The 72,089-nt window shown below is 35.8% G+C and overlaps 1 protein-coding gene and 2 long non-coding RNA genes across 4 annotated transcripts; 1 reads left to right on the top strand and 2 right to left on the bottom strand.

The window, feature by feature from the left end:
- Positions 1 to 4,950: 4,950 nt before the first annotated feature.
- Positions 4,951 to 5,351, bottom strand: LOC131641960 (uncharacterized). Its single transcript, XR_009295687.1, has 3 exons — positions 5,290 to 5,351; positions 5,105 to 5,200; positions 4,951 to 5,020 (listed from the first exon to the last, which is right to left on the bottom strand). It is a non-coding gene; the product is annotated as an uncharacterized LOC131641960 (long non-coding RNA).
- Positions 5,352 to 21,612: 16,261 nt separating this feature from the next.
- On the bottom strand, positions 21,613 to 25,232 carry LOC131641961 (receptor-like protein EIX2). Of its 2 annotated transcripts, none has more exons than XM_058912248.1 (2): positions 22,168 to 25,232; positions 21,613 to 21,870 (listed from the first exon to the last, which is right to left on the bottom strand). In XM_058912248.1, the coding sequence occupies exon 1, from the start codon at positions 25,159 to 25,161 to the stop codon at positions 22,171 to 22,173; it is 2,991 nt and encodes a 996-aa protein (XP_058768231.1). In that variant the 5' UTR covers positions 25,162 to 25,232; the 3' UTR covers positions 21,613 to 21,870; positions 22,168 to 22,170. The 2 variants fall into 2 exon arrangements, with proteins under 2 accessions (XP_058768231.1, XP_058768232.1); XM_058912249.1 differs by having other exon boundaries at positions 21,613 to 21,801.
- An 8,064-nt stretch (positions 25,233 to 33,296) lies between these two features.
- LOC131641959 (uncharacterized) lies at positions 33,297 to 34,686 on the top strand. The gene is made up of 2 exons (XR_009295686.1): positions 33,297 to 34,354; positions 34,525 to 34,686. It is a non-coding gene; the product is annotated as an uncharacterized LOC131641959 (long non-coding RNA).
- The last annotated feature ends 37,403 nt before the right edge of the window (positions 34,687 to 72,089 follow it).

The raw sequence follows: 72,089 nt of genomic DNA, 5'->3' as shown, positions 1-72,089 counted from the left end.
ATAACAGTACCACCGAAATTAGCATATAAACATGATCCATTAGGAAAATGTATAGGAAGAGATTTGATAGCAGTAATAGAGGAGAAACATTGAATGAATGGACATACATGGTGAGAAGCACCTGAGTCTAAAATCCACATAGATGGTTGGTTAAAAATACTCCCTTTTTGTACAATACCTGAGATTAGGGCTGTAGCAGGTGTGGATTTGTCTGATGCAGACTGTGTTGAGTCTTTGCGTGACTGTTGGAGAAGATGCACAAGGTGTTTGTAGTCCTCTCGAGTGAGACCAATATCCTTATTGTTAGGAGGACCAGTTTTGGATTCTGAAGTGTTCTTGGGGTTGTTGTTACGATAACCCGGTGGAAAACCGTGTTTGAAGTAACAATTGTCAATGGTATGGTTTGTCTTTTGGCAATTAGTGCAAAGCATAGCCGGTTTGGGGTTACTTTTGGGTTTAGGTTTGACATTGTGACCGATAGCGGCAAGGACAGTGGGAGATGGCAAGGGTGTGGGGATGATTTGTTGTTGGACAATGAGGGAATACACTCTGCTGATGCTGGGCAGAGGATCAAGTAAGAGGATTTGGGTGCGAATGTTGTGGTAATTGTCATTAAGCCCTTTCAAGAAACACGTGACGTATTCCATGTGTTTGTAATGGCGAACCGCTTTAGCAAGATCGCAAGTGCAGGGATTGAAGCAAGAACATGAAGGTGTTGGTCTAAGATCTTCTAATTCATCCCATAGTATTTTTAATGCAGTAAAGTATGCAGATAGGGTGCGATCTCCCTGCTGTATAGAATGGATTTCACGAAGAAGATCAGAGAATCGGAAATGGTTACCTCTGGTGAATCGTTCACGAAGATCCTCCCATAGTTCGAAAGTGGAATCGAAGCAGATCGTGCTTTGAGCGATATGTGGAGATAATGTTCGGTTGATCCAAGATAGAACCATACTGTTTGCTCGTTCCCAGATTTCGTAGTTATCATCCATTGGCGAAGGTTTCTTGATTCTTCCATTGATGAATGAGATCTTGTTCTTTGAAGTTAGGGCACGACGCATAGATTTGCTCCAGCTATGATAATTGTTGTCATCAAGCGGAGGGGATACAATGGTTGCACCCGGATTCTCGCCGGGATGAAGGTAGAATGGATCACGCGGATTTGTGGTTGGATCGGTGATCTTTGTTTTGGGTGATTTATGAACTTCTGATTGTTCAGATTCAGAATCAGAAGCCATTGGAGGAAAGAAGCAATCAAGTAAGAAGATGAATGAGAGAAGTGGTGCGGAAGGTGAAGAAAAATTGTATATCTACTGATACCATATTACAACATGAAAGCATACATGGTAAAGAAGATGAAAGCTTGAAGATGAAGTGGAAAATTCAAATGTGGAATTTTCCCTCGTTTCTCATTAAGTCAAACCACAATGTGCAGTAGAATATATACAAAGATAGATGGGCCTTGTTACATGTGATAAACTGAAGCCCAATGAATAGAAAACTAAATGAGCCCAATAAGCCTATGTTTCTAATATTATAAAAAGAGAACAAGTAAACAGGAATAACATTTAAAACAGAATTTATCAAAACTACTCTCCCTCCTGGGGACCCCTTTCCACGAAGATAATCTTTTTCTGAAATTTCTAAGCAAATCCTTCCACATATAATCTCTTCTAGGACTATCACCAATCATAACACCTAAAAATTTAAAAAGGAGATGATCAATACCGCAAGCTAAAAAAGAGGAGGCAGGCTGCATCCAAACTCCACTCGCTAATATTGATGCCATAAATGCTGCTTTTGAAAAAGTTTTTTCTTTTTAATAGGCAATGATTCTATTAAAGGGAGTTAAAGGAAAATTCCACCCAAATACATGCAGAAAACTCCGACTACTTAAAAACATATGAGCAGAAGGATATTCCATATGTAAAGCTTTTGAAAAAGTTAACTCGAAGCCCTGAAATCATTTTGAGCCCTCTCAAAATTGTCTTAATGTTTCAAAGGTTATCGATGCTACCATGCATCATCTAGTGTCATCAGCAAATTATTTTATGTTACACTTAATAATATTTTATTTGTTTAAAATGCAATATATTTTGAATAGAGATTATAATATTTTATTTATTAATTACAAAGTTTTAAGAGTTAATAAACTAGTTGTTACGTTTGTTTATAGAATTTGAAGCATAAATATTTTAGGTAATATTCTACCGTTGTCTTTTATTTTCCCAAACATTGAGATGTCTCTTTGAAATAGCTTATATATTTTTGGATAATAAAACATATTTATACTCTATTATTAAAATTAAATCACTCAATGGGTAGGCTGAGTCCAATTGAATGAGCAAGAGAAATTAACTTGTCACCTCCTCACTTATATTTAACACCTCCTATATTGCATGTTTTTAGCATATACTTTTGTTTAAAGTTATCAAATTTCAAAAAGTATGAATTTTCACCATAAATGTTTAACATCACAAGAAATATGCTCACTAGTGACATGATTTTGTGACGTGATTATCATGTGGCAAAAAAGTGTTGTTGCGACGTGTGAATCACGTCATTATATATTTTTAATATTTAAAAATCAAAACTAACGTTATCACACGGGGAGTCAGAGATTATTTTGTAAAAAAATATTTGCGACGTTATTCCCACGTCGCAAGGACAACCACATATAAGTAACAACCTTTATTCCCATTATGTAACCCTTGTCCATGACACAACCTTTGTTAGTTAACATCCGCATGAAAATAGGATTACGGAAGTAGCTGCTTAGGGAAAAAGGGAAATAGCAGGCAACATCCATCTCCGACTCTTGGTTAAGCTTCCTAAGGTTCATCTTACCAAGTTTTTACCTTTATTAATCAAGATACAAGATATACACTTGGATTTAATCAATACTTACAAGTGTGCTATAATTGTGGAAACTTAGGCATCACTTAGCCCTTCCCGTTAGCTTTCCAACGATATAAAATTCGCGTCAAATGGATAAACGAGTCGAAAGTGTTATGAATTTATGAAATTTCTCATTTTCCCTTCTGACTCAGTGTAACGGGTTACTGTAACGGGTTATACTGTAACAGAAGCAATTTCCTACATTTCTGACTCAGTGTAACCGATTACTGTAACGGGTTACACTGTAACAGAAGCAATTTTATGCACTTATTAACAACGTAATCGATTACGGTAACAGGCTACACTGCAGCAGAATCATTTTTCTGCATTTTTAAATTACTAAAACCTTTTTTTCAAGTGTAAGTGTTAATTATGAAACAAATTGTAATATGAGGTACAAGTGCTTATCTCTGCATTGTGGAAAAAAGGTGTAAAAAAGGTGCTATCTCTTTTGCACCTTTCACGGAATAATGGCCTGCAAGCCTTGAATCCATAATGTACCTCAATCTTATACTGCTACTCAAATGTGGCTTTGTCCAATGTACAATTTTTTTGTTCCATCTTTGGTTTTGTTTTGTCTATTGCTCTTCTTCCTGTTAGAAATTCTAGCAGAACTACTCCTAAGCTATAATTATCACTTTTTGTTGTCAAGTATCCTGTAATGGTAAACATTCATATGTTACATTAGAGACAATAAACCTATTTGAGTTCTAAATTTCGGCCCAGTCCAACGTACTGGTCGGATGAAGTCTTTCTGGCCCCAATTTTGCAAGTCCAAAATTTGACAATTTTGTTGTGAAGTCCTATTTCAAGGCGGTAACAAACGAATAAAAGCTTTATAAAATAATCACTTTAAAAAACTGTAGTTATAAGAAGACACTAAATTATTAGTGACTGAATCAAGCAAGATATTGGAAGTCTTGAAATCTCTGTAAATAACTGTATTTTTAGCTCCATGCATGAAAGAAAGTCCTTTAGCAGCACCAATTGCAATTTTTATTCTTGTTGCCCACGGTAGTGATGTTAGTCCTACACTAATAACATGTAGTGATTTGATGATATATGTGACATGTCTCATTAATTCATGTATCATCAAAACAAACATTAATGTTTACGAAATATACTTTTGATCATGTGATAGCTTCCTCTTGGCATGAATTCATAGACAACGAGTCTTTCTTCATCCTCACAACAATCACTACAACACGGAAGGGCTTTAAAAGCGCTTTTTTTGGGCTACTAAAGCGCTGCCAAAGCCTGCGCTGCCGTAGGTAACGAAAGCGCTTTTGAAAGCGCTCTGGTAGCCCCCCTATAAGAGCTCTTTTTCTGGAAAAAGCGCTCTGGTAGCCCCCCTATAAGAGCGCTTTTTCTAGAAAAGCGCTCTGGTAGCCCCCCTATAAGACCGCTTTTTCCAGAAAAAGCGCTCTGGTAGCCCCCCTATAAGAGCGTTTTTTCTGGAAAAAGCGCTCTGGTAGCCCCCCCTATAAGAGCGCTTTTCCAAAAGTGCTTTCGTAGGTTGCGTTTTTTTATTTTTTATGTTTTTTTTAATCTTAGGCAGCGCTTTTAGTAATAAAGCGCTTTAGTAGGTGGCCCTTTAAGAGCGTTTTATAAAAGCGCTGTCGTTGCTAAATGAGGTATTTTAAAGTGCAACCTGTAATTTCAGCCTCCCTGTTCGACCTGTAATATTTTCGACCTGTAATATATTTTCAACCTGTAATATTTTCGACTTGTAATATATTTTCGACGATATATTTTCAACCATAGGTAGGACAATATATATATACTAATATAATACCATTATAATATCCAAAATTATATATATACATCATTATAGTTCCTGTCAAACAAACTAAATCATGTAAAGTATGAATACAAAAAGTTTCACATGTAAATAACTCATGTCAAACAAACCAAATCAGTAACATCAACAATATTATACTTTAAATATTGACAACAGTATGAACAAAGTTAGTAACCATCCTAGAGTACTATAATATTATACTTCAAATCGACACAAATCCTACTGCATGAATAGCTGATGAATAGAAAATTGACACAAATCCTCTTTGATTTCTTCCAACTTAAGTCTCGTGTAAGAAGCAGCATAGAAGTCGTCAAAGTACTACAGAACAAAAGCATAATATGAGTGATTTAGTTAAATGTAATAAATTATAAGAAGTTATCTAATTAAGTTATAAATCCATACCGTGATTGGAATCTCTAATTGATTCGTTTGAAGGATTTCTTTCATAAACCTCAAAACATAGTATCCGCAATCTGAACTGTTTCGCTGTATCGGACACTACATAGAAAAACAAATAAGATTTTATAGTTGTCTTGTTTTATCAAGTAGCATAAATATTATAAGCAAAATTGTGAAAATTAATGTACCTGCACTTTGATCCAAGTAATGTTGTTTGATTTAGTCCGGGATACCTGTGCGTCTCGTTGACTTCGGAACACTTGTATTGATCTAACAAAAATATAAAAGCATATATTTAGATCAATCTCAAAAATAATTAAATGTATAAATATACACGAATATTTAGAACGATCCCACTTACGTATCAATCATTGTCTTCATAGCCGAATAATTGGTCCACTCACCATCTACCGAATTCAGAAAATATACCACTTCTCTTATAGGGTTGATAGCAAGCAACAACCAGTGTGCTCTATAAATTAAAACAATAGGTTATATGAAAATTTTGCTATGCAAAAGAAACAAAGATTAGATGAACCAAGAATGAGAAACTAACCCTACTGGTCGGGTATTATACGCCAAAAGAATCAGACTTTCTGTATTGTCGGTGGACAGGAATCTATCGACTAAGCGTTGTCTAACTGATTCCGGTTCCGTAGCAATTGTCATTCCGCTGCAATGGGCGGAAGACACGAAACAGAATCTGTTTGACAATGCAGTCCCGCACAACACTCTATCATACAACAACCTTAAATAAAAACATAATAAACATTAGATTATTTTCATTGAAATGTGTAAATAAATTGTTCGACTAATTAAATAATATATCGGATGAGTGAATATTACCGGATGTATGAGTGCATATTAGCGACGCCTAGTTGTTCATGCGTAAAAATATCTTCCAAGTCATCTAGTGCAATATTTGACATGAATTCAATACCAAAGATACCTTCATCCATAATGATTTCACGGAGAGCACCATCCTTCAAATCGGACATATCAACAAGTGTTCCGAGCATCGTCCGGTATCGAGGCACAAAAGCACCACCTTTTTTTGCCGCTTGCTTCGGAGGACCCTTGGGTGGTACGCTACGAACTTGCTGTGTCACTTGTTGTGACCCCCGAGCAGATGCCTAAAAATCATATAACAATCGGTAAAATATAAAATCATGCAGTTTTAGATTCAAATTATATATTAACACCTTAAATGTACCTCTTTTAGTGATGCAACAGACTCCTCCTCCTGTAAAATCCCTTTACCCTTAATTGCGGGTTTTGTAGGAGCAGTCTAAAATTAAAATGTAAAAAATAATTAACGTAACGGTGCAGAATTGACATTCGAAAACTAAATGATTCATAATGGTTTTCAATATACCTTATCACCAATGATAATGAGCTCCGAGGGCCATGCAACAAATGCCCTAGGCGATAATTCGGTGACGATAAGTATAGTTGGCAAGATGAAATGCCCTAAACCAATAGTAAATATAAAGTCATTATCATTAATAAAATAGAACAATTTGTAAGGAAAAATAGAACAATACAAAGTCATTATCATTAATATAAAGTCATTATCATTAATAAAATAGAACAATTTATAAATTCATTACCTCGGGAAGTTTTCTTTGACAGTTGATACTAGCTTTATCACTAGTTTCTTTCACCGATGAAGTATTGCACTTTTCTCTCATATACATATCTTTATCTCTTTGCAATTCAGAGACTTTTGCTTGTAATTCCTGCAATTTTTGCCACACTTCTTCATTGGTAGGATTTCTTCTCCTAGAATGCTTGTAAAAAGAGGTTGGAGTCACACCATGACCTTTACCCCTCACCCGACCGGGATACTCAGGAGCATCTAGTGCTCTACTAAGTACGCTCCTATCATCCTGGTCCTCACCGGTGGATACCGATTACGACAAGGTCTCCTGTAATTCATTTACATTTCAATAATTATTAGTGGAGATAAAAAATCAATTATATATTAAAAAACATTTGATTTAATTAAAGACACAGTGTTATACTTACACATTCAGCATAAACTCTTTGAACATCGGGATCGACAGCTCGATTCTTGCCCACACGAGCTTCCTTCCACAGCACATGTACTGGAAGTGAGGTTTCCTCACTTTTCGTCTCCTCTAACTATGCATTGACACAAATGATAAAATCGTCAAATAAAACACATTTAGACAATTAATTAAAACGCATTTCTATTTACTTACAATTTTTTCTTCTAAGCGTGCATATCCCAAACACCCTTTTTTGTATGGATACGCGGCTTTTGATGCTCTCGCACTATTTGTGGCACTCCTTTTTCGAAAAGCTTCATCTCTTTTATTTACAAACTCAACCCAATCTTCTTCATCAATGAACATCTCATACTTTTTTGGACGTCCCGGGGCCTCTTCAAGAAAGTTTCCTTCTTTATCCTTAAGATAGTTGTTTGTTAGATAAGCTTTCCACCCTCTATATCTTTTTCCGGCCAAACTAAGAATGAAGCATTTACGCTCATCTGGTATGGTAAAAGACCTCTGCAAACAAACATACGCATAGAGTGTGTTAGTATAAGTAATTTAAACAAATTATCGTCAAGAAAATAACAACAACCATATATGATACCTTAAGCTCGTCCCAAATCATGTTTTTTTTATCGTCCAACTCTTTGCTTTTTAGATTCCATTTAGCTACGGAGACTGGAATATGCAAACGAAAAAGTGTACCAATATAGCTTGTCAACTTTGCAGAATTAGGACCAATTGGTTGGATATGTAGGGTGCTTAAACTCTTCCCTATGTATAACCGACCTCCCGGACTCCAGAATTTCTAGTCTAGGTGAATCCCCACACTTAGCAAACTCCTAGGGTTTATTTGAGATCTTTTTCCCCTTTCCTACTCGTAGGATAATTAAAAAGTTCGTGTGATATCGTAGGAAAAACTGAAACAAAATTCATCCCGCCCCGGGCGCATTCTCCTTCCAAATTTCGCGTGAAGGGTCTAGCGTGCCGTCCTCCCAAGTGAAACGGGGAGGTAAAGAAAACGACACCACAGAAAAATGGCGACTATGTTGGGGAAAGTAATAACCTTGGTTTTTCATCCAAACCAATGGTTGACCTGTGCTGGTCCAGCCCCCAATGAGGAATTAGGGATACCAAATTCCCCCTCAAACAAGAGAGGTCCTGCCTAACCTCTGTGTCATTTCATGTGATTGTTGCATATATATTTGTTTATTTTGTTTATTCTGTATCGGGAAAGGGCTTGATTCCCCCTTGTGGTGAGAAATCCTATACCCGGATTTGAGTGCAACATAAGATAGGATGGAGGATTTGTTTTTTTGTTTTGTTTTTAGCGAAACCTATAGCAGCGCTTTTTCCTAAAAGCGCTTTCGTAGGGGTGCTGCTAAAAGACAAATTTGGCATAGTGAATATCCAATCAACTTGACCAAATTGGGATGTCTTAGTTGCCCAAGTAAAATCACTTCTGCTTGCAAAGTAAGCAATCTAACCGTGAAATACCCAATAATATTGATTCAATCATGAATATAAACTATGAAGAATTACTTCTTTCTCTTTGGGTTATACTAACTTGGGGAATGAAGGTCGAACACCTAGAGGTGGCACAAGAATTCCTTTGAGATTTTCCTGGAATCTCCATAGGATCATCACTGTAACCTTATTATCTTTTGCAACAATTTCCACTGTCGGTTGAACTCCCACAACATTATAACGCTCTGCAATCAATCCAATCCCTGATTTAATTTAAAATCATGAAACTATGAAAGCAAATCACCTAGTCTGTGTTAGTACTATTAAGAGCATATTATGATGTCCAATAAAATCAAGCAATAGGACCTAATCTGTGTTAGTACTGAATCAATATAAGATATGTTTTCGTCGATCTTATTTATGGTTCTTGGATACATATAATATAAACTGAAATAGTGCATTTTATAATAATAATACAAAAGGAAGAAAACTAAATCAATGAAACATGTAAATTCATGAAACAATTACATGACAAACAACATTTACAAGCTCATACTTGCATATAGGCCTCAATGACCCTAAATATGAAATACCATATTGAAATGAAAACATCAGATAAACCATAAAAAATAACAAAAACAACAATCATTTATGTTTCTTTCCAAACTAACCCGTTTTTATAAGGTTGGTTATTTAAATTTAAGGTTAATAGTCATTCACCCCTGCCATATAGGCGAGTTTTGATTTTCCCCCTTTAAAAAAAAAGTTTTGGATTACCCCCTTTAAATTTATGTTTATTCCTACAAGATTTTAAAAGATAAGCAAAATTAGAAATTACACAAATGTTAAAACAAATAAATTAAGGAAAATTTTAAAAAACTTTGCAGTTTTTAAGATTCCACCTGGTCTGAAAGGTGAATAACTAACAACCAATTTGTAACACACCTTTGTGAGAAACATACCACATACCCACCCAAAATCTTAAGGCAATAGATGTGTGGGTTATCTCACTTATAAAGTGCTTTATCTTCTCTTTTCTAACCAATGTGAGACTTCTTCCTCACACTTATTCTCAACGATTGGAATGAGTATGCAGTCTCTCTATGATGCATTTAAACTATTGAAATAAATGTTGATAACATGGATTAAAAAGATTGTTGTATCTTGAATCAATCTCTTTTGGTTAATACTTTATGACCATTTTCTTTGGATTTTATGATTTTTTCATATCAACAATATTTACTAATCTTTATATTTAACTTTGTATTTTCATAAGATTATATCTTCGCTGTAATCCTTTCTTGTCTCTTTTTGTGATTGAATCAGGGTTCATTTAGGGAATTCAATTTGAAACTCATTCTTTATTAATTTTGTTAGGCACGGTGGATTAAAGTAAGAAACTTGAGTGAGTTGCTATAGAGACGAATAACGACAATTAAAATTGAGAAAATTTCCATAAGAGAGGCACTATCATACAAAATGTAAACATAAAGAATTTATTTCATATGCTTCCCATACTGCAATGCATTATTTGTTGGAAATTTTCTTAATTAATCAAAAACTTTATTAATCCATACTCAATTCAAGATGAAAAATAAAGCGGAAGCGTACCTTTAGGATTGATATAATTTCAATGAGATGATGATGAATTTGATAGAGAAATGACATTCCAATTGTAGATTCCTTAATTCCTTAGTTTCTCTTTCAATGGGATAAAGAGAATAAATATTCTATGATATTTTTCTTGTGTCGTGTCTACAATTGGGGACCATAACCCCTTATTTATATGAATTACATGCCCTTTCATGAAGAGTCATGCCTATTCAAGTTTAGAATCTCATGCCCTTCCATGAAGGGTCATGATTATTCAAGTTTTCTTATTCCAATTTTACCCATCACAAATAATAGAAATAAGACTTTTGGTATCTACACAATATTTTTCATGACAATTACATCCTTAGCCATATATTTTACATTAAATAGATCACTTTAATTTGGCTAATTAAATAATGGTCCTAACACATTAATTTATTACATGTATGACCCCAAATAATTCTAACAATCTCCCACTGGTCATATATGTATCCTTATAAATGTGTTAGACTTTATGAGCTCAAAATTTTCCATTATAAACATTGGACATATCCCCATCTCGTCCATTAATTACATCAATATATAGGACCAAAGCGGTTTTCATTATATCAGTCATAATTAAACCCATCAATGATCACAAATATAAACACAACTAAATGACATAGATTAATCATGAAATGTGCAGCATGAAAATCACATGAAGGTGATCAATACATGTCAATTTTCAACTGGTCCACCTTACTTTAATGAAATCCATATTATCATACAAAGTGCAATAAACTGAATAACTAAACTTTATTTCTGATCAGAACGTAATATGAATATATTATCAAACATAGAACATAATTGATAACAATGACTAACTCCCACTAAACCAAAGAATCCTCTAATTCTATAACACCCATGTGAGCAGTTTGCTCATGAAAGACCTTGGGTGGAAGCCCCTTTGTCATAGGGTCCGCTATCATGGAGTTTGTCCTTAAATGTTCTATAAAAATTTGTCCACTTTGTACTCTCTCCTTTTGTCAATTATAGTTTATCTTAAATTGACCAAATTGTGCAGGAAGAGATATTAATACCAAATGCACGAGTACATTATCCAACAACTCAAGCTTTTGTGCCATAAATTTGTTGGAAGAAATATTAGGCATTTCCATAATATACTTTCTTATGTTTCCTTTGCCTTTATACTTTATAGAAATCAAGCTTTAAAGAAGTGTGCTTGCTTCCACTTTATCGCTTTTAGCAAAGTGTTTTTTCAATTTTAGCAAGAAAATCTTTAGCATTTGTTATTTCTTTAGATATAGTATCCTTGAATGCCTCAGGAACGCCGCACTTTATGATCATAAGACTCATGCGATTAGAGCGATCCCGCTTCTCATAATTTTCCTTTCATTAAAGGTACTGAAGTCTATAGGAGAAGGGGCCGATTTATCATTAATACAAGGTCAAGATCCATGCAGCCAAAAAACAATTATAATATTTTCCTTCCGTTCCTTAAAATTGGCACCATTAAAAACTATGTTGTGAAAAACGATACCAATAACAAAGTATAATAGGGAATTAGGGAACAGAAGAAGAACACGAGAATTGGTTATAACTGTTATTCTTTTACTTTCTCTTAAAACAAGATTACAAGTTTACAAGAATAACAAATAACCTCTCTCACCCTAAATTAGGATTTGCAGCTTAGCAATGATGAGAGACTAGTATGCTATTTATAATAAAACCTAACATACTAACTAATGGGCTTTTTCCACAAGGCCCATTACACAAGTCAACTTAATAAACAAGCTAACTTAACAAATTAGGGTTTAAACACTAAAACCTAATTTAACATGCTAACAACCCTAGCATCTTCGACATCTGCATGCTAGACCCATCTTCGACTACAGCATGCACACTTCGACACCAGCATGTGAACAATCCTTCGACTTCATGCTTAACTCTGTCGAACTGTCGAACCAAGAAGTTACTCTTCGACAATACTAGAGTTCGATCCAATATCTCACAAATCTCCACCTTGGACCTAACTCTACAACGTCAAGGAACAAACTAGCTTTCTTCATGCAGCTTTATCAACTGCATACAGTGGAAAAACTTGCAACTCGGCAATGTCTTGGTGATCATATCAGCAGCATTGTCTTCAGTCGAAACCTTCAGCACTTGGACTTCTCCACGCTCGATTACTCCTCTGACGAAATGCAGCCTCACATCAATGTGCTTAGTTCGCTCATGATAGGCTGAATTTTTCGACAGGTGTATTGCACTTTGACTATCACATTTAACAGTGATACCTCGACCTTGAAGTTTCAGCTCATTCGCAAAACCTTCAAGCCACAATGCTTCTTTCACAGCTTCAGTTAGGGCAATATACTCCGCTTCAGTGGTTGATAGAGCAACAACCTTCTGAAGTGTTGCTTTCCAACTAATTGCAGTGCCAAACATAGTGAAAACATATCCAGAAATAGATTTTCTGGAATCCATACAACCTGCATAATCAGAGTCGACATATCCTTCTATTACTGCTTTACTATCTTTACCCAAGGCTCCACCATAAATTAGGACTCTATTCAGATACCCATTTATGTACCTTAAAATCCACTTCAATGCTTGCCAGTGAGCCTTTCCAGGATTTGCCATGTACCTGCTTACAAGACTTACTGCGTATGCTATGTCGGGTCTAGTACAGACCATAGCATACATCAAAGAACCGACTATATTAGCATATGGGATGCTATTCATATAGGCTCTTTCGACATCAGTACTGGGACACTGATCAATACTCAGCTTGAATTGAGGGTTTGTTGGAGTCACAACTGGCTTCGAATTTGACATACCAAACTTTTCAAGAATCTTCCGTAGATATGCCTCTTGAGATAGGCATAACTTCGACTTCTTTCTATCTCTTCGAATGTCAATTCCAAGAATCCTGGAAGCAGCTCCCAGATCCTTCATGTCGAACTCCTTATTGAGTTCAGCCTTCACCCTCGTCACATCTTCAACATTGTTGCTTGCTATGAGAATATCATCCACATAAAGCAACAAAATAACAAATGAATTACCAGGTCGAAATCTGAAGTAAACGCAGTGGTCGAACTGACTTCTAATGAAACTTATGCGTGCCATGAACTTGTCGAATCTCCTATTCCACTGTCGAGGAGATTGTTTCAGCCCATACAAAGATCTCTTTAACTTGCACACATAATCTTCCTTCCCTTTTTCGACATACCCTTCAGGTTGCCTCATCAGGATCGTTTCATCTAAATCACCATACAAGAACGCAGTCTTCACATCCATTTGTTCCAGTTCAAGATCGAACTGTGCCACCATGGCAAGCAACATTCGAATGGACCTATGCTTCACAACAGGAGAAAACACATCATTGAAGTCGACACCTTCTTTCTGAGTGAAACCCCTTGCAACTAACCTTGCCTTGTATCTTTTCGACGTCACTCCTTCAATTCCTTCCTTAACTTTGAAAATCCATTTACAACTGACTAACTTTGCCCCAACAGGTTTCTTGATCAGTTCCCAAGTATGATTATCATGAAGAGATTTCATCTCATCATCCATGGCCTTCAGCCATTCAGTCTTATTTCGACTCCTCATAACTTCCTTATAGTCTCTAGGTTCTTCGTCTAGAACCTCACTTGCAGAGATTAAGGCATAAGCTATAAGATCTGCATATCCAAGTCTCTGAGGTGGCTTGATGACTCTTCTCGACCTATCTCTCGACAATAGGTAGTCATCGTCAGTTTCCTCAACTTCAGCATCTTCTGCTTCTTCTTCGACTTCATCTGGGATATGCAATTCAGCATCAACATGCTCCACCTCAACAGGAATCTCTACCTGTTCCAGCTCTTCGTCAGATGTTTCTGTACTTCGACCAACATCATCAGTTTTCTTAAAAGCCATTTCAGCTTCATTGAAAACTACATCTCGACTGGTGATACACCTCCTGTGACCTGGCTCTAGGCACCATAGCCTATAAGCTTTGACTCCTTCAGGGTATCCCATGAACATGCATTTCAGAGCTCTAGGTTCGACCTTGTCTTGCCTAATGTGAGCATAGGCTACGCAGCCAAATACTCTCAGTTTGTCGAGATCTGGTGGATGTCCCGACCAAACTTCTTCAGGTGTCTTCATATCTAACGTTGTCGAAGGACATCTGTTTATCAGATATGTTGCTGTCGAAACAGCCTCAGCCCAGAACACCTTTGTTAACCCCGCACTAGTCAACATGCATCTGACTCTCTCCAAAATAGTTCGATTAAACCTTTCAGCCAAACCATTTTGCTGTGGAGTACCTGCAGTAGTTCTATGCCTTGCAATACCAGAGGCAGCACAAAAACTGTCGAATGCCTCATTGCAAAATTCAAGGCCATTGTCGGTTCTCAACCTCTTGACCTTTCTGCGAGTCTGATTTTCAACCAGAGTCTTCCAACTTTTGAAATTCTCAAAAGTTTCATCCTTAGTCTTCTGGATGAATACCCATAATTTTCTGGAATAATCATCTACTATGGATAGAAAATACCTTGCTCCTGAATGTGATGGACACCTTGCAGGCCCCCAAAGATCAGCATGGATGTAATCAAGGGATCCATGTGTTCTTTGTTTGCCTTTGTTGAACTTCACTCTGCAAGATTTTCCAAGTACACAGGGTTCACAAAACTTCAGCTTTTCGACTTTGTCTCCACCAAGCAGATTTTGTTTCCCTAATTCGACCAGACCCCTTTCACTGACATGGCCCAATCTCATGTGCCAGATTTCTGTTTTCGACAAAGGTTTCGTGGATGCAACATTTGTCGAACCACTTACAACTTCAGCCTCAAGGGTATACAAGCCTTGTTTCTTCACGCCTCTCAAGACTTCCTTCGAACCCTTCATGACTCTTAGGATACTTTTCTCTCCTTGGAAAACATATCCTTTCTTGTCGAATTCACCAAGAGAAAGCAGATTTCTCTTCAAATCAGGAACATACCTGACTTCAGTCAACAACCTTATTGACTCATCATGGAGCTTGAATCTCACAGATCCAACACCTGCAATCTTGCAAGTCTTGTTGTTTCCCAGCAATACTGATCCACCATCTTGATCACATAATTCCTCGAACAAGTCTTTGTTTGGAGTCATGTGCCAAGTGCAACCTGAATCCATAATCCACTCCTTCTTAGAGTCACTGCTTGAAACCACAAGAACATCAGATGATTCGAAATCATCTTGAACAATGGCAGCGTTGCCATTATCCTTACCTCCATGATATTTCAAGCGTTCAGGGCACACCTTTCTTGTGTGACCCTCCTTCTTACAATGGTAGCATCGAATGCCAGATGCTTCGCCACTATAAGTCTTCGACTGGCTTTTGCCTTTCTTCTTGTCGAACTTACCATCCTTTCGTAAGAGTTTTCCTTTAACGGCCAAACCTTCGCCAACAGTCGAAGGTTTATGCTCCTTTCGTTCATTCAAGTCCTTAGAGTACAAGGCTGATTGAACTTCTTCAAACGTCAGGGACTCCCTTCCATACAAGAGAGTTTCTTTGAAGTGAGCATGTGATCGAGGCAAAGAACACAATAGTAACAGCGCTTGATCTTCATCATCGATCTTCACATCAATATTTTCAAGATCAAGAATCAGCTTGTTGAACATATCCAACTGCTCAGCCAATACTTTGTCTTCAATCATCTTGAATGAATACAAAGCTTGCTTCAGGTAGAGTCGATTTACCAGCGATTTGGTCATATACAAACTTTCAAGTTTCACCCATAACCCTGATGCCGTCGTCTCCTTTGATACCTGCCGGAGAACCTTATCACCAAGGCTCAACAGAATTGCGCTGTGTGCTTTCTCGATCATAGTTGTCTTCTCCGCTGCCGTTAATGCAGCATTCATGGCTGCCTCCCCCTTCAACGCTTCCAAACAACCCTGCTGAACCAGTAGGGCTTTCATCTTCAAGCGCCACAGACCGAAATCATTCACTCCGGTGAACTTTTCAATCTCATACTTTGTTGAAGGCATCTTCTCCACGCTCACCGCACCAATTTGTTGTGAAAAACGATACCAATAACAAAGTATAATAGGGAATTAGGGAACAGAAGAAGAACACGAGAATTGGTTATAACTGCTATTCTTTTACTTTCTCTTAAAACAAGATTACAAGTTTACAAGAATAACAAATAACCTCTCTCACCCTAAATTAGGATTTGCAGCTTAGCAATGATGAGAGACTAGTATGCTATTTATAATAAAACCTAACATACTAACTAATGGGCTTTTTCCACAAGGCCCATTACACAAGTCAACTTAATAAACAAGCTAACTTAACAAATTAGGGTTTAAACACTAAAACCTAATTTAACATGCTAACAACCCTAGCATCTTCGACATCTGCATGCTAGACCCATCTTCGACTACAGCATGCACACTTCGACACCAGCATGTGAACAATCCTTCGACTTCATGCTTAACTCTGTCGAACTGTCGAACCAAGAAGTTACTCTTCGACAATACTAGAGTTCGATCCAATATCTCACAAACTAGAACTAACAATTTGATATAAATCATGAATAAATTCAAATAATATATGCTCAAATAATGTCATAACTCATCTCAAGATATCTAGTGCACCATCAATATCAAGTCTTTGGACAATAATATTAATTGCTAGTGATACTCTTGTTATAACAATCCAACATTGATAATAAAACATGTCAAATAATAAACCCCTCTTTGGATTGATTTATCATTCACATATGAAGCCTTAAAATTATCACATGTTTATCATTACAAAGTGTGTGTATATAATCATGTCAAATATCAATTTTCCTTTGGGCCAAATAATACTTACATAGAAACATATGCACACTAACATTTAACATTTCTCATGTTCAAATCCATAAAAGAAGGGTCACTTTGGTGATTTCTAGTCTCAATAGAACCATTTAAAATGTCAAATAACTTTAATTCAAAATTATGACAAATTAATATAATTTAAATTCTGAAATATATTTATATCCCATATACAATTTCATTAATAATATGAGAGGGATTATTATTTATTATTTAAAACATATCTATCCCAAGATTGCAACCAAATTTTCAAGTACTGCATTATTATTTATTATTTAAAACAGTACGGACCATTGCAATCCTTAAATTGAATTTTCACACTCATTCATAGATGAGACACCGAATGGGATTAATTTGTTACACCAATCATAAAAAAATAAAAATAAAGAAACATCACTTAAAATAATTTTTTTTTTTTTAAAATAGGCGTGATGATTCAGTAAAAGGCTTTATTAAATGAAACGAAAACAAAACTAGAATACCTCAAAACAATTCAATTTGAATAAGAGGTGTTAGTTTTGACTACAAATATAGACAATATCTGTCATATATTTGGTCTATAAAAAGATTCACCGTGGGTATATGCACATCATAGATTCATACGACCTATCCATATACTTCACATAAATATCAAAACTAAATTGGTACATAGGAGAGATATCAATGATTATCACCAGATTTATTGTCGGCGTAATATGGTTAAAATTATATAATAATTAGCCATAATCCAAACAAGATAACAATAAATAAATAACTTATTTGTTATTCTTATTGAAACCAAATTATTCGCAACATAAAATAATAAGCCAATAAAATTCTTGACAGCATCATTCATATAAGGTTTTTTCTTTGGCCACCTCCCTATGGGGTCACTCCCAGCGAAAATTCCAAAATACCCCTGCTTCGGAAATGAATTTCCGAAGCGCTTTTTTATTTTAAAAAATTTCCTTAATTCAGAAGTGCATCTTCGAAAACACCCCATGGGGGGTGTCTTCGGAGATGAACTTCCGAAAACACCTCATGGGGGGTGTCTTCGGAAATGAACTTCCGAATTATGCAGAAACTGTGTTTTTTTTATGTTTTTTCATAACAGTCTCGCATTTTAATTAAACGCAAACGCCAAATAAAATAAGCAATAGATAAACTGAAAATACTAATATGATAAATAAACAAAAAAAAAATACTAATCCGATGAAAATAATATATACAAACCGAAAAAAATAAAAATAGTGTGCTAAAGATACAATCCGATAACAAAAAATATATAAACCCGACCACTACTGGGTGTGCCTAAACCTCTCCCCCTGAGACCTCCTCTGCCGCCTGTATGTCGCCGCACGGTCCGCATCAGTGACGATCATCTCCATCACGGCGACTGCCTCTGGACCGCCCCGCTCCACGATACCTCGATCCAACGCGTCCCGCCCAAGCATCGATATCCGCTGGCAGATCGGCATGAGATCAATGGCGTGATCATCCTCGGCCTGCTGGTTCTCCAGGATCTCCTCGTGTGCTGGCCTAGGAGCGCCGGGAATGTCGGGTCTCAGAAGAGGATGTGACACCCGGTAGAACCATGTGACGTATCCCTCCTCACTGTGCCAGTCCTACGTGACCCGAGTGAGACGGTACTCCAGCGGTACCACATGATCCTCCCAATGCTCCCATATGGCAGTGAGCTGCACTCGGGTCACAGTGTCGGGAGCAGCCTCAAAGGGTGACCTGGGTATCCGCTGCACGAATCCGAATTGACGCATGCACCGCTTAGGGAGATATCGAACCATGATGCCGGTCCCGCAAGCCAACCAGCCAGAATAAAGTGCAATGCCGTCAAAGGGGACAATCTGAGCGTAGTCGATGAACGGCCTCCAGGTGACGTCGTCGTGCAGAGTGCGGTCCAGGTATCCACGGTATGGTCCCACCGCATCGTTCCCCCTCTGGAGATCGTATCTGGCGGCCCTGGGCAAGGCGTCCACGTACGCAGGATCGAGGTGGTAGCCGTGGATACGGGAGAAGTAGGAGATGATCCAGCTCTGAAACAGAAACAAGATAATGTATTAAAATTAAATACGAAACATATATAAATAAATAAATACGATAATGTATTAAAATAAAACGTACCGTAAGCAGTGTGCAGGATCCGACCAACTGCCTCATCCTCCAGTTGGAGGCCTCATTCAGCTTCTGGTAGAGATATGCCAGAGTAGCTGACCCCCAGTTCCACTGGTGAACGGTATCCAGGTCCATGAAATAGCGGAGGTAGGCCACGTCGACGTACCTGGCACTCTTGTCCACAAAGCATGCAACGCCTACCACATGCATGTACCAGCACCAGAGAGCGCAACCGCGGTGGTACTCCCTGAATAGGTCGTTACCCTCCTGCTCGGCCTCGACCGCCGCGTCCAGGTGGAACTCAAAATAGAGGCTCAGTGTGTTGAACCGGACATGAGGCCCAGAAGTCGAGACGCACTCCAGGTGAGCAACCTCGTGCGGCATGCCCAAATAGTGCATCATCCACTCAATGGCCTCGACCCTCTGGATCCTGGAGTGGTCCAACAGCGGCCCCCTGATGGGCAGGTGGAGAAGACACTGGACGTCATGCAAGGTGATCGTCAACTCCCCCACCGGCAAGTGGAAAGAAGACGTCTCCTTGTGCCAGCGCTCCACAAATGCCCCCTGCATGCCGGTGCTGATGGTGGTGTACCCTGTCATGCAGAGCCCGCTAAGCCCTGAACCTCGCACATGGTCGTTAAACCACTGAGCTGATGGTTTAAACAGACCGAAAATCTTCCTGGAGTGGTTCACCATTTTCAATGGCTCTCTCTCCTATTACAAAAAAAAAACACATAAGCGAGAAATAAACGGTAAAAATTATAAAAAATGGTGACAAATAAACGGCTAAGTTAAAAAAAATACCTCTCCCTCCCAGATCCGCCGAGCGACGTGATCCTGGTAGTGAATCAGCAGGGAAGTGTCAAAAGGCCCTCCCGGATAGCTATCCACCTCCTGCTCCTCCTGCTCCTCCTCCTCCCCGACTGGAGGGTCAACATCCGGTATCACCTCCTCCTCATCCTCATCCTCCTCCTCTCGCTGGCGGGAAGAAGATACCCGAGCCAGCCTACTCCTAGAGCCTGAAGCAGATGAACTCTCCACCAAGTCCTGTGGAACGCGCACACGGCGTCCCCTGCCCCGTCCCTGGGTCGACGCCAGCTGCGCCGCCACCTGCTCGCGTCTAGCCGACGCAGTCTGGGACTCCCTGCCCTGTCTGATGCGTGCTGGCTGGTTGCCTGACATGTTCCTGTAAACAATCGAAATCGATTAATATGCGAGACAAATGAAAAAACAAAAAAAATGCACTTCTGATATAGTTCGGAAGTTCATTTCCGAAACTGGGATGGAGGTGTTTTCGGAAATGAACTTCCGAAACACCCCTGCGCAGAGCTTTTCTGCAACCTTCAATGGCAGACCCAAAAAACCTAAACCAAAACTACTTTTATGCCTACTAAACATCCTAATATCAGTACTAACCTATCTTAATGTGATTTTTTCAGTTTCTAAACACCCTATTAGAGTTTATTCAAATAGATCTAAAACTTGAAAAAACAATGTAGAACTTACCAATTAGTGTTTGATGATGAGTTTGGAAGAAGACTTGGGAATGCTCTTTGATCTTACACTTGATTTTGGCAGAAAATTTGAAGAGGGGTTGTGTTTTGATTTGAGTTAGGGTAAATGAATGGGGGAGGGGGGGTGTTTTGTTAAATCTGCAGAACGCGCATTATTTCGGAAGTTCATTTCCGAAATGCTGTTTTCGGAAATGAACTTTCGAAAAAAGACAATTTTTTCAAAAAAAAAGGCGCTTTCGGAGATGCATCTCCGAAAACACCTTTTTCTTGCAGTTCGGAAATGAACTTCCGAAGTCAGGGGTAGTTTGGGTTTTTCACCAGAGGTGGGCTAGAGAGTTGGGAGGTTGGCAAAGAAATTTTCTTCATATAAATACAACAAGTAATTTCTTTATTTATTTTTCAACCAAAATTAAAATAATATAAATTTGGATGAATGAAAATAAAGTTCCAATTTTAAAATTCAAATTTTAAAATTTCTCAAAATTCAAATATGAATCAAGTATGGGTGGCTCTGATACCACTTGTTGGAAATTTTCTTAATTAATCAAAAACTTTATTAATCCATAGTCAATTCAAGATGAAAAATAAAGCGGAAGCGTACCTTTAGGATTGATATAATTTCAATGAGATGATGATGAATTTGATAGAGAAATGACCTTCCAATTGTAGATTCCTTAATTCCTTAGTTTCTCTTTCAATGGGATAAAGAGAATAAATATTTTATCATATTTTTCTTGTGTCGTGTCTACAATTGGGGACCATAACCCCTTATTTATATGAATTACATGCCTTTTCATGAAGAGTCATGCCTATTCAAGTTTAGAATCTCATGCCCTTCCATGAAGGGTCATGATTATTCAAGTTTTCTTATTCCAATTTTACGCATCACAAATAATAGAAATAAGACTTTTGGTATCTACACAATATTTTTCATGACAATTACATCCTTAGCCATAAATTTTACATTAAATAGATCACTTTAATTTGGCTAATTAAATAATGGTCCTAACACATTAATTTATTACATGTATGACCCCAAAAAGTTCTAACATTATTCGCTTGTTATTTTGTGGTCTTCCTTGCTGCGTGTAGCATCTGAGTTTTGGCTGTGCAACATATCTTATATAGAATGATGTTTGTGTTTCCCCATCTGATGATACAGATTTTAGTGGTCATGACTATAATTTATTTGCATACCGAAATGATGTTGGATGATCTCCTGCATGATGATGAAGTTGAAGAGAAGACAGAAAAAATATTTTAGACACCAATTTTTATGTCGCTAATTCAGTCTAAAATTCAAACATGGTATTTGTCAGGTGAGCAAAAATAGACGTTGTCACTAACATTTATATGGAAAAGACTGATATAAAATATTAAATGAAGACATTGCAACATATTACTCAAATAAAACTTTACCTACAACTATTAATAAAAAAGACACCATGTCAACTAATATTATGTGTGTGCAAATTATTATAAATAAAATAGAAGGTATATATCATAAGAAATTTACCTGTTAGTCTTCCACTTGGAATCTCCTTTTGAATTTAATTACAAAAACAGCTAGTGTGATTTGAATCCAATCATTGATGTTCTTGAAGAATTTGAAATAGGCATTTCTCCATGATGTTTTTATCACTAGAGTTCCACAAACTCCCCAAAATCCAATTATAAAACCAAGTCCCAAGCTAACATAAAATCCAAAAGTTATGAGCTTATCTTCATCTTCACTTGTGTCATGTTTCTTATGGCTTTTAGTTGGAGAAATCACATCGTTTGGACAATGATTTACGAGCGGTTGGCCACAAAGTCCAGTATTCCCCATATATGAAGAAGGATCAAAAGATTGTAACTGAGTACCAAGTGGAATTCTCCCTTCTAAGTTGTTGAAAGATAAGTTCATGTAAGCAAGAAATGTCAAATTTGAAAAGCTTATTGGAATTCTACCAAAAAGATGGTTTTTTGACAGGTCAAGTGATTCCAAACTTTTCATATGACCAATGTTGTTGGGAATGAATCCTGTGAGATTATTTCCAGTGAGATTTAAGCCAACCAATGCTACCAGTTTTGTTATACTCTTTGGTATCTCTCCTGATAACTGGTTGCAAGAAAGATCAATGATTTTCATAAATCTAAGATTTGTCGCATATTCTCTGTTTGATCCTTTCCAAGCTAGTATTTCATCATCATTAAAGGAGATAGCTTCGTCATTTTCTATGAAAGGAAATGATGACGAGAAATGGTGAAAGCTTTCTCTTGAAATCGTTGAATTTGATAAGGCTCTTAAGTCACCAAAGCATTGTGGTATTTCCCCAGTGATATTGTTAATAGAGAGATCCAATACTTGAAGAAATGATAGATTGCACATATTTGTAGGAATGTTTCCGTGGAACTTGTTTGCCCGCAGACGTACAACAATCAACATAGGAAGATGATGTCCTATCCACATTGGTATTTTTCCATGAAGATTGTTATCACCAACATCAATTAATTTCAAGTTGTGACAAAGGATCAAAGATGGAATTTCACCAGAGAAATTATTGTTATTTAAATAGAGTGACTCAATTTGTCGTAAAGCACCAATTGAGTTGGGTACTTTCCCAGATAAATTATTCCTAGCCAAATTTAGAAATTCTAAAGATTGAAACTTCCACCAACAATCAAAAAGATTTCCTTTAAAAAAATTACTAGACAAGTCCAAATTAACTAAACTATGAGATGTGGACGTACAAAATGAAGACAGGGACCCTGTAAACATGTTATTTGAGAGAAATAGGTCACTCACATCTGGAAAAGCAGGCAATGAATCACTCAAATTATTGAAACTAAAATCCCACACATGATCTTTATCATAACTTACTTTTGTACTTTGAAGTGATTTTGGTAAGGGTCCATTAAGTTTGTTATGTGAAACATTCAAGTACTCTAAACTCGAAGATAGATTCCAAAACCATTTTGGAAATGAATCTGAAATACTTGTATTAGAGATATCTAGCCCTCTAAGTTCTCTTAGTTGTTTGAGCCATACTGGAAACTTAGGACCCAACAAACATGATGATGCAACTAGTGTTTCAAGTTTGAAAGGTGGAACCCAATCTACACTCAAGTTAAATGAAAGTGAATTATGAGCCACACCCAAACTTTTCAAGTTAGATAAGTTTGATAGACGTGTTTCATTAATACTACCATTAAACTCGTTTGAAGATAGAACCAACACTTCAAGACTAAACAATTGACTGATTTTGTGTGGAAATGGTCCACTCAAATGATTATGAGAAAGATCTAACGTTTGAAGAAAGGATAAATGGTAAATTGAGTTTGGTAGCAAGCCGACAAGATTGGTATGTCGAAGATATAATTCCACCAATGATGAAAAGCATGAAAGATTAGGAAGTGGCTCACTTGTGAATGGATTATCACTTAAATCCAGAATCCCTAAATCAATATTTGCACAACATAATTGCTGTATGTTGCCACTGAGTTGGCCAGACAATTTGTTGGAATTTAAGTGCAATTCTTTCAATCGACACATACTCTTAAAGGATTTTGGTATACTTCCTTGGAGTTCATTATGTGAGAGATCAAGTGATTGAAGAAAAACCATGTTTCCAAACTCATATGGAATAATTTGTTGCATAGAGTTATATGAAAGATCAAGTGATTGAAGAAAAACCATACTTCCAAACTCATTTGGAATACTTTGTTGCATAGAGTTATATGAAAGATCAAGATGTGTGAGAACTTTGCTAACATTAACAACCCATGACAAAATACAAGAGTTTAAACTATTATAACTAAGATCGAGGAATTTTAGAGAAATGGAAGAATTCAGATGGGGAATAGATTTATGAGAGACATTTTGGAGCTCACAACCACTTAAATGAAGTTCAAATAGAGAAGGTATTTTGCTTATTGGTGAGAACCAATCAACAACTAAACCGAGATTCATATCTGATAAATCAAGGAATCTCAAATTAGAGAGACGAGAAAGCCATGCAAGATCATTTACCCTCAAATCATAATTATATTTAAGATCAAGGAATCTCAAGTTGGAAAGATTCCCCAGACTAGGAGGAATGACTCCAACGAATTCATTACCATGAAGATCCAACTCTATCACGTTACCAAGTGAACCAATACATTCAGGGATTCCCCCCTCTAGATGGTTATCTTGGAGGTACAAAGAAGTTAGATGTTGAAGTTCACATATTGAAGAATCTAACTTACCTTGCGATCTTTCATAATCATCATATAAAAGTTGGAGATCCAAACTGGTTACATGACCAGTTAAATCATCACATGAAATTCCTTCCCATTCGCAACATTCTTCACCTTTCCATGAGGTAATACGATTGTCCCTTCCAAAAGTGAAAGAATCTTTAAACTTAAGGAGGGCTCGTTTCTCGGACTCCACACACTTGTTCATATCAAAACTTTCAACACATAACACACAAATGCACAGAATGGTCACCATACAAAAGAGAAAATGGAAGCCACAATGAAGCATTGTGATATACTGAACTCTCTTGAAAAATGTTGGTGAATATTTCAGTGAAAGATATAGAGAAGTTAATGGAATTTATATGCAACAAAATACTATCTTTAACGTATCTTTTTAAATATATTAGTAATGAGGAATGACTACTTTCCTGGTTTCTTCTTATGCTGTCAAATAAAACATGAGTGTTGAAGAAAACTTTTTTTGTCTTTTGATCATGGAAATTTAGTAATACATTAGTAAAGGACTACTTTTCTAAAATTTTTTTATTGTGCTTCCTAAAGTTAAGAGTCTCGCATCGAACAATATATAGTCATTTATAAGTGAGAACAATCCTCACTCTACTAACCAGTTTTATAGAATTGAGTTAGAGTCAGTCACAATTTGTTAATATGATAACATTAAGTGTCAACATAACATTTTTCTTATTTGTATATTATAAATTATTTGTATAAAATATTGTGTTTGATTACATAATTTTTTTTAGTATTGGTGTTTAAGAGTACTGCGTTAAAAATATTTTTGAATATCCCATACAAAGAGAAAGAGTAGTTAACTGCATTACGAAGTGGAATTAAGATAAATAGGTGGTATATACATTTATGAACTCTAAAATAACATAACTATTATTTAAAATATCTAGCTAATTTCCTGGTTGTTTATTCCTATTCTAATTGGGGCTTTGAGTCAATCAAACTTGTGATAGGGGCAAGTCTTTTGTTTTATGATAAACAAACGTAATATTGATTCATACAGAGTAATATTGCATATCTATTATTTGAAAATGACTAGTTACTTAATTTCCTGGTTGTTTCTTCTTTTTCTTGGTGGGGTTTAAGTCAATCGAACTTGTCTAATGGGCAAGACTTGTTTCTTTTTTTTTTAGTGGGGTTGTCTAATGGGTAAGACTTGTGTCTTCTTTTTTTAGTGGGGTTTAAGTCAATGGAATTTGTGGAGGTATCTTCCAGCTACCTCGAAATTGAACCTGACACATTCATAAGAGGTTATGATTATATGCTTTTGCCCGAACTAAAAAATTATCGATGTTTTTAAAACATTTTGGTAAATACCGGATTTTTCATGCAAATACCAAATATTTCATAAATTTTTCCATTAGGATGTAGAATTACAAGATTTTTCATAAATTTACTGGATATTTTGAAAAGAATGCATAAATACCGGACATTTTGCAAATTGCCGGTAAAAATTCAAAGTTTTCTAAAAATGTTTACCGGATATTTGAAAAAATCCGAAAACATATAAAACCTACCAGATATTTGACATTTTTAATAAAGAATACCGGATAAAACATATACATATGATGCAAAGTGTTATAATATCATTGCAAAATAAATTATGTCGATTTTTTAGCTACTTCTTTCCAATGCCTAATGCATCCCACATATGCTGATTCCCACGCTCTTGCAACTTCACTATAGTTCTGTCTCCATCAGTCTGTGACGAGATGCAAAGGAAAATTGGGTTTCAATTTCACCTGAACCTAATGATCGTTTTTAACAAAACCAATTACAATCATTTTGTGTCTACTTGAAGCTATAGATGTAGTTATCACTAATGAGAAGAATGTGATGTTAAGGTTCATGGACAACGAGACTAATATAATATTGTATCTAGAAGTAATAGGGTAACTCATATCGAAAATCGTTATCCACTTATCACGACCCTGCACACTAAAGCCTTTAACCCGCATCACACTCCTAACTTCTAATATTGTCTCATAAAACAAATATTGGATTACATTTAATGGTGTTGATAAACTTCAGTATCTAAGTGCGTCCGAATCAAAGGCCAAGACTCTTCGCCCCATTCAAGTAAAGCTACAATAGCCCGAAAACAACAATTGTCATCATCACCGGTTAGCTGGAGTTTTTTTTGACACCATGGTTATTAGTGAAAGAAAATAATTGTGATGGATATTATGATTTTTCGACGAAATAGCACGTTTTCTAAATGCCTGTTGAAATCGCCTCTGGTAAAAGAAAGTGTTGGACTTAGAAATATTTTCTAAGTTTTATGGTTGGTTCGACGCAAAGAGGCGTTCGACAGGGAAGTTGGGTTTGAACGGAAATATAACTGACTTTTGTCATTATCCTTTTTACCAGAGAACGCGTGGAGCTCTTGGGTGAAAGGAAGGCATGCCGAATGAAAAGTGGCATGCCCTGATCGAAAGGTTGTTGAAAATAGTTATTTCGAAGTAGTATATATAGGAGTCATAGCAATTAGGATTTGTGTGTTCACTGTTCAGTTGTGTACAAAATCTCACTAAAAAACTCAAAGTATCTGTGTGTTGAGAAAATAGTTCTTTTGAGAATGTACGTTTAACACCATTCTTATACTTTTTACCGTTTTATGCAATCTACCCTTTTTTCCAAAATTTACGTCCTTGCCATTTCCAGAATTTGTATTCTTGCGAGTTACTTTCAATTGCTTTTTATCTTGATTTCTTTACAAGTTTTATAACATAATTTTAAATAATCACGTAGATTAAACAAACTTTTCAATAAGAACATGAGTGTTGTCGAAGTGTTCTTAACTATCAAAAATAAGATGTGACATATAAAGCACATGTCCTAAGTTTTAGGCGCGGTTGTGCGTGTTATGTTTAAATGAAACTATAGATTAGCTACATTTTTCACTTGTTGCTTATTACTAACCGTTGCGTTTTCATATGGTTATTTTGTGTTGTTACTTGAAAACTGCAGCCTAAACTACTACAGCTAAAACCGTGGACTTTTTATGTTTAAGGGGACGACTTTCAAAATCCATGGGTAGAAATGAAAAAGTTGCGCTCTTATGGAATAGGCAACAGTCAATTATTCCATGCCTAATAAACCACCCCCCTAAAGCCTTAAGCTACACTTTTGTACCTTAGATGACAGTTTTCCATTGTTGCCTAAGCTCATTTTTGTTGTAGTGACTCTTTTCATCTAGTGTTTTAAAAGCTGACCGACCTGGCTGGTCATACTATGAATCAAAGGGTATGGTAAGTTGAAAAGGTCAAAGGACCGAATATGTAACTGATATAGTGAAATGACCCATCCGATTCAGTAGTCAAACTAGCGAACCTGTGAGTTTGTTTGAACCGGCATGTTGTACCTTTTTTTCCAAACAGATTTTGCAATGAGTGAAAAAATACAAAATTGAAATACAATCTTCTACCTTGTATCTCAACTCAAAATATGAAACTTTCAAAATCTTAAACATCTATTATCTATTAATCCACCTCAAAATCTTCATTCTCAAAATCAATATCCTCCTTTGTTATAAGATTAGTTATTGTTATTTAATTTTGTTATTATTGTTAAATTTACTATTTTCTTTTGTATTATTGTTATTGTTATATTTTTCTTTGCATTTAGGCATTTGTCATTTTATTTTAGTGATTTTGTTAAAGGTTTGAGACTCATTATTTTATTTTTGTTTGATGTTAAGACTTGTTGTACTTAATACGATTTTGGATGTGAAATGATGAATATATAGTCATAATTTTGTGTTACCACCTATTAGCAAAGAATTTATCTTTACTATATATGAATTTGATTGTTAGATTCTTTGATTTGGTGAGTTTGATTATGGCCTATGTATTAAAATTCTATTTTTAGATTTTATAGAAATATTTTTACAGATTTTAAAATCATAATTTTGTATCAATTAAATCATTGGTGGGATTGATTACCTTGTTTGAGTTTATATGATTGTTTTCATTTATAATAAGAAAAGGTCTCTGTGTCTTTTCAATTTTCATTATATAGTGTAGTTGTCCCTTGAGACTAGGGGTGAACAAGAAGTAACCATTCGACTGTACCCGACCGACCCGAATTCGGTTTTTGGGCCACAATTCAGTTTATGGTTTTTTTCGATCCAACTGATTAGATATCAAAGACTAAGATTGGTCAGAGGACTTTGTCTGGTTCTTTTCTGAATTCCATTATGGGGCTGTTCTATCTAAAGCAATCAATTCTTTGTTTTTGACGTTAGTTCAAAAGGTGCCTAATGTAACACCCCAAATCTACCCCGCAATCAACAGGAATATCAGAGTACAAAATTTCAAGCAAGTAGAACATAACGATTCGGAGCGTCACATTTTTAAACAACAAAATCACATACGTATATCATGCTCAATTACTTAGATACATAACAGACATGTAGGAGAACAATATTGAAATCATTAATCGTTGTCAGCCAATCAAGTACTTGCATCGCAGCGGAAAATCATATGTCAACAACAATACAACTAATAATATCACGGCCAAACACGGCACGATACATCTAAAAGTCTCAGCATAACATAAGGACAAAATTAACAAGGATAAACACAAGAAACAAAACGTAAACAAGTAATCCAACATTCCCCGAGTGCTACGTATCAGAGCATCGACACACACCGACTCGAGCTATAGGTACACGACTACTCCGCGTCATTACCTGCACGTTACCAACGGAGGGTAACATTCAAACAGAAGGGGTGAGATATCATTCATTATAAAGAAGTGTATGATAATATTCAAAGTGGAGAAATAATCATACATCGGTCACCACTTCTCAACATATATCACTTACTACTATTCACATCATTCAACATCTTACCGACAACAATAATATCAATCTCAATTAAGGCATACCTAGTTGATTATCACATATGCTCAACGAAACAACCATCAAATCGACACAAGATAACATTCATGTTATGCGCACACAAATATTCAAATATGACTCATCATACGACTTTACTTATGCAACTCGAACAATGCAAATGCATGTGGTACCATTGGAGTAAAACTCCCGTCTCAAACAATTGCCATTGGGCCGTCTCAAACATCCGCCACAAGGGCCGTCTCAAACATTTGCCACTAGGGCCATCTCAAACAATGCAATGAATGTGACTCAATGATGCACATTAACAATCACACTTAACGACATAATCGACTCGAACAACATAATCTACGTAAACCGCATGATCAACTTAAACGACATAATCAATTCCAGATATCCAATGTCAACAAAATATAATTCAATAAAGATTCCAAGAGTTTTCAAAGTTATACTAAGCATATTCAATAGAAAGACATCAATTAGGGCGTCATGTAGGTCCAAACGGCACTTGAAAAGGAGTTACGGTTCAAAAGTTACATCATTTCAAAGTTTAGAAAAAATTCTGCAAAATAGGGTTCGCGGCGCCAACAAAGTTCGCGGTGCGAACTGAGTGAATCAAATATTCCTAAGTTTCTGCCAAGCCGTTCGCGGCGCCAATAAAGTTTGCAGCGCGAACTGAACGAATCCAATTTTCCTGAGTTTCTGCCAAGCAGTTCGCGGCGCGAACTGGCGATTTTCAGAAAATTCCAAACACAGAAAACAGCATATGAATCCCATCCCAAATCCCCTAAACTCAACCCAATCAAGTTGGAAAACACCAACCATCACGAACAACAATAGAATACATGTTATAAACACAAATATAACACATATTATGGATCTTCTAACATCATAACATCATCAAACATCAATTAAAACACATTTCAAATCATAAATTCATACATTTGTTCGTAAACCCTAACATCTCTACACACAACTTCCATGGATACAAACTTACAATCAAATCCCACCCAAAACATCATCATACATCCCTTTAGCATGAAAGAATCCCACCCTTACCTTAGGTTTGGATTTAAGACAACTCTAGCTTCAATATTGAGATTCCCCTCTTTCTCTTCACTCTACTCTTCTCTTCTTTCACAACTTTGTCAAAATGAGCTTCTATGTCTAAAACCCCTAAAACCCTTGTTTTGTTTAACTTACTATTTTTCTCATTACTAATGGGCCTTAAATCACACCCTATACTTACTAATGCTACCTTAAGCCCAATAACTCTCCTAACTTATTAACTTATATTATTTACGATAAAACCCCACAAATAGCGCCAATATCGCACAAGCACTCAATTAACACATAATTTAGTAAAACAAAACACATATCATAGCACGACATAATTAAATAAAACACGCAAACTAAAAACAGGCGTTACAACCCTCGCCCACTTAGAATATTTTCGTCCTCGAAAATTACCTCAAACAAACAGCTTAGGATACGACTCGCGCATCTTGCTCTCCAACTCCCTCGTCAAACTTTCACCGGTAGCACCCGACCAAACGACCTTCACCAAAGCAATCTCTTTGCCTCTAAGCGTCTTCGTCTCGCGATCCTCAATCCTTAAAGGCATAGTCTCCACCGTGAGAGTATCCCGCACTTGCACATCGTCCATATGAATCACATGCGAAGGATCCGAAACATACTTCCGAAGTTGCGACACATGAAACACGTCATGCAAATTCGAAAGATTAGGCGGTAAGGCCACTCTATACGCCACATTACCAAATCTCTCGGAAATCTGATATGGTCCGATAAAACGAGGAGTTAGCTTCTTCGAGGCTCTTCCCACACCAGTCGTTGGTGTAACTCTTAAAAATACATGATCACCAGCTTGGAATTCCAAATCCTTCCTCCTCTTATCATGGTAACTCTTTTGCCTACTCTGAGAAGCCTTCATCTTCTCCCGAATCAACTTAACCCTCTCGGTAGTCTCTCGTACAATCTCAGGTCCAAGTACTACACTCTCGCCAGATTCATGCCAACACAATGGAGTCCTACATCTCCGACCATACAACGCCTCAAAAGGTGCCATTCCAATACTCGAATGGTAACTATTGTTGTATGTGAACTCGATCAATGGAAGATAAGTATCCCACGTACCCCCTGCTCAAGAACACAAGATCTCAACAAATCCTCCAAAGATTGAATCGTTCTCTCCGTTTGACCATCGGTCTAAGGATGATACGCCGAACTCAACCTCAACTTAGAACCCAACGCCTCTTGCAAACTCTTCCAAAAATCTGAAGTGAACCTCAGATCTCTATCCGAAACAATACACAAAGGAACACCATGCAACTTCACAATCACACGGACATAAATTTCCACCAACTTCGGAACCGAATAAGTGATGTTAATAGGTATGAAATGAGCCGACTTCGTAAGCCTATCAACAATCACCCAAATTGAATCATGTCCTCTCACGGTATTCGACAAACTTGTCACAAAATCCATGGAAATACTATCTCATTTCCATTCAGGAACTTCTAACGGTTGCATTAAACCAGCAGGCTTCTGATGTTCAACCTTCGACTTTTGACAAGTCAAACATGCATACACAAACTGAGCTATGTCACGCTTCATTCCAAGCCACCAAAACAAATTCTTCAAATCTTGGTACATCTTCGTAGCCCCGGGATGAATACTCAGATTACTCCTATGACCTTCCTCAAGAATAGATCTTTTCAAATCCACATCATCAGGAATACAAATCCGATCACGGAACCTCAACACACCGTGCGCATCTAACTTGAAATCACCATTCTCAACTTGATCGACTCCAATCATCGAATCAACCAATTTCACATCCAACTTCTGGGCTTCTCTAACACTATCCAGAAAATCATTGTTAATCTTCAACATACCCAATCGAACACTCCTAGGGGTCACTTCACATACCAAACTCATATCTCGAAATTGCTCAATTAATTCTAACTCCTTAACCATCATTGCCGACATATGCAAAGTCTTGCGACTCAAAGCATCGACAACAACATTAGCCTTTCCTGGATGATAAGTGTTTTAGAGGACTTAAATTAAATTTTTAAATATATTTTATATTGTTATTATATTATGAAAATTTAATATATATAGTAATGATTAATGCTCTTTTATTATTCTATATAAAATCTTTCTTTTAAAAAAATGTCAAGTACTTAGTTTTTTTTTTAAAGTTTGTTTTTGGAGGTCTTTCCTTCTCCTCCCCTCCAAACTCACAAACAAAATCTAAGGTAAGTGAGTGTATTTTCTCGTGCATTTTTAACTTTTTTCTCTAATTAATATTTCATTCATTTTTTATTGAAACATGTCAATATTTTAATATAAAGATGAATTGGAAGAAAAAAAATTAAGTCTCATATAGTTAGAAAATTATGTGCTAAAAATTTAATATATTTAAAATAATATGTTAAAGATATTTATTTTGGGATAGAGAGTAGCATTGTGTTGCCTATAAGTAGTAATATGATCCTTGTTCTTTCACATAAATATTCACAAACATTTCCAATTTCCAAGAAAGTGGAAGAGACACAATGTTTCATTGTGGATTCAATTTTCTGTTGTGTGGTGAGCATCCTATGCATTAGTTAGCAAGATTTCTTCTCTATCTGAACTTCATTTAAACAATTGTGTGCTCCATAATGCTACTCAGAAATCTATTTCCCATTTGAATTCTTCTGTTACTCTAAAATTCATCCATTTGAAAAACTTATTGGAATTCTTTCTACCAAAAAGATGGTTTTTTGATAGGTCAAGTGATTCCAATATTGGCTAATGCTACAAGTTTTGCTATACTTTTGGGTATCTCTCATGATAATCGGTTTTATAACATGTGCAATCTATCATTTACTGGATCACTCTATAAACAATCTTATAAGGGAAATACCAGTGTTTTGGTGACTTAAGAGCCTTATCAAATTCTACATTTTCAAGAGAAAGCTTTCACCATTTCTCATCATCATTTCTCTATATAGAAAGTGACAAAGCTTTCTCCTTTAATGATGATGAAATACTAGCTTGGAAAGGATCAAACAGATAATATTATGAAAACCATTGATCTTTCTTGCAACCAATTATCTGTTTCATCCTTTCCAAGCTAGTATCTCATCATCATTAAAGGAGATAGCTTTGTCACTTTCTATATAGAGAAATGATGATGAGAAATGGTGAAAGCTTTCTCTTGAAAGTGTTGAATTTGATAAGGCTCTTAAATCACCAAAACACTGTGGTATTTCCCTTATAATATTGTTTATAGAGAGATCCAGTACTTGAAGAAATGATAGATTGCACATGTTATAAAACCAACTATCCAGATGATGTGATTTCTTCGACTGGAAGCCATGAGAAACATGACACAAGTGAAGATGAAGATAAGCTCATTACCTTTGAGTTTTATGTTAGCCTGGAGCTTGGTTTTATAAAAACATCATGGAGACATGCATATTTCAAATTTTTCAACAACATCAATAATTGGATTCAACTCACACTAGCTGTTTTTGTAATTAATTTGAAAAAGAGATTCAAAGTCGAAAACTAACAGGTAAATTTTTTATTTTATTTTTTTTAATTGAGAAATATATATAAAAAGAACCAAAAGTTCTTGCAACCGATTACAAAAATAATCTATACCTTTTATTTTTTTTTCTTATAATTTTCACACATAATTTTAGTTGACAATGACATGATGTATTTCTTTATCAATATTTGTAGGTAAAGCTTCTTGACTCGAGGAAGTGATATGTCACAATGTGTTCGTCAATATATGTTTCATTCGGAATGTGTATGTTGAAGTCTAGATTATTCTTTAGGCACTCTTTTTCTATTGTTCTGTCTCTCTTGATTATGAAATTTCTAATTAATGTATTATAAAAACTCCAACTAACACATAAATTGTAGTTTTTAGTCAATTTCCACTTCTTGCACCTAATTCAAATCATTCTATAGGTATTTTTGCACATCTTAAAGCTCGACACGGAAAAACAACGATTTGAGCATCAACAACCTTCCTCAGAAAGGTCCAAGCGAGCTCCAGATGAGGCAAAATAGAATGACAATTATGCAAAATCAGCAGCCTCGCGTAGCCAAGTTAAAGCGAGCTCCTGGCGAGGCAAGACAGAATGATCAAGTTGCTCCAAATCAACAGTATCACTTGGCGCAAAAGAGTGAGCTCAAAGCGAGCCAACACTCGCTAAGCGAGAGAAGGCAGTTTAAAGCTGATGAGGCAAGAGCTTAATGATGAAGAAAGGCCTGCTCGCTAAGCGAGAGCCATTTGTAAGCAAACTTATATTTTTAGGATTGGTATAAATACTTTTTAGAATCGAACAAATGGGGAACTTTTACATTTCGAGAGAAAAAATACCGAAAGAAACACGAGAGTGCCAGATCAAGAAGAATTCAAGGTGGATGCGTAACAACGGTCGAGAAACCAACGTTGATGTTCATTCATCCCTTTTCTTCTCATTTATGCAAAGCTACCATGACAATGAGTAGCTAAATATCTCTCTTGTTAGGATTAGATATAATTAACCATACTCGTGTGTATCTCTTTCGATCATGATGTTATATACATGAACTAGCTATTTATTAATATTGATGTTATCCTTGTTTTCTTTGTTTATATTTATGGATTTAAGTTGTTATTGAGAAATACCTTTTGAATCTAGATTTAGGATAATGATCAGTTAAATCCTAAACTCTAGATTTAGATTTGGGTTTAACATTCACTAAAAGCATCAACTCTTAATGCTATTGTACATTTTTCAATAGGCTGAGAGATTGTCGATTAAATATAATATGGTTGAAACCACATCATTGTTTAGGCATAAACAAACACAATGTTTGTTAAGCGATACATGATAATACTCATTTATAGCTAGGATCTTAATAACTAACCAAGAAGATACATTTGAAATAGGTTAATGAATTGTAATCCTAACAAGCTCATATCTCTATTAATTTTCTTATCATTTACCAGCGCTGTTACAATAATTTAATTTACAAAAAATATCTTAAAATCACTTCACTTAAAATCACATTACAAAAATACTTACTTTGATTATAATAACATTGATATTCAACGTATCTCTTAAATCTGCACCCGTCTTCAATTCATAGTTGCTGAACTCAATCTTGTTTTTGTTGTTATTATATACGGTGAACAGTATTCGAGCTTCACAATTTTTCGATTGTTGGCGTATGATAGGAGATTATGCAATATATATTTCAGATTCACAAATAGAGTGTACTCATTGATCTTAAATTTTCTTGTGGATTTTTCTACGCGATGTTCATTCCGGGGTAAAGTGTTTTGTATGAAACATGACACAAGAGCTCATACTTCTAGTAGTTGTAGACAAATGTGGACCTTAAAAAGGTTATCTCATAACAGGGGAAGTTCCAAAAATGCATCTCCAGTACCACCATGTTCTATTATTTCAGAGATGTGTTTTTGGAAAACATGTATTGAAATATTCGAACATGTTTATATTAGACACCATATATTAATATGAAAGCGTTAAATCCGAACTTGATGTTCTTGGACTAATAGTAGAACCTGATGCTCTTGGACTAGAAGTAGAACCCGATGTTCTTGGACAAACCGTTTCCCTTACATCGGAGGATTGATCCGTAGAATTTGGGTTCATAGAACTGATGTCATGAGCTGTTTTATTTTTCCACACTATGAGAGAGAAACAAGAGAGAGAGAGAGAGAGAGAGAGAGAGAGAGAGTGAGTGTTCCACCAAGTTCTGTTTTTTTCTTAGTTTTTAGTTTGCAACCGGCTTTAAGATGGAAGGCGATTGGTGTAGTGTAAAAGGGAGGAAAATCAGAGGTGATTCAAGAGGTGCTTCAAGGCCTGTTTGGGATGTTCTAAGGAAGGATGTTGATGTGGTCAAGAAGGAGGTCTTGACAATTTTCTTTACTGATTTCGGAGAAAGTTGGTGTGCTAGGGATCTCTTCTTAGAATTCAAGGATTTTGGGTTAATAGAAGAGATCGTTATACCACCAAAACGAGACTGGCGAGGTCATAGATTCGGTTTCATGAGATTTATCAATGTGGCAGACGAGAAGAACTTGGAGACAAAGATGGACAATTTTTGGCTTGAGGGGTCTAAGATAAGTGCCAACATATCTAGGATCAAAAGAAAGGGTTTGCCGATTATCAAACCGAAGGATTCGCAGAACCTCACTAAACAGACCAATCAGGTGTTACAGGCGAAAAAGATTTTTTCAAGAAGGCAGGATAAACCAGCTATAGCAACAGCAAACCTATCGGAACTCAAGGCAGGAGGAGGTGTGGGATCATCTAAAACCTATGTTGAGATTACCAAGGGGAGAAACGTGCCAAAAGATGAGAACTTCAAAGAAGCTCTCCAAACAATTTACTACACATCCTGCGAATCAGAAAGAAAAAGATTTATCAGTGCAAAGGTAGGAGTTACCAGGAAGCCTGGAGATGCATACGCAGTGGCCAACAGTCTGTTGGAGGAAGGAATTTTTACCATATCAGCTACTGCTTTGGGTCCAAGTCTTTGTCTTCTAGAGGAGAGTGCAGAAGGTGAACTTGGCTCTTTGATTCATGAGGGGGCTGACTGGGTAAACTTCTGGTTTGAAGAGGTTAGGGATTGGAGGACTTCAGACATAGAATGCGCAAGAGTTGCTCATGTTTCCATCTTCGGAGTGCCCTGTTTCACCAGAAACGAAAATTTTTTGAACTTACTTTTAGCAGACTTTGGAAGGATGTTGAACCCTCACTCGTTGTTACAAAAGAGCGAAAGACTGGATGTAATAAAAGTCATGTTACATACTAATCACCTGGATTTCATCAGGAACAGAAGTAGGGCTTGTATTGATGGTGTGTGGTTCAACATTCTTATTATTGAAGACCCAATCTGGGAATCAGGGGCCACCGCCCAAATCCCTTCAAGCTCTTGCTCTTCATCGGAGGATGAAGATTCCGCCTCTTTCCACGGCTCACACGGCGGAGGGGAAGGAACGGTCGGAAGCAGCAAAAGCCACAATACCAAGAAACCTGGGAATTTGAACCTAGAAATTAATGGTGATGGTGACAACATAGTGAATTACCTGCAAACGAAAAGCGACGGATTTCAGAAGAAGGAGGGATGCGCAGAAAACATTAATTACACGGATCTTTTTAGGGAGAACAGAGCTAACCTTTTGGAGGATCAGAGCATTTCAGAGGATATTTCCATGAAAACTGCAAGTGGAGCGGCGGATCTCTCTCATGCTTTGGGGGTGAAGAGTCTGAACAATAAAGACATAGAGGTTGTGGGACCTGGGGGTTTAATCATCTCTAATTTAAATATGGGGCTGAGGATAAAAGAAAAAGTCAAGGAGAGAGAAATTCTAGTACCGTATCGTGTGGAGGAAGAGAAAGAAGTGGTCCCCACTTCTTATGCTAGTACAGCTGTCGCCCTCGGTTTTTTACCGTACCTCTCGTGGAGAGATATACGAACTGACACTCTTCTCTTTGCTTTTGTGTTTTTGAAAAAAAATCAGAGAGTCGCCACCGACTTTTATTTTATCCAATTAAGGAAAGGTTTATAAAAGAAACAGAAAAAGACCTTTAAGAAATTCTGGGTAAGGGGGTAGGTTATACAAAGGGAAGGTGTCAGCACCCTTTGTATCCATGGTTATCCATGGGCTCTTAGATTGCTTAGCTCACTTATTTTGAATCATTTTTCTCTTGCCTTGAAATGCTTGTATGTGGTTTCAAAAATACCTTTGTAAATTGACTTTGTAATGATCCTTGTGCGGATGTATACAAAGTGTTTTATCTTTCGAAAGATGTTTTGAAAAAAAAGAACGTTAACTTCGTAATGATCCTTGTTTGGATATATACCAAGTATTGTCTTTTTTGAAAGTTTTATTCTGAAAAAACAACGGTATATGAGACATTTGTTTGTTTGATTTGAGCAAGCAAATTAGGAGGTCTACCCTAAGTTATAAGGCCTTTTCCTATTTCCTTTAGAAAATTCTCCTTTCACCGGATGTAAACGAAAGTTCGATTTTTTGCATTTGAAACAGTAGAATTTGATTTTGATTTTGAAAAGAGTAAAAGAGGGATTACCCTAAGAGGTGCAAGTGTGATTGTGTTTTGATTCAGATATTTTATCTTTGAAGTTAGTGATCTAACGCTTCAGTTTCTATTCTTGACATACACACAGTTTTATATGTGCTGGAATGTAAAATGCGGAAAGTAAATCTACGCTATTACATCGATTTTGAGGGAAATGTAAACTACGCTATTTACATGAATTTGACAACCTATACACTTTATCTAGGAATTTAAATTGCAATAAGATAAAAGAAATATTTTTGGATTTTTTGTATAATTGATTTTAATTAGAATTAATGCATGATTAATTTAATTAAAATGAGGAAAAAGGTAGAAATAAAATTTAAACCTAAAAATTAAGTTTAAAATATGTTCAAAATGCTTATTAATTAATTTTAAAATAAAACTAATTTTTTTGGAGTTTTTGAAATTGATTTGAAAACTATTAAGTTAAATAATATATAATTATACAAATAATTAAAACTTAAAGAGAAAATTATACTAAATATGTGCAAAATTAGTCTATAATATATAAACTAAATTTAATATAAAGAACAATTTTTTTTCTGATTTGTTGATTGGTTGAAATAATTAAGAAGCAAATATATAAATATATACTAATTAATTAAGCAAAATATTTTAATTATTAAGAAAAATAAAATATTTTTTATGTCAAAAATTAATAGATTATTTTAGAAACCTAAAAATATTTTTATTATATTTTTTTTGATTTTTTAAACTATTTTAAATTAATTTTGTAAAGAAAATAAAATAAAATAGAAAATATATAAAACAATAATCATGTGTGGCAAACCCCTAAGGACTATGGTGAACCTGCAAGACAAGGAGCGTTAGATGAGAGAATTAAAATGATCTAATGGACAAGGACGTGTGGCGCATGGCAATAGTCTAGTCAGCGAAGCATCAGATCCGAGAATAAGACAAAACACGCGCTTTTTCAAACTGGCCAATCAGATGGCGCCACGCCTTCGTCTTCAACCTCCAGCCAATACTTTTAATAGCGCTGTAATAGATGAAACTCATCCCTGCAAAATAGCGAATAGGAGTAAACAAGCATAGAAATTTTTCGCGACATATCCATTTGATTCGTCATGATTCACTGAATTCAACCATGCCCATAATTTTGTCTAATTTTGCCTTTTAAGAAAAACCCTAAAATAGAGTTCAAGAACCCTAAAATGGTATCTTCATGGATACATGTTCAAACTTCAATTAACCATCCAGAAACGATCAGAACAATGAACTAAATTCAAATATATGATTACATCGTGCTAGATGTGAGTGTATGATGAGATTTTGTTAAGTTTTTGTTTGCACAAACCGTGAGCTATGGTGCTCGATTCTTTGTGTTTCAAAGCTTGAAACTGATTGGAACAGGTTCAATGATGCTCAGAGATGATGTTTGAGTGTTTAGTTAGGATTAAAAATGACTTAAACTGAAAATTCGAATTTCATGTTTCTTTGAAAATTTCAAATGTGTTACAAGTGAGTTACAAGCATAGGTTTGGTTCTGATCTTGTCTTTTCTTGATGAAGTGTTATACTTTATTTATAGGCAGAGAAAGTGCTTAAGAACTAAGCTAGGAAGCATTTATGTCTTTGTTGAATTCTTGAATATTATAATATATGTAGCTTTGAATTCAAGCAACCATGGCTTGATTTTTCCACTCTCTTCTGCTGTACCAGCTTCTTGTGGCAGAGTTGAATGTTTCTTGATGACCTTAGCTTAATATCCAAGCCACATAACATTATCCTTCCATTTCTTTTTCAATTTAATCTTAAATGTAATAAAATTAAACCAAAAAAGAAATAAAATGTTATGGGCCTTTGGTTGATCATGGGAGGCCCTTAGCATTGTTAGAAACATGTTTGGATCATGGAAATTTGGTCTCTTTTGGAAAAAAAACATTTTTGATCAATGTTGATTTCATGCATTTTCCCAAAAAATGGCCAACTTCAACAAGGCACAAATCCCTCAATTTTTATCATATGAAGGAGTTCTTGTACTTTTTAGAAATCTCAAGATGTCCTCTACAAGCCACTTTGGAAACTTTTTTACATTTGGAGAAGTTTTCTTGATGTTATGGCCTTTGACAAAAAACCACTTTTTGTTGACTTTGAAAATGACCTGTAATGTCTTGGTTCATATTTTTCAAATGGTGAATCTAATGACCATGGGACCAATTGCATTTGAAAGATAATTGAATTTCCTTCAAAATGAGTTTTGGTTTGAATTTTTTGGATGAAGGATGAGAGAGTTATGACCAGTCAAAGTTTAGTTGACTTTTTAGAAGAAAACCCTAATTTTGAAACTTAGGGTTTTGTTGATTTTTGATCTTTCCTTGATGAATTATGATCAACCAATGATCAAATGATGAATCTTTTGACAAAATATGGATGTTGACAAAAAATTTCATTTTTGACTGTCTGTTGAGTTTTTGGTCAAACGGGTCGTCTGTTGACTGTTTGAGCTGCTGACTGTGCGTCTGAGCGTATTGAAGTTTGAAAATTTGTATGGTGGTACTTTGAGATATATGGAGGTCCATGAAATCCATTTGAGGTATCAAAAACTTGTTCTCCTGAAAAAAAAAAAAACAAGAAACCCTAGTTAGGGACTGTTTGTATAGGAGACAGTTAAGCGTACCTGATTTTTGTACAGTGCTGAGTCTCTGCTAATCATGTGATATTCAGAAGACTTCTAGAACAAAAATATTGGAATTTTGAAATGCAAAAGATTGATTTGATTGATGGTACAAAACACGGAGAATTGCACTGTCAGCGGGCCTGACTGTCAACTGACTGTTCAGGTATTAATGTAGCAGTTAAAGTGAATTTTTCTTTTTGTTTTTTTGATTGTGTTAATGGTGGAAATTTATTTACATGAGTTGTTAGAAAAACACAGACATAATAAATAAATAATATATACTGTATGCGAGTAAAATTACCGATAATAACCCTGAACAACATTTAATGCACAGAAAAAATAAATATTTAACTAGCAGAAAACACACAAAATATTATCTTAATAATTAAACAACAGTACGACAAATAGTACAACATTTAATACAGACAGTACGAATATTACATAATTTAATGAACAGTACGACAAATAAACGGTACATTAAAAAAATAAAAGATACGACAAACTTTAAGAATGACGATTAATAACCCATGCTACAAATAATAACATATAGATGATTGGGAGTGTAAACAACCCAGGTCCACATTTTTCAGGATTATGCAGACAGAAGAAGGACATGATTACCACCACGACGGTGATGACCATAAGAAAACACGTTTCCATCCGCTTCGCCATTTTTGCCTGGGAAGAAGAGAGAATGAATATGAAGTAGAAATTTGAGAGATGAGTTAGAATTTGATGTGAGATTTTATGGACAAAATGAGAGGTATTTATAGAATGAAAAGAAGGATAAAGACGTTGGGGAATGAAGTGATTCCGTACAAAAAAGGAAAATTTGAGTGGAAGTAGGATTTGAAAGAAAGTGTATGGTAGGGTTTGAAAAAAAAGAGATGTATAGAATAAAGTTAGGATTTGATTTTGAAAGAAAGAGATTTGAAAAGAAAGGTAAAGATTTTTGAAAATAATAGAATATAGTACAAAAATTAGTGGGAAACAAAAGTTAATAATAATTTACTTGTTACCAGTACAGTCTGAGTCCCCAGACTCTGCACCTGCAAAAGATTTAATTTTGTACCAATTGCGTCACTACTATTTATCTGCAAATAAATCTCAAATAAACAGCGTGTGTGAAATGATAAACAGTAATTGGCGTTTGCGTAAGCATAAATTCAACAGCGAACCAAAATACCGTATAAGAAAAATTCTGAAAACCGAGTATTCATAAAATCAGGATATTTATGAAATAAAAATCCAAGATTATATGAAACTCTCAATTTTTAGACAGAAGTCTGTTGCCTACTTTCTGAAAAAAGATGCGGGCAAATTTTGGGGTATAACAACAGCGCGTGGCACAAACGATAAAACAAAAGAGGAGAGTAATTGTTTTCTTCAAGTGGGCCAGCATGTGCATGAGGCGTCGTGGCAAGTGGGCCTTAACGCCAACGTGTCTTCTCCTTTAGTGGGCCATGTTGTTAGCGTGGTACAAGAAAAAGGTGGGGAACAAAAGGCAATAGAAACAGACTCTACGTGCATGCATGGACGGAGAAGTCGCAGTACTAAAAAATTCTCTAAATCACCTAAGGTTTTAGTGGTTCCTATCAAGAAAACCGCGAAACATTTCAAGAGGAAAGAAGCAAGCTCTAAAGGGAATCAAAGCTTATGCTTTGATGATCAGTGTCGGAAGGTCAAAAATTGCAAAAATTCCAGGAAGAAAATTAGGGAGGTGCTGAACCTAGGGGAGCAGGCAGTAAACTTTATCTATCCAGTTGAGAATCGCCAACAAGAAGAGAAGGAATTTTTACCAGGAGCTTCTCCTCATTCTAACAAGAGAAAATTACTATTAAAATCGAATTATTTTTCGGGAGGATTACCTTTAACTTGTGAGTCTATCTCTAGTGCCGACATAAATAATTGCAACAAAAGAATATCTAATGGAGTGCTGAACAAGGCAGCGGAGGGACTGTGGAATTCAATGGTTAAACTCGGTATCAAGAACATCTCTGACAATTTTGATCCAACTTTAAAACTTAAGGAGATGGAAAATAGGGATGCGGAAGGGGAAGAGGTGTCGAAGGGGATCATAAATCATTTTGTTCCATGATTATTTTTTCCTTAAACTTAAGAGGAGGAGGTAGCCGGGCAAAGAGGAAGAGAGTCGGCTATCATATTCAAAAAGGGGATGTTGATATTTATTTTATACAAGAGACAAAATTAAGTGGCATAGAGAGCAATGTAATTAAAGAATTGTGGGGGAACAATCAAGTGGAGTGGTCGTTTTTGGATGGCAACGGAGCGTCGGGAGGCATTCTAACTATGTGGAAAAAGGATTTCTTCAAGCTAATCTTTAGTTTCCGAGGAGAAGGTTTCTTAGGTCTTTGTGTGGAGAAGAAGGACAAGATCATTTATTTTGTGAACGTGTATGCTTCTTGTGACTTGAACACGAGGAAGAGATCATGGGAGAGGTTGTGCGAGTTCAAAAACAATAACATGGAAGGTTCTTGGTGTAACACCCCTTTTTATACCCCAAAATATTTAACATATAATCAGAGAATAACATGCATATAATTCAAAAGGGCGTCACATTGATGCTTTTAGAAGAACTAAAAACCTAAAAAAAACTGACAACATTTATCTACACAGCACAATACTCCTGGTCATTTTAATAACACTCAATATCAAATCACAATTTAACCTGGATATGCATTCACAGCGGAAATATATGATTTACTCCTTTCATAATAACCTAAGAGTCATTAAGAGGGTACCATTTAACTATTCATAGAAGTTCCAACCTAAAAATAATCAAAGAATATATCCATGTATTAATTAATCTATATATATTCATCACTTTAATTAAACAAAATTGGTTCAGCCACACTTCTATTGTTAAAAGAATGTATTTTTGCATTTAATGGCAGGGTGCTCACATTTCATTTTACAACTAAACCGAAACAGGACATGGAAAAGAAAAGGGCCTAATTCATTCTCTATGTGAAATATGCTATAGTAAGTGAATCCATAATGTCTAGTATAATCATGATAATGTTATATGACTTAAGGTCCACTACAGCAAGGCGCGTCAACTAACAGTGCCATTCGTTTTCCCCTTTAATTTCAATAAGGCATCAACAGTAGCATCCCTATTTAATACTGTTATATATGTTCACGTGAGTCAATTTGGCCAATGGCATAACATGGCACGGTTCATTCACAACAAGTGGGCCCTACATTTTTCTTCCATTTGCCACAAGCAAGACACAGTGACCGAGTTTTCTTTACTTTCAGTAGGCAGAAATATTGTTTTAAGTGGTCATGTGTTTCTAGCATAGGTACTGTAGCGATATGGAAGGAAAATGGAATGGCATTATACTAAACAGCAACATTCATTTCTATCATTAAGTTTGGTTTTCCAGATTTCAGTTCATCAACAGATCTATTATACTAAACAGAAATCAACCACATATTTTATTAGGTTTAATGTGGATAAATATAAATATGTTAACCTACCAATTACCCCATTATACTAACCCATAAAGATTAGGGATTCTCCCCCTTACCTCTTGATTTCTCCTCCAAAACCCTAGTTCCTCTTCTTGTTCCTCTCCTCCACTTCTATTTCTTCAAAAACCAGCAAAATAAACTAATGATACTTCTACTCCTTTTTCCTCTCTTACTATCTTTATTTATTATATTGAGCTTTAAAAATTAATAGCACCCCCCAATTGCTTATAACTCTAATAAATAGGCCCAATTAATCTAACTCTCTAATAATTTAATTAATTCTATTAAACACAAATGCACTCAAGTTTAATTAATTAAATTAATAATTAAGTCTCATAATAGTTAAATAATTAATTAACACACTAAAAAAAATATAAAATATTATAATAAAATAAATACTATATAAAAAAAAACGAGTTTTTACACTTGGTGCATAGGAGGAGACTTTAATTCTATCTCTTCCCCGGAAGAAAGAATTGGGGTGTCTAATCGTAGCCATAGGAGGGAGATCATGTTGTTCAAAGATTTCATAGAGGAAATGGAGTTGGTGGACCTACCTACTATAGGGGGAAAGTTCACTTGGATTAATAGCAACGGTAAATCAATGAGTAGGATTGATAGATTCCTTTTATCGGATTGTTTCGTTGAGGATTGGAAGGTGGAGGGTCAATACATCGGGGAGAGGGATGTGTCCGATCATGCTCCAATTTGGTTGAAGGACAATAGAAAGGATTGGGGTCCAAAACCTTTTAAGTTCAACAACATGTGGTTCAAACACGAGGACTTCGATAGCTTCGTCAAGAAAGAATGGGAGAAGTTAATGGTCAAAGGAAGAGGGGATTATTGCTTGGTCGAAAAATTGAAAACTCTAAAAAATCGGTTAGCTTGGTGGAACAAGAGTGTTTACGGGTGGATTGATCTCAAAATCAACGAAGATGCGAAAGAGTTGCACCATTTAGATAACACGTTTGTTCGTTTTGCAGGTAATGTATCGGAGGAGGTGGTGAGGAAAAGAACAATGGTGGCGGAGGCTTTTTGGGATAACATTAATAAGAGAGAAGGCATCCTTAGGCTAAAGTCGCGACAACTTTGGCTTTCCGAAGGCGACGACAACACTCGTTATTTCCATAACTCATTAAAGGATAGAAGAAGAAGGAATGCTATTTGTTCTTTAGAGTCTAAGGAGGGTAGATTAGAAGGTGTTGAAGAAATAAAATATTTCACTTTCAATCACTTCGACAAGTTATTTAAAGAAGATTGTCTCATAAGGTCGGAGCTTAGTGGTTTTAATCTCAACATCTTATCTTTGGAAGAAGCATCGGATATTGAAAAACCGTTCGAAGAAGATGAAGTCAAGGAAGCTCTTTGGTCGTGCGATGGCAACAAGAGCTCGGGGCCGGATGGTTTCTCTTTGGAGTTCTTCAAAAGATTTTGGTCTACCATTAAACAAGATGTCATGAGGTGTTGCAACGACTTCTTTCACAAAGGTACCCTTGTGAAATCTATTACTTCCTCCTTTCTAGCTCTTATCCCTAAAAAGAAGAACTCGCAAAACTTGTTTGAGCACCGTCCCATTTGTCTAGTGGGGAGCATGTACAAGATCATAGCAAAGATTCTAGCGGCTAGGATGCGAAAGGTAGTGGACAAGTTGGTCTCTCACAACCAAACCGCTTTCGTACTGGGAAGAAGTATGATGGATGGGGTTTTAATGGTGAACGAGATTCTTGATTGGGCAAAGAGGAAGAAGAAGGGGTGCTTATTACTAAAAGTGGACTTTGAAAAGGCTTATGACTCAATTTCTTGGAATTACTTAAGGTGGATATTAGAGAAAATTGGGTTTGGTAAAAGATGGATGAAATGGATGGAGACTTGCATATTCACTAACTACATGTCCGTTTTGGTGAATGGAAGTGCAACTAGGGAGTTCAAGGTTCAAAGAGGTCTTCGACAAGGCGATCCCATGTCGCCTTTCTTGTTCGTTCTAGCTATGGAAGGTCTAACCGCTTTAACTAAGAAGTCCGTGGAGATGGGAGATTTCAAACCTTTCAAGTATGGAGCGAACGACCATGTGGACATTCTCCAATTTGCGGACGACACAATCATCTTAGGAGAACCCACTTTTGATAATCTTTGGAGTTTAAAAGTGTTGCTTAGAGGCTTTGAATTAGTTTCCGGTTTGAAGATCAACTTTCAAAAAAGTAACTTCTATGGCACTCACATTAGAGATTGGTTTGTTAAATCGGCGACTTCCTTCCTTGCTTGTAAAAAAGGTAGCTTTCCGTTCAAATTCCTTGGTGTTTGGGTGGGTGAGGGTGCGTGCAAGAAGAAGGTGTGGCAAGAGTTGATTGATAACATCAAATCGAGACTCACAAAATGGAAGGGAAGAAATATATCCATAGGTAAGAGGGCCACTTTGATTGGATCCGTCCTTAATGCTATTCCTATCTTTACCCTTTCCTTCTATAAGGCTCCAAGCAAAATCGTTCAAGCCATTAGAAGCCTTCTTAGTAATTTTTTGTGGAGTGGTAATGTTAAATCAAGATGCATTCATTGGGTTAAATGAGAGAATGTTTGCAAACCAAAAGAGAAAGGAGGGTTAGGCATTCGAGATGTGGGAGAAATGAACAAATCCTTACTTCTCAAATGGAAGTGGAGAATTCTAAAGGAAGATAAGGCTATGTGGAGTAGATTCTTACTCTTGAGATATCACAATCCAAAAATAAAAGTGATGGCTTCAAGTAAGGACCTTTTAAATAGGGATGACTCTCGTTGGTGGACAGACATTGTTCTTAATGACATTAAAGAGGATGAATTGGGGGAAGGTTTCGCCGATTGGATCAAATGTGATTTCAAGAAAGGTAATCACATCCTTTTTTGGTATAGTTGTTGTTGGATGATCAGCCGCTCCGTGTTGTCTTTCCATATTTGTTCGAGCGAACAACCAAGAAATTTAGTATGGTGAGCGATCTCATTATTGTTAATAAAGGGGAAACCACGTGGTCCTTGGAAGACATATTAGGTGCGGATGTTTTGAATTCGGTTGTGTCGATGGATTCTAACGCATCTACTTTGGTCACGGTAATTAATGAGGAGCTTAGGGACTTGAAAACGCTTCTTCAAGGGATGGTGCCGGACCCTTCAGAAAAGGATGATTTTCATTGGAATCTAAATTCTAACGGAGATTTTACGGTGTCTAATGTGTCGCACTTGGTTGCTAATGCAAAGGATCTAGCTTGGTCAACTACCATCATCAAGATGTTGGACGTCATTTGGAAGACAAACATTCCGGCAAAGACCAAGATTTTTTCTTGGAGATTTCTCATCAATAGACTACCTACAAAAGATCAACTTGTCAATAGAGGTGTGTCTTCCTTTTCTTCCATAGATTGTCCTTTTTGCAATAGCCACCCGGAATCTTTGGACCATTTGTTTTTCAATTGCCAAGTCACAAAGGAGGTGTGGGATAGAATTTATTTGTGGTTGGGTGATGATGTTAATCTTGCTCATGAGGATTTCAAGAGTTTTGGGAGTATTCAAGAAAAGGTGAGGAACACCAACGCTAAAGTTATTCTAAACACTATATGGATAGCTCTAATTTGGTGCACTTGGAAAATGAGAAATACAATCATTTTTGATACCGTCAACTTTTGCTTCGACGAAGTGATATCAAACATATTGTACTTTTCATGGAGATGGATTAGTAATAAGGAGCTTCCAAGTAGAATTAATTTTTATGATTGGTACAAATCACCTTTGCTTTGTAAAATAGTCTATTAGTGCGTTCTTGTTGTAAGGGTTGCACCCCTAGTGCGATATCTTATATACAAATTGCTTATTAAAAAAAAATATTAATATAAAAGCACATAGAATACATTTTTAAAAGAAAAAAAAACTAATATGAACTGAAACATGTGTCGCCGGCTAAGTTTATATCTATGGGTGGAAACCACCGCTTTAACTTTTGTTTATTTGATTCTCTTTCATTCTCGCTCAATTTGGTGAACTCTTGCGTCCTTTCCAAAAAAATGGTTTGGCCAAGTCTCGACTTTTATTGTTGAATGAGTTGTCCAATCTGGTGATGTCAGTCGTATTGGACATCCCAGTTTCAAATAAACTTGAACAAAATGCCGCGGATTCGAAATCCACCTAGCACACATAATACAATCATTTGGATTTTGAGGTGAGACAGTGCACAGTGGAAAAAAATGTTTTCGAAAAACCTTTCTTGCAAGATCAATACACGCTTTTTCATACACACTTTCTATGAGATGACACATTTCATTGAAGCACAGTCATTTGTCATTCGGTGTCAGTCCACTAATGCAAGGAACAAGAGATTTGTAACTTGCATCAATTTTTTTTCTTCATATAGCCATGTGTAAGATTCTTTATAACCCTCAACTCTTAGATAAGTTGATGACACACAAGTGCATGATCCTCTTCTCCAATATTGAGCAAAGCACAAACAGCTAAAAATCTATATAGAATTAAATGAATGGATGTGCTCTAACAAATAGACCCTAGATATATATATATATATATATATATATATATATATATATATATATATATATATATATATATATATATATATATATATATATATATATATATATATATATATATATATATATATATATATATATATATATATATATAAGGAATGGATATTCTCTCATCTGTTAGTACCATTGGTTAACTTTATATGATTGCAGCATATGAAACGTGCAGCGTTAAGAGATTTCAATGCTAGAAGTGCTGAAGTTCTATATGAGGTGAGTGTAGTTAAAGTATTGTGGACATTAATTTTCTTATTCTAATTATTTGTGGAGTGTAACCATGGTGCAATTCTGGACCATTCTCATTTTGTGGCAAAGCTGCAACTGCTTCAGCTTCATTGCCTTAATAAAGAATACGGGTATCTCATTTTTGGTATTTTGACGAATAGTTAAATAAAGCAAAGAGGAACTTTTTTAAAAATTTTTTTTTGAATTTTTGATATTCTAAGTAAATAACCTAAGTTAAAACACCAAATTAAAATCTTAATGAAATTAAACCAAATGAAATTAATCTAATTCGAAAATTAAACTAAGAAAATTTCTTTACCCACCTCCCTATGGGTGGTCACCTCCTGCGAAAAACCAAAACTACCCCTGCTTCGGAAGTTCATTTCCGAAAGCGTGTTTTTTAAAAAAATTGACTTACTTCGGAAGTTCATTTCCGAAACAATTATTTCGGAAGTTCACTTCCGAAATACTGCGATTTCTGCAGATTTATCAAAACACTCCCCCTCCCCCAATCATTTACCCTAAATCAAAACAAAAAGTGGCAGAGGCGAAAATTTGTGCAAACAGAATTCCAAAGCTGCATCAAGGCTCCAATCACACTGCTAAACAACATTCAAAAGCCCTCAATCCTAACACTTTGTAAGTTTTGAAATTTTTAGATCTATTATTCAAATGCATGTTATTTAGGGTTTTAATTGCATAAATGATATATGGCTAGGTTGTTAGTAGTATTTAGGTTGTTTAGAAGCATTTTGATTTGCTTTGAAGGTTGATTTAGGGGTCTGCCATGGAAGTTGCAGGAAATTGCATCGCAGGGGTGTTTCGGAAGTTCATTTCCGAAAACACCTCCATCCCAGTTTTCGGAAATGAACTTCCGAAATATATCAGAAGTTCAAATTTTTTTGTTTTTTATTTTGTCTCGCATATTAATCGATTTCAATTGTTTACAGGAACATGTCTTCTAGAGAGGGCGCTAAGGGAAGAAAGGATTCTTCAAAGAAAGAGGTGAAAGAGGTGAAGGAGGTGAAGGAGAAGAAGAAGGTTTCGACCGGCTCTACTTCTCGTTCCCAGGGGGCCCGGGGCCCGGATGCTCAAGCTCAGTCTTCAGGCGTGAGAGTCGTGATCAACGCTGATGGTTCTGAGACTGAGTGGGATGAGGATTGTTATAATTATCTTCATTCGGAGGAGTTCGCTCGTCGGGAAGAATAACGTGTTTTTTTTTTGTTTGATGTGTATTTTGTAACGCTCGTCGGGCAGAATAACATGTTTTTGTTTTGTTTTGTTCTGATTTCGGATTGTATCGCACAGTGTATTTGTATTGGATTTATCATGTTAGTTTTTGGAAGTGGTAACCGGGGTCGGAACATATGACGGATGAGGTGGATGTCTGGAGGAAGTAGAACTGGAGATACGTCCACCACGAGATAAAGTAGCCAATCAATGTAAGCTATAGTTTATGATTATCATCTGGGGACGTCATTTCTAAAAAATCAAGATTAAAAATAATAAGATTTTTTTTTCAATTTTTTGTAATGACGTCCCCTGATGATAATGATAAATTATAGCTTACATTGATTGACTCCTTTGTCTCGCGGTGGACGTACCTCCGGGTCTTCTTCCTCCGGACATCCACCTCCTCCGTCATATGTTTCGGCTCCGGTTACACCTCCTCCGTCATTTGTTACTTTCAGTTGTACGTATTTTTATTAAAATAATAAATAAACCTTTTGAAATTTGGAAGCCTTTTTTTCTCCCCACCACTCTCTCATCCCCACCTACCCGTGTTTAACAATATGTAACTTTAATTTTATGTAATATTATCGTTGTAATTTTCACCCGATTAAATAAAGCGAATTGTTCATTTTCTTCTGTCCAGACCTATTTTCGGAAGTGCATTTCCGAATTCCTCCAAGGGGGGTGCGCTCGGAGATGAACTTCCGAAACACCACATTTTCTGAAAAGTGACTTTATTTCGGAGATGCATCTCCGAAATCAATATTTTATATTAAAAAAACACGTTTTCGGAAGTTCATTTCCGAAGACACCTTTTTTCCAAAAAAAAGTACCGTTTCGGAAATGAACTTCCGAAACAAGGCGTATTGTGGTAAATTCACCAGGGGTGGATAAGAAGGTTAGGAGGTGGGTGAAGAAAAAACCTTAAACTAATTATAATAACCTGATTTCTATTATCCTAAGACCCTAAACACAATTAATTAACAAGAAGAATCTAAAATAAAGACTAAAATAAATAATCTGATAAAACAACACTTAATTAGTAATCAAGCTAAAAAATAAAAACTAAATAAGAGAGCGGTATGAGTTGTAACTAGGATGTCTTATAGTTACTTTAAAGATATGCTGCTAACTATAAGTTGTTTTTGCAGGGTAAACTTCCACCTCAAATTTCCTCTACGTTGTGTTTATATTTACACTGGTTTTTAATTAAAAAAGTTGTAACATAACATGTATTTACATCTGTTTTCTACTAAAAAGAGTGTAACATAGAATGTATTTACATTCGTTAGACATTTTTCAACAGTTGAATTTATACACTCCAATAACGGGTTTAAATTGTATAAAAATGAGTATAAATTAACATTTTTGTACTAGTGTTAGCTAGTCACAATTAATCGGTAATTAAACGGGTTTAAATTTGTTGAATAATTAATTCATTCTTTTATATATTATCTAAATATATTAGTTTTTAAATATATTTAAAAATATTTTTTTTTAATAAATATAACGAGATAGTACATGAAAAGTATACTATCCTTTTATTGTTAATCTTACTTTAAAAAAAAAAAAAGTCATAATATATAACCATCAGATACAAAAATATACTGACTAAAAAAATAATCCAACACATCAAAAACTATTTAACAATACAATTCCATATATAATATTTAACAACACATCAAAAATATTTATTTACTCAAATAAAAATAATTAATTTAAATAATCTATAACAAAATCAAACATGTGCATCCAAAGAATTTTTTTAAAATAACCACATTTAAAAAAAATTACATAAAAAACCAATTTTTCAAAAAATTTACTAAAGTATCTAGGTTTGACAGACCCGCAAGGGATATACGCCAAACCATTTGGCGCAAAGGAATAAAGTTTGGGAGATTAAGCCATTCAAAATGGCGCATACATGCATGCAAGCCAATTGAAATGGCGCATACATGTAGCCCACATTAGGTTAGCCATTTAAAATGACACCTATGTGGGCTTTACCCTTTTTTTTTCTCTCCATTTTTAGGTAATAATTGCGGACCCATTTGGACTACCGGAACCAGCTATTGCAACAAGGATTGAAATAAATAAACCCCGAAATAATTTTTTTATTAATTTGAACAACACGATACAACGACAACAACGACTGGTAAACCGAAAATTAAAAAAAAAACCTAGTGTCTATCATCACCATAACGGCCCTCCGTTCCGCATCTAGGTGTTTGTATAACATGTTGAGGACGTGTATTGCCTCCGCGAACCCTAGGGCCACCCCTTCCCCTTCTTCTTTGTGGTTCAAGTGTCATCTGTGTAGACGGCCCTGGCATTGTGTTGTTTCGGCTGTCGCTGTCAAGGAATTCGTCACCATAATGTCCCGGAAACCGACTGTTGTAAAGTCGGTTACCCAAGCCCTCAAATATGCTAAATTGTGGCGGGGGAGTAGGGTGAGGCACGATTTCCGGGTGTTAGCACTCAGTGGCACTTGAAATACCTTGATAGAAGCCAAATTGATTGGATGGCGTTGCAAACCCAAAGGAGGTACGGTGGTGTGATGATTGTGAAACTAAAGGGTCGCGGGGATCATATTCATCAGCTGGACCCTCGTCGGGACTTAGTTGGAGTCTCGATGAACCAGCCTCGTTGTGTTGGCTGAATAACCTACGACTTTGGTGAGGCGGTTGACTATGGGTTTGAAAAAGTGGTTGGGAATGGGTACGATCGGGGTTGTCATGTTGGTAGTCATGTTGATATGGTGGTTGGGACTGAGTTTAGAACGGGTTGAACTTGATGAATTGTTGTTGTTCGGAGTGGTATGGGTATTGGGGATATTGTTGTTGGTGTGTTTGTTGTGTTTGTTGTTGTTGGTGTGTGTATTGTTGGTGTTGTTGTTGTTCTTGCGGGATGGTATAATTTTGCCGACGGGGGTCTATAAGGTAGAATGGGTCAGCCACAAATAAATCTGGGGTGGTAACAGTTCGGTACTAACTCATGTATTGTGGTGATGGTTTTATTTCATGGTCACTTACGGGATCATTGAGGACATGTTGGGCACAATTTTTCCACATGAGGCGCCATTCGGGAGCGAAATTCTTCCAATCTTGGACATCCCATTGATGGTTTACCCGTTTAAGTTGCCATTGTCCCAAATCAGTAGGAGGGTCTGGGATACCTTGATGCATCCCGAACTGGAGTTTCACCCGGTTAGTTTGATGCATCTCCACGATGTTGTACTGAAAGATGGATGTATTTGCAGTCCAAATAGCGGCATCTTCAACTCTAGGTTCATGATCGCAGTCCAAATATGGCCTCCATATAAACTGCATGTATAAAACTTATAAATTATTCGGTCATATATTAAAAAAAAGGATTGATAAAATAGGGAAAGTTTAGAGATTATACGTCCTCTGGTCGTAAGTGGTCCAGAAGCTGGCGGTACATCGTGATGTTTGACCGCAGATTCTTTGTGAAGTTCATTCTCTTAAAGCAAAATCTAAAATGCAATATATATTTTGTCATACCCCAAAATTTTCCCTCCTCTTTTCATCTTCAATGACTCAAGGTTCAAGGGTTTTCTCAAGTCACCCTCTCCTATTCAAAACTAGGGTTTGCTATTTATCAAAGGAGTTTGAATCTTTAAGGCCTCAAATGGATCTCAAGGTGTCTCATATGTCTCAAAGCATCTCCATGTCAAAAGTCAAGCTTCAATTCCAGGGATTGCTCACTCAATGGCTCAGATGACCCACAGTCGACTAGTTTGACCTAAAAGTCAACTATAGTCAAAATACAGTCAAACTTCAATATTTTTGGTCAACATCAAGTATGTGAGGTTATATCCATCATTTGATCAAAGTTTGGTCATGATCCATTAATAAAAACTCAGAGATGAACAAATTCAAAAGGTTCAAATTAGGGTTTTTTATAGTAGAAAGTCAAGTCCACTTTGACTGGCCATAACTTTCACATGGAGCATCAAAAATTTCCCAACCAAAGCCTATTTTGAAGGAAATTTGATTCTCTACAACTTTGTCTCTCACAAACCAAGACCGGAAATGCTTCATTTGAGAGATATGGTCTCATACATTATAGGTCCTCCAAGAAGTCAACAAAAACACCTTTTGGGTCAAAGCTCATAACTTGAGCATGGAAGCTTCAATAGAGATGAAACCAAAAATGTCATTTAGAGGACTCTTTAAGCTTCCCAAAAAGTCATAGAACATCTTCATATGATAAATTTTGAAAGAGTAATGTCTTGTTAAAGTTGGCAAAGTTTGAAGGAATGTGTGAAGGAGGTATTGACTAAAGTTGAAAATTCTCTAAATGGGCCCTTATTTCTTTGATCCAAACTTGATTCTAATATTGTTATAAGCCCCCTGGCCCAATCCCATGTCATTTTATTATTTATTTAATTAAATTTGATGTTTATTCATTTTTAAACTGAATTTAATTAAAATAAATAATAGAAATCAAATATTTGATTTTAGGACTATTATGTGATGAAAATATCAAAATTATATCACTATAATTAAATCAAATCTCGTGGGCAAAGAGATTGGAGAGAGATATGCAAATTTGGCTAATTTTTGGAAAGATTTAAAGGTGATTTGCAATCAAAATTAAACCCTTGATTCATGAAGATTGGACTGAATTCTATTGCCCTAATAGGTTCTATTATAAGTATGTAATCTGTTCAGAGGCAGAGGGGTTGGTGTTTTGGCCGCAGAAGAGCATATTCCTGAGCTCCAAAATCATGAATTGAGTGGCCATGGCAGAAGGAGTTTAAGGCCAATTCGAGTCATCCCACGCATCCCAGAAGGTCCCTCGTCACTCTCTGAAGCCAATCGCATCGCTACCATCAATTAGATCATCCGGATTCACGTCCTATAGGCTACGGTTTGCTTGGTTCTGTTTCAAATTCGATTACACCCCTTCGCGTATTATAAATTGAATTTAATCACATATACTGGTTTGTATTGATGTGCCGAAGCTTTCTGCATATTTAATTGAATTTTGGTTGCCATTTGAAGTAACCACCATTGTTAGGGTTCTTGAATGATAAATTAGGGATTTTCGTTTAAAGCAAAATTAGGCCGAATAAATGATCCCATCATACTCAGGAAGAGATTTCGAATCCATTCATGGCTTTTTCTTGGATTTATATGAGGTGTTATTTATTTTTTGAGAATTCACAGGCGTTAGCTTCGGGAAAAATCGTAGTTAAACGGAGGCGTTTTCTTAGCAAAAATCTGGGTCCAAAATAGTGAGGAAGACGACTGTGTGTCGAATGGCTATTGGTCCGATTCAAAAATATGAGTAGCGCGCATTTTTGGTTTCCATTTAATTGGTTTCTTATTTGTTTTCGTATTATAAACAAACAAGACATGCAGCGCGATTGGTAACAAGTGTTCTTTGTTGAGTGTGAGGAACTGGGTTCAACCCCTACCCTCCACACTATATTTTTAGTAAATTGTATATTATGGTTGGTTTGCAGATCGTACGCGTTCCATGCAAAGACACGCATCATGTACCTGCACATCTCAGCCACTAGATCTCCCTCCGTTCAGATCAAACGCACCAAAACTGGGGGGTGTACCCTGCACCTTCAATAGCGAACCTTACAGAATTAAAATCCAGGTTTTTTCTATATAGTTATTTATTTTATTATTTAAGTATTTAGATTAATTAATAATTAATTATATTTAATTTAGTTAATCTATTTTAATTAAGATTAGAAATATAATTAGGATTAAGATTAAAATTAAGACTAGGGTAATAATTATTTAGGATTATTTTCCCGATTATATTCCCGATTAGTCGACTATTTCGACTAATTTACTTAATTAATTTTAATTATAAAAATCACAAAAAACACTAGAGAAACATATTAAGGTAGTAGGGTTTGCTCAATCCCATTGGCCAAAGTGCTAGGATTAGGGTTTTCTAACCAACTTAGGTTTTAGCCGAACAATTTTAGAATTTTATTCGCTTCGATTAAATTAATTGATCGCGGTGGGTAATAATCAATTGATTAATTAAATTCAAGTCATTTAAATTAAAATAATATTTATTTTGCTAAATGGTTTTAACCAAATATATTGGTTATGATGATTAGCATTTCCTCTAAAAAATTCGTTATTATTTATAATCGAACCTATCGATTATCGAACCTATCGATTACGAGGAATAACGATGAAAATTAAATAATTAAATCATAAAAAATACATTTATTTGTTATTAGTGATAATCGAACCTATCGATTAGAATTGGTAACAATTCACTACTAATCTGTTAATTATGGTGATCAAACATATTGATCATCGTAATTAATAGTACAAATTATGTCAGGGTTGTACGCCAAATCTTAAAACACTCTTTCATCTTCAAACTATGGATTTTCATCTCTTCAATACTGCGATTTTCGAAACAACTACGATAAGGTAATTCAAAATACCTTGCGAACTTCGCATTATCATAACTACGATAAGGCAATTCAAAAAGCCTTCAACACATTCATACTAATTCTAAGGCGTACAACCCTGTGCCCGAACTACGTTGACTCTGATTCTCCCTAAGGAGATACGTAGGCACTTAGCAACAAGGCGAGTCCCCTTCCCCTAAATTCTAATTCAGTTTAAATCTCACTTTTCCCCCCTATTCATTTCCTTAGCTATTAAACCATAAAACCTTAGGAAAGGGTTAAAGGTGCCTAACACCTTCCCTTGACCTGATTATAATAATCTTGCCCAGATACTCTTAACTTCGTGGGGTTTCCTATTCGCCCTGGTAGAATAGGTTGTGACTCTAAAACATTTAAGTTTTAGGGTAGGTTGCTACATATTTGTTTATTGAAGTAAATCCTAAAGATTTTATTTGAATTAAAATATGATTAGAATACTTTGTTGCGTAGGAGAACGTCCACTGGCTTCTGTTTTCCGGGGCCAGAATAGGCATTCTCCACCACCCCCAAATTTGAACCAAGAGAGCGCATCCATAAAACTTGCAAGAATCCTTCCTAGCATTCTTACACAGAGATTGATACAACGTAGCCAGGACAGCATACCCCAACTATACTTATCCACTTTATTAATGTCCTTAAGTAAGCGCAAATACATAAAATTTACGGTGTTACCGGTACTGTCTGGAAATAACACATTTCTAGAAAGCAACATGAGGTAACACCTTGTTTTCTTAAGTATTGTCTCTTCAGACTAATTTTCGTCCTAACGAAATTGACTATAATATAACTTTACGGCCTTTAGGTTGACACCCTGGCCCCTAGCACCTACATCACCTTATATTAGATCGATGCCCAATGCTTGCTCAGAAAGGGCATTGGATTGTTGTACACACCCATTAACGGCCTTACCTGTTATTGGAAGGCCCAATAACATGTACACATCTTCTAGGGTTATTGTGCATTTCCCGATTGGAAGATGGAAGGTGTGAGTCTCTTGCCTCCAACGTTCCAACAAGGCCAGCACAAATTTAAGATCAATGCTATAGTTTGTGATCCTAATGATGTGTCTAAAACCAGCTCTGTGTAAAAATAGTTTTATAAATTCATTAGGAGGAAACATGGAGTGGCTACGTGTACGAAATTGCTCAACGTCCTGAAAAAATTAACACAACATAAATATGCAGTTATAATAAAATGGAATGCTAAGAAAATCAAAAAAAACTTACATATGTTTCAATGTTTTCCTTTGTGCCTCGGTGCTTGCTTCCCATTGTTAAGAAGACTCCAACGTTTATTCACTTAAAAGTGATTACTTGTCATTGTATCATATAGTTTGTACTTAGAATATCTGCTTATTAAGAAGCATAGTATTGAAACCAATTTAATTTGGTGATGATGCCTTGAGCGACCAAGATCAGAAGCTTGAGAAGACAATGATGGTGGTCATTTTGGAAATTCTCTTGGAGACCAAGTGATGGTCAGAAGTCCAGGAGTCAATGGATGTTATATCTGTGAATCAGATCATTAAGCAGTCCATTGCAGTTAGTCACGAGCAGTTGGCTTGTGTAGAGTTACTAGATTGATGAACGTTATATCTCGCTGAGATCACGGAACGGTTCAGTCATCTAGGGGTTAGTCAGTCGCGGGTAGCATGTGCAGGGTTAGTCACAATAGTTGGTTGTGCAGGTTGTTAGTCACAGTGGTTGATCGTGCAGGCGTAATCAAGTTTGGTTATAGTGGATTAAGTCCTCTGTTGAGAGGCAAATAACCTGAGGAGTGTGGACTGGAGGTAGACTTATTCAGAAGGTGAACCAGGATAAAAATGAACGTGTCTTTTACTTTCTTTATAATTCATTTAACTCAGAACATTCACGCATAATGTCTTCAGAACTGTATTGAGACAAGTCAGAAGTTCTGATGATATAAAGAAGTTAAAATGAATATCTCATTGGTTATGCAACTCCATTCCAAACATGCTTCCGCAACATTAAAGCATATCCAGAAGATGAGATACTAAGAGAAAGAAAAGAATTTATAGAAAGAGAATTTTAATTTGATAAAGAACACAATTCAATCTCCCCTTCTTGTGTTTTTCTCCACCTTCAAAAGTCCCCAATGTAGCAACCTGCCCTAAAAATTAAGACTTAGAGTCGCCACCTATTCTGAAGGGCGAATAGGAAACCCTACGCAGTTAAGAGATTGGGGTAAGTTATTATAATCAGGTCAAGGGAAGGTGTTAGGCACCCTCAACCCTTTCCTAAGGTTTTATGTTAAGGCAAAGTTTTTATGGCTAAAATTTAGATTTAATAGCTAAGGGAATGAATAGGGCGAAAATTGAGATTTGAAAGTGAATTGAAATTGTAAGGGGGGAGACTCGCCTTGTTACCAAGTGCCTACGTATCTCCTTATGGAGAATCAGAGTCGACGTAGTTCGGGCACAGGGTTGTACGCCTTTGAATTGATTATGGAGGTTTGAAGGCTTTTTGAATGGCCTATCGTAGTTTTGAATTTGATTTGAAAGGCATTTTGAGTTGCCTGGTTGAAAAGGATGAAAATCCGTAGTATCGTGGTTTAGTGTTTTTTAGATGTTTTGGGCGTACAACCCTGATTTGATATGGCACCGTTAGATGCGATGAATAGATTTGGTCAGTATAGCTAGCGGATTAATGGGGCATCGCTGGTTACTCAGATCGATAGATTCGATCGTCGCGGGCAGCGAATTAAATGTGTTTTAAATTTCATATATTTTTTATCTCTCGTCAAATGCGACTAATAGTTTTAGTCGGGTCGAGGAGATAATTAGCCAAGAATTAGTTGAATTAGAATTAATATGTTTGCTCGAATGGTAATGGGATTGGGCAAACCCTATTAGTCATGACCTTTCCAGGGTTTTTGTGATTTTTATATTTGTGGACCTCCATTTTTTTTTTCGGGCCATACCTCTGAGCGGGAGAGATACGTGAACTGACTCTTTTTTATCGCTTAATGCTTTCGCATTTTTGAAAATTCACAGAGTCGCCACCGACCTTTTATTTTATCCAATTAAGGAAAGGTTTATAAAAGAAACAGAAAAAAGACCTTTAAGAAATTCTGGGTAAGGGGGTAGGTTATACAAAGGGAAGGTGTTAGCACCCTTTGTATCCATGGTTATCCATGGGCTCTTAAGTTTGCTTAGCTCACTTGTTTTTCGATTACTTTTCAATTGCTTTAGAATGCTCATATGTGGTTTCAAATACCTTTGTAAATTGAATTTTGTAATGATCCTTGTGTGGATGTATACAAAATGATTGTTTATCTTTCAAAAGATGTTTTGAAAAGAACGTTAACTTTGTAATGATCCGTGTTTGGATGTATACAAAGTATTGTCTTTCTGGAAAATTTTGTTTTGAAAAACAACAGTGTATGAGAATTTTGTTTGTTTTGATTTGAGCAAGCAAACTAGGAGGTCTACCCTGAGTTGTAAGGTCTTTATCCTTATTTCCTTTAAAAATCTATCCTTTCACCGGATACAAACAAAAGGTTCGATTTTGTACTCGAAACAGTGGAATTTTGACTTTGATTTTGAAAAGAATGAGAAGGGATTACCTTAAAAGGTGCAAGTGTGATTGTGTTTGGATTCAGATATTTTATCTTTGAAGTTAGTGATCTAACGGTTCAATTTTATCTTTGACATACACGCAGTTTATATTTGCTGGAAATTAAAATGCGGAAATGTAAAGTGCGGAAAGTAAATCTACGCTATTACATCGATTGTGCAGGAAATGTAAACTAGCCTATTTACATGAATTTGACATCCTATACATTTATCTAGGAATTTAAATTGCAAGAAAAATAAAAGGCATGTTTTTTTTGGATTTTTTATGATTGATTTTAATTATAATTAATGTATGATTAATTAAATTAAAATGAAGAAAAAAGATGAAAATAGATTTAAACCTAGAAATTAAGTTTAAAATATGTACAAAATATTTGTCAATTAATTTTAAAACAAAACTAATTTTTTTGGAATTTTTGAAATTGATTTGAAATTGATTAAGCTAATTAATACATAATTATACAAATAATTATACAAATAATTAAAACTCAAAGAGAAAATTATTCAAAATATGTACAAAATTAGTTTATAATATATAAACAATATTTTATATAAAGAACAATTTTTTTTATGATTTTTTGATTGGTTAGAATAATTAAAAAAGCAAATGTATAAATATATACTAATTAATTATGCAAAATATTGAAATTTTGAAGAAAAACAAAATATTTTTATTTCAGAAAATAATATATTATTTTAGAAGTCTAAAAATATTTTTTGTGTATTTTTTGGATTTTTAAAACTATTTTTAATTAATTTTGCAAAGAAAATTAAAATAAAATAGAAAAAAGGATACTAATCAGATGTGGTTGATTGGAGAGTCCATGGTATGGACTGGCGTGTCAGGTGCGTTGGATGAGCTGGAAAGTGAATCTGAAGGCTCAGATATTGAGACACATGGCCATCAATACACCTGCAAAGCACTGGATTAATGGAAAATTCAAAAGAACGCGCGCGCTGGCTGTCCAATGAGGTAGGGACACCTCATCATCTTCAACCTCTCGCTAGGACCTTTTACAGCGCTTTTATGAAAAGAGCGCTGTAATTGATGAGCTTCAGACCTGCAAAATAACGAATAGGGGTAAACCTAAAAATAAATTTGGCGCGACCTATCCATTCAACTCGTCTGATCCATACGAACTCAATGGTACCACTTAGATCCTCTAATTTTGCCTATTTCAGAAAGCCCTAATTTTGAGATTATGAACCCTAGAATGGTAACTTCGTGTGTAAGCGTCTAAAACTCAATTAAAGTTCCAGAAATGATCTACATACCACACCAAGTTCAAATATATGTCTACATCGTGCTAGATATGCTTGTGTTATGAGATACAAGTCAGTTTTAGTTTGAGCAAATCGTGACCTGTGTAGCTCGATTCAGTGAGGTTTAAGACTTGCAATTGATTGGAATAGTTTCAGTGAAGCTCAGAGATGATGTTTGAATGCTTAGTTTGTATTGAAATTGACTGAAATTAAAAATTCGAATTTGAAATTTCTTTGAAAAGTTTAAGTGGTTACAAGCATGGTATAAGCATAAGAATGGCTCTGATTTCTGTCTCTTTTGATTGTGAAGTGTTATAGCCTTTATATAGACTATGTTGTGCTTAGAATTGAAGCCAAGAAGCATCTAGTTGCCTTTGTGGAATTCTTGATTGTTTTATATTAAAAACCTTTGAATTATTGACCAAGTCTTCTTCTCTTCAATGCTCTTGCCTTGCTCTTCAATTCTCTGCAGAAAATCAGAGATTCCTTGGGTGAGTCATGCTTGGATTGTAAGCTACCCATTATCCATTCATTTTTATTTTAATTTAATCTCAAAATAAGATAAAATTAAGCAAAAAATGGATAAAAAAAGGTGTGGGCCTTGTCTTGGTCGTGGGAGGCCCATAATATTATGGAAATGATGTTTGAACCATGAAAACTTGACCCCATTTGGAAAAAATGCATTTTTGAGCAATGTTGGTTTCATGCATTTTCCCAAAATTTAGCCAACTTCAACAAGGTGTAAATCCCTCAATTTTTGTCATATGAAGGAGATCTTGCACTTTTTGGAAACCTCAAAGAGTCCTCTAACCAATGCCTTTGGTCTCATGTCAAAATGATTTTTGATGCTCCTTGTGTGTCCTTTTGAAAAAAGTGTCTTTTTGTTGACTTTGAAAATGACCTGTAATGTCTTTGGTCATATTTTTCAAATGGTGAATGCAATGACCATGGGATCAATTGCAATTTGAAAGATAATTGAATTTCCTTCAAAATGGGCTTTGGTTTGAATTTTTTGGATGAAGGATGAGAGAGTTATGACCAGTCAAAGTTGAGTTGACTTTTCAGGCAAAAACCCTAATTTTGAATCTTAGGGTTTTGTTGATTTTTGATCTTTCCTTGATGAATTATGATCATCCAATGATCAAATGATGAATCCTTTGACAAAATATGGACTTTGACAAAAAAATTCATTTTTGACTGTCTGTTGACTTTTTTGGTCAAACGGGTCGTCTGTTGACTGTTTGAGCTGCTGACGGTGCGTCTGAGTGAATTGAAGTTTGAAAATTTGTATGATGGTACTTTGAGATATATGGATGTGCATGAAATCCATTTGAGGTCTCAAAAGCTTGTTTCTCCTGTAAAAACAAGAAAACCCTAGTCAGGGACTGTTTATGTAGGAGACAGTTAAGCGTACCTGATTTTTGTGCAGTGTTGAGTCTCTGCTAATCGCGTGATATTCAGAAGACTTCTAGAACAAAAATATTGGAATTTTGAATTGTAAAAGATTGATTTGATTGATGGTACAAAACACTGAGAATTGTACTGCCAGCAGTTTGGCTGTCAACTGACTGTTCGGGTATTGACGTAGCAGTTAGAGTGAAAAATCAACAGTCAAAGTTAATTTTCTTTTTTTTTTGTTTTTGTTTTATGTGAAAGATTAAAGTTTATTTACATGACTTGTTAAAAACATAGACATAATAAATAACTAATATACTGTTACTAGTACAGTCTGAGTTTCCTGATTCTGCGCCTGCAAAAAGATTTTAACTCTGTACCAATTGTGTCAGTACTATTTATCTGTAAATAAATAAATAGCATGTGTGAATTAATAAACAGTATTTGGCGTTTGCGTAAGAATAAATTCAACTGCAAGCCAAATTACTGTATAAGAAAAATTCTAAAAACTAAGTATTTCATATGTCAGGATATTTGTTGAAATAAAAATCCATGATTATATGAGACTCTTAATTTCCAGATTGGAGTTTTCTTGAAAAAAGATGCGGGCAAATTTTGGGGTATAACAGTGGTTAAGGGAGGTATTTGGGCAGAGAGGCCAGTATTCTGTGCGCTTCGACCTATCGAACTGACATTCGGCGAAAATGTCGTCGGGTTAGTTGTAGTGTATGTAGGCCCTGATCCTCGTAATCCCGTCATATATGGATATGGCATTCCATATGGATTGTTGGGTCTCCATCCTTCGAAAGTGGATGATGGTCCTGGGGAAAATAACTGACTTGCAGCGTTTGTCGAGAAAGGTGGTATCTCGCTTGCGCTAATGAATGGAGGCGCGGTGGTCGAACTCGAAACTGGCACAGTCCCTGTCGTTCCTGTAGTATTTTTGGGTATCGCCTGGGAACTACCTATGGGTTCCGATCCTGTCGAAACCGGTATAGCCTGCGCCTCTTGAGTAGAAGTCGAAACATGCGTAGAATTTGTCGCTACTGTTCCTGACCCTTGTGGGGGATCTTGACCCCCCCTCCACTGGCCGCATTGACCATTTTCTTGTTGTACCTTCGTTTAGGAATCGGTTGTGCACTGTTGGTTAATTTACCGTTCCTAAGGTTCATACAAGGTCTTGATATTTTCTAGACAAAACAAAACAATCAATTAATAACAATCTGTTTGACACTGTCCCACTGGGCGTGCCAATTTGTTTACAGTGATTTCCGGTAAACAACCGCTAGTCCTCCAAACTATAAAATATACTTTGGTTACTTGCAGGATCGACTAGATTGATCCTAGGACATAGTCAAACAATTGTCTTTCGATATGATTTGATTCATGCTTGTTTGTTCTAGCTTCGAGAAACTTGTTTGTGATATGATCGTGTGAATGTTTACTTAAAAACAACACTTGTTATACACGTAAGTATGTCTTTCGACAAAGAAATATAAATAAAGCGTATAAACTGCAGAAATGTAAAGTGCAAGAATGTAATGTGCAAGAATGTTAAATGCAGGAAGATAAAAGTTAGACGAAACAAAAGAAGTGCAGGAATGTAAATAACAGAAAGTAAACGAAAGCAGTAATAATGAAAAGATACTTGAATAAAGAAAGATACAAATGTATTAAACTGGTGTTGGTGTCATACGTACATTTCTCAGCGAACTCGTTCTCTAAACACTTGATACTTGAGTGGTTTGTGAGTGATTTGTACAAAATGAACACACAAAATCCTAACATTAAGACCCTTATTTATACTAATTTCGACCCTAACGGTCCTACACTAATCTGATGCCACATTGCCCACAAGAATCCCTGGGTTGCCATCTGCCTTTGTGCGGTTACATAAACTACTTCGAAATTCAAATCCTCCCGCTTGGATCCTCTTTCGACGCGTGGCAACGTGATCAGAACCGAGAATGCCACGAAAACACGTTAAGCTTCAATACTTTACGTATTTTGCAAAAAACATTTAAGTCTCAAAGATAACCCTCTTCGAATTAGCTCCAATTCTGACTATCTTCGTGCCAACTCAAACAATCATTCTCGAAACATGGCCATCAGTAGCCATTTTTAATCTCAGAAATGGTCATCAGTAACCATCTTCCTTCGAATTCTAACTCTTCAAAGGATATTCTTTCTAAACGAAATCTTCAGCTAACAATATGTCACCACTAACACCATTTTATGAGGATTCACTGGTGATGGAGAATCTGACTCTTCCCGTAGGAAATATGCCAGATGGATTGACGAAGAGCATTATACCTGACAGACCTGAGGAAGATTTAGAGAAGAGGTCAAAGTATGAAATCGTCTTTTTCGCTAGAGATGTCGCAGGTATCCACCCCCGTAACAATAACCCATGGCCATCACGGTGTAGTATGAAAATTGGGACGTAAAATGAGTACCTATTGACCCCAGAAGCTTAGCGAATGTCCTGTTTCGGGGCTCTTTTAGAGACTCCAACTTGACCTGAATGACATTTGGGCATTCCAAGGCTCCCTTTTTTGTCTCTCAATTGAACACGTACAAGTGAAAGGATATATAACACTCAAGACGACCTTCAGGTTAGATGAGAACGCGAAGGCAGTCAAAGATCAAATACCTCGTAGTAGATGCCTCATCACCATTCAACATCATTCTAGAGGAAACCCACCCTCAATCTGTTGGGGGTCCTCCTATCCACTCTATATATAAGCATGAAGTATAAGTTACCTCACGGGAGAATTGGATGGTCCAAGGGGACCACAAATCGCTCAAGAATGTTATCAAAGCAGTCTCGAAATAAGAAGAGAAGGGTGTGAAGTCAAGACTCTCCATCCAATGTGTTTTGATTAAGATAAAGTGAAAGTCAAATAATCATGTCAAAAAGTATGGAAAAAGCTTCAAGAACAATGTATCAATTCAAGTGTCCAAGTCTTATCATGAGCAAAAGCTAGCACCAAATTATGCAAAATTAAAGTTGAAGACAAAGTATGGATCTTGATAGATAGAGGTACAAGCACGCAATTATATTGATAATTTTAGTGCTCAAATTATTCTCCAAAAAATTACTTGCATGCATGGGCCATTTGTGTTAAAAATTACTTTCAAACATGCAGTTTTTGGTAAATTGTGGCATTTTTACCTGCCATGACAGCATAAAAACCGCCACAATTTTAAACGTTCTGAAACAGTATTTGTAAATTTGAAATTTGAAAAATGATGCGAACTTGTTAAGTCAAGTGACCGTTTTAACTGACTTAAAAAGTGTTGTACAAAGTTTAAAATTATGTTTTTTCATGAACCATTGTTATTCTAAACTATTACAAACCTCCATGAAAATGTCTCAAATTTTACCATGTTTCATAGAGGTGTTATGCACTTATAAGTACATGAAATTTCAAATTAAAAATCACCTCTTCCATTGCAATTAACATCATTATATTCATTCATTTTCAAAATCAAGTGTTTTGATACTTCAACTTTTATTGAGAATTTTTCTACATGTGTTCTTCATATTATTTCAGAAAAATTTCTCTCTCATTCATAAACACTTGAGCACTATTATATCATTGTAAATTGTCTTGCTTGAAAGAGAAGATCAATCCTAGTGATTAATATATGTTCATCAACTTTACTACTCAAATATATTTCTAGATTTTGGTTATTATTGACTTGCTATCCAGCATTGTTGAAAGCAAAGGTTTTTGATTAGCGAGAGGACTGTTCTCATAATCAAGTTAGTAAATTCAAGAGGATTGTTCTTGGTGGTTGAAATATTATTGTCCAAGATTGTTGGAAACGAGTGAATCGACTACTAGGAAACTTCATTTTAGCTTTGGATTTAGCCTCGACCACCGAGAGGATTGTTCTCTTAGTGTACTTAGTGAAAATCCAAGAGGATTGTTCTTGGTGTTTGTGTGGGTCTTGTACGAGTCACAAACAATAGTAAAATCTCTTTCATGTTGAAAAGGGACTGGAGTACTCTCGGACTGTGAGGGGAATCAGTATACATCATTGTGTTCTTTACTTTTCTGCATTTACCGCTTTCACAAATCATAACTAGAAAAGAAAGTAACACATTTCTAAACTCTTGCACAAAACCAGAAAAATAAGAACAACTTATTTCTAAAATCGGATATATCTTCAAAGTCCTAATTCACCCCCCCCCCCTCTTAGGCGAGCAGGTTATAAGTAACTTGTTCCTAAAATATCCTGATGGCTTCCGCAAATCAAAATCCAATTTTTAGAGACGATGGTAGCAACAACAAGCCTCCATTATTTTATGGAGAATACTTTGATTTCTAAGAAAATACGGATGAAGGCTCACTTAGAAGTACAAGGAGAAGAAGTATGGGAAGCAGTCCAAAATGGTCCTGTAGCGGGGAAAATCTGAGATCGAAGCCATTAGATTGACTCGACTCAATATTTCAGTGAAAGTCGCCACTGTGCTTTATTATTTCCAAAGGAAAAGGGAAAAGAATGAAAAAACCCAAAGTTTGTTTTTAAAACAAAAAAAAGAAGAGATCTTAAGTACGGGTGTTGATTATACAAGGGGAAGATTTTAAGCACCCCTCACATCTGTGGTACTCCATAGGAACCTTTTTGAAAATCTGTCTCGTGTGTGTAAAATAAAGGTTTGTTTAATTTTTAAAACAAATTCGGCAAGACATTATATTTTGTGCCTACATACCTCCTCGGTGCAATGGAGAAGTCAGAGCTAATGTAGTTCCTCTTAAAAGGGAAAAGGTTTTTTTAAAAGGAATAAATACTTTATCGTCATCGGAGAGAAATACTCAGCCATTGATCTTGAGCATGAGAATAAATGGATTCTTTGCATCACAAATGAGAGAAGTGCTCCAACTCGGATGAAAATCAACGAGTATGCCACTAGCTCTCTCACGTGGAAAAGATTCCATCATATCAATCAATTACAAAATCGTGGGGTATCACAACTCACTATAATAATTAATCATGTCTAAAATTTTAAAGAAAAGCCACTAAGAGCAAAAGATATTTTTTAAAGAAAAGATTTAAAAAAAAAGATTGCAAACATAAGAAGATTTTTGAAAAAGAGAGAAGATTTTGAAAATCTAAGAAAGAAAGGAGATGAAGAGGCTATCCTAGAGCATAAAATAAAAGCTAAGGAAAGAACTATCTAACTAAAAAGAAGCCAACACTTGACATTAAGAGTCAAGGTAGATTTCCCATCCTTTGGACTATCAACACTAAGCCAACACATTACCACTTGGGGATCCAGATGAACTTATTATCTTTAGCACCACTTTGCATTAAGCACATTAAAATTCTGACGAAAATCAGGCAGAGTAACGGCTGTTTTCGGGTAAAATCCTTATCACGACGCCTTGGAATTAACCATCAAGGGCTTTAGAGGAAATACTTGCACACACAAACAGACAACAATCCAATGCCAGACAGACAGAATAACAGACAGAGTATCAACAGTATAATAGGGTCCAGAGGTACTGAGTCCAAAAGTCCAGGTCTCAAAAAATGCTCGGGATAGTAACCAATAGTCCATAGAGAGCCTTAGGTGTTTTTTATGATTTTAAGTTATTTATTAGTGTTTTAGCACAAAAATAGAGCATGGTCCGAGTGGACAAAGAGAAAATAGCGGAAATAAAATATCCAAATGGACAAAGAGAAAATAGCGGAAACATAAACATGATGAATGATAAAATAAAACATATAGCAAGAAATATAAAGAACAATATAATAAAGTACGAAAATTAAAGTTAATTGTCAATTGTTAAAGATGACCATCTTGAAACTTGTCAAGTATATCATCAAAGTGTTAGTAATGAAGATCGATGGTGAGTGAAGGATGTTCTCGGATTTAAATTCAATGAAAGTTTATCAGAAGCTTGATAAAATCATAGCGACTACACGATAAACTTCCATAAGTCTTAAATCAACCGCATACAATTCTCTTCCATATTTGATCTTTTTATTCGGGACATGAAATGTTGCGCTATGTTAAGCAGATCGCCAAGTGATTTATGTAGAAATCACCCTACAACGAGGTCGGTCAACAATCTTTGTGCTAATGCATGCTAGAAAACGATATGTAGATCGTTCTCCGAAAGCAATACCACACGAAAAGAAAATAGGTTGCGAACTCGTCTTTACCAAGAATCCATAAGAATTCTCAAGGTATCAAAGACTTTCATCGATCAAAATAAAAAGAAATAAAAGATGGAACCACATTCAAAAGCTCCTTCCATCTCTAAGTTCAATCACTTAATTTTGCGGATTCGGATTTTCATCCTATCGACACCCTAAGTCCATTGACATTAAAGAGGAATTAGGCCTCTAATTTGTGATTCAAAGAAAATATCAAAAGAATGGAGTAGAAGAAGAGTTAGAACCAAAAAAAGCTTTAAAAAATGCAAAAAAAAATAGAGTTTTGTCAGCGTGCAATCGATTGCACTAATGGTGCAATCGATTGCACCTTCTTCAGTTTTCAAAAACAACACATTTTTACACCTGTGCAGTCGATTGCAGCAAGAGAGCAATTGATTGCACCATGCATTTTTTTCAAAAAAACAGCAAAGCAAAGAGAAAAAACTTGTTTAAACATAAAACCAAACACCTTGTGATCTTGGATCATCTTGAGCACAAAAATACATCAAGTAAGCAAGCAAATAGCATCAATGTAGCACCAAAGGTGCATCACACACAAACAACAAAGGATCACATCTTTGATTATGGAATGGATCAAGATAATTACCACTTCTTTCACAAAACTTTGAGTCTACTTGAAGAAAACAACCATAAATGCTTTGATCTTCCTCAATTGATGATGAATAACAAAAGAAAAGAGTGAAATGATGAAGGTTTAGTTCAAAATTAGCAGAATTCAAGGTGAATCTTACTAATTCTATGGAAATGAACTTTGAGTGAGGGGTTTGGAAAGGATGAGAAGAGAAAGAGCAAGAGTTTATTTGGCTTTCAAAGCATGATAAATGAAGAGGGGAAAGCCTCTATTTATAGGATTTAGGCTTGGGATTATTGGTGGTTTGGAGTTAGGATTGGAAAATAGATTTAGGTTTGGTAAATGAATTTGGAGCCAAAATTATGATCCAATGGTCTTGATGTCATCACATGAGGGTTTATGATAAAATGATGTAGGAAATCAAATATAGGAACTAAGTCATGCTTCCCACACTTGCAAATGATGTCATCACCTTCAAAAGCTGAAAATTGCCTTCATTTTTCCAATTTCGCATTGGTGCAATCGATTGCTCCATTATGCAAATCGATTGCACGGCCTGAATTTAGTGCAAAAATAGTTGGTGAAATCGAATGCACTCTTATGCAAATCGATTTCACTGAAGACAGAATGCAAATCTTGTGCAAATCAAGTTGGTGCAAGCGATTGCTCCATTATGCAAATCGATTGCATGCTGAAAGATGTTGAAAATTGCTTCTTTTGATGGATAGTTTGACTTGGTACCTACAAAACACAAACATACAAAAGCACAAGGCAATATTTTTGGTATTTTGGTTAGTATAATATATACAAGTAGAAAAAAAACATTGGTGCTTGATGATCCCCCTTGCAGATGAAGTGAGCATAACACCGAGAGCAGAGGTTTAAGATGAACCTCTTGATTGATGAATGATATGCGAATGATGTATGATCTTAGGGTCAAAAATTGGGGTATGACAGGTCCCTTTGTTCCTACAACTGTTGTCGATGGTGTTGAATCAACAAAGCTTAAAGTTTCATTGAATGACGATGATAAGAAAAAGGTCCTCTATGATAAAAAGGCAATCAATCTTCTTCAAGGTGCACTTAGCATGGACGAGTTTTTTCGTGTCTCTGCATGTACAATGGCAAAAGAAATATGGGATAATCTTGTAGAAACTTATGAAGGAACCGTTGAAGTTAAGAGATATTGATTAAATACTTTAAGTCAAGAATATGAGTTATTTAGAATGTAACCCAGAGAATCTATTCTCGACTTACAAAAGAGATTCGTGCACTTAGTAAATCACTTAAGTGCACTTGGAAAGAAACTCACTACCGAGGAACAAAATTTCAAAGTGCTTAGATCCTTAACAAGAGAATGGCAACCGAAAGTGACGGCGATATCCGAGAAGAAGAATCTATCTAGAATGACTTTTGCAACATTGTTCAGAAAACTTCAAGAATATGAAACGGAACTTGGAAGACATGAAACGCATGAAATTCAAGTAAAAGATTCAAAATACATTGCCTTAAAGACGAGATTCAAACACCATGACAA

The sequence above is a fragment of the Vicia villosa genome, unplaced genomic scaffold, assembly GCF_029867415.1.
Source record: "Vicia villosa cultivar HV-30 ecotype Madison, WI unplaced genomic scaffold, Vvil1.0 ctg.004315F_1_1, whole genome shotgun sequence".
NCBI classification, from domain to species: Eukaryota; Viridiplantae; Streptophyta; class Magnoliopsida; order Fabales; family Fabaceae; genus Vicia; species Vicia villosa.
Note: the sequence above shows the minus strand (reverse complement) of the source record. Positions and strands in the feature narration are given on the sequence as shown.

Excerpts from the sequence above, each read along its gene's own strand:
- LOC131641961 (XM_058912248.1), bottom strand. The coding sequence starts at position 25,161 with ATGCTTCATTGTGGCTTCCATTTTCTCTTTTGTATGGTGACCATTCTG.